This window comes from Panicum hallii, chromosome 8 (assembly GCF_002211085.1).
Source record: "Panicum hallii strain FIL2 chromosome 8, PHallii_v3.1, whole genome shotgun sequence".
NCBI lineage: Eukaryota > Viridiplantae > Streptophyta > Magnoliopsida > Poales > Poaceae > Panicum > Panicum hallii.
In genome coordinates, this window is record NC_038049.1 from 15,207,285 (window position 1) to 15,279,373 (window position 72,089).

Consider the following 72,089-nt stretch of genomic DNA (forward strand, 5'->3'; position numbering starts at 1 on the left):
CCCAGTCGACTCTGAATTTCAGCAGCAAACACCATCAAAGGAAATTCAGATGCAAACGTTTAGGAAGGCATGGAGATTGATAATAAACTACTAGCAGAGGAGAAAAAAAAGGTCGTATTTTTTTCATCAAATTCCTCACATCAGGGAGGCAAAAATAAGAGCACAACATCTGCCAAAATCTAGTGAGAGACAGAGCGCTCCTGCCGGCAACCAACCAACCTCCATTGAGCCATAGCATGAGCGGCTTGGCGGCGGCGCCCTCCTGCGCCTCGGCGAAGTAATAGAAGAGGCTCCTGCCGGCCTTGACGTCGACGTCCACGTACCCGGCGAACTGCCTGAACGTCACCGGCGGCTGCCCGGGCAGCCTAGTCACCAAATCCTCCGCCGGAAACCCCCACGCACAACCGCCAAGAACCCAGCCCACGGCCGCCATCGCCAGCGCCAGGGCCCTCCAGGAAGCCGCCATTGCTGCTCCTGCAGCTAGGAGCTAACGGAACTGGACGGGGGAGAAGAGGCTAGAGAGGAGGTGGATTGTCCGGTGGACGGAGCTAGCGAGGAAGAAGCAGTGGTGGCCCTCGCGGGGCTATATACCGGGGCCGCGGAGCCTTTTCCTCCGCGGCGACCCGAAAAGACTGCGATTAGCTCGTGGGTTGTTATCGGTTCAGTTTGGATTTGGATTCCGTTGTGTTTTGTTTGGCTTCGCCGGCGGTTTGTGCTCCTGATTTTCTGCAACTGGTGTAGTGTTGTTCTTGTTTTAATGCGCGAGGAAAACGTTTCAAGTTCTGAGAATCAATGACGAGTGGACCCATTGTCGTTTTGTTTTTTGACGAAAATAAGTAAATATATGATGCAAAAATGTATGTGGACTAGTTTTCATTTTCCTGAGAACACGCATGTGGACTATTTTCGTGTCCAGATTTTACCACAAGTTAATTAAGGTGCATCAAGATTTACCATGATAACCAATAATAATAATCATATACGAATCCTACACGTTGTGCTACCTGTGCATTCAAGAATTTTCTCAAAACAGAGATATCATGTTTAAGGCGATATTATATATATATATATATATATATATATATACCATGTGCTATTCTACATCGTGCAGTAGTTTATTCTACATCAACAGTTAAACTGATCAGAATTACTGAATAAATTTTCAGCAGTTCAGTAACCGACAAACTATTAATGAACATTGTTCAGTAACTAGATAAATTTAGTTCAGTATTTTGACGATTATTTTTGCTACTTACAGAAAATGGGTGTAGAATGTTATTCTACACCTTAGATGTAGAATAGCGTTGCCGTGTGTATATATACACACACGACCCCTAGGTAAATAAGTGACAGGGTCATCTTTCACTCGCAACAAGATTTGCCATTCTAACATATGCAAGTAAAAAAAAAGGTCCTGATTGACGGCAAAATCCCAATGGACCTTTGTTTATTGGTTGACTCAAGTACAGGGTAGTGGTTACAGCAGTACAACTCCTGTTCATGATCTGAAATTTGCATCCTCTAGAATTACTCATGAACTCAATACTCAATGCAACGGTCTAAAGTTTTCAGAATCTCATCCAATGGTTGAATTCTTGTTCATGGATAAGTTTTGCAAAGGTTCTGAAACTCGATGTATCCTTGGTCTTGGCTAAATTTTGCATGACAATTTGAAATTATTAGGCTATCTCCAGCGGGCGCCCCTAAAACGTTCTGTTCTCCAAATATAGAGCTTACTGTGCCGCTGCACCGCTCCATCTGTATCCTCCATCGGGTCCGGTAAAATGGAGGAGGACGAGTGCGTCCCGCACAGATGAAGGGGGAACCGGCCTCCTCCATCCCTGTCGCCCATTCCGCGCGCGCGCGGGAGGAAACTGCCGGCCAGGGGAGGCGGCGGGCGCGGAGGAGGGGGCGGCGCGCGGCGGGGCAGGGGCGGCGCGCGGTGGGGCAGGGGCACGGAGGAGGGGGCGGCCGCGGAGGAGGGGGCGGCGCGCGGCGGGGCAGGGGCGCGGAGGAGGGGGCGGCCGCGGAGGAGGGAGGAGGGAGGGCGGCGTGGGAGGAGGGAGGAGGGGTCGGCGCGGCGCGGAGGAGGCGGCGGGCGCGGAGGAGGCGGCGGGCGCGGGCGGCGGAGCGGGAGGCGGGGGCGGGCGCGGGCGGCGGAGCGGGAGGCGGGAGGCGGAGCGGGAGGCGGGAGGCGGGCGCGGGCGGCGGAGCGGGAGGCGGGGGCGGGCGCGGGAGGCGGAGCGGGAGGCGGGAGGAGGAGCGGGCGGCGGAGCGGGAGGCGGGAGGCGGGCGCGGGCGGCGGAGCGGGAGGCGGGAGGAGGAGCGGGCGGCGGAGCGGGAGGCGGGAGGCGGGCGCGGGCGGCGGAGCGGGAGGCGGGGGCGGGCGCGGAGGAGGAGGAGGGGCGCGGCGGGGCGGAGGAGGAGGAGGGGCGCGGCGGGCGCGGCGGAGGAGGCGGGCGGGGGGCGGGCGGAGGCCGAGGAGGGGGCGGGCGGAGGGGGAGAGGGGGGGGCGGTTGGTTGGAGAAATAGAAAAAAAATTGCGATTGTGGGGTATGGAGGATGCAAATGGAGGATATCGTTGGAGTTAGGTTTGGTATAGGGAATGAAGTTGATATGGAGGATGGAAATAGGGGATGGAATTTGGAGAATATCGCTGGAGATAGCCTTAGGAGCTTCCAAGTTAGGGGTGCTCCTCTCGAAATGGAATTACTACTCCCACCCGAGACTGAATGGGTAGCCGTTGGAGAGAGCACCAGGAGGTGATAAGAGCCCATTCACTGCTCCTGCTGCCATTCAGTTCGGTTCGGTCAGAGGCATTCAAGCCCGTGCGTCAGCCGTCGCGAAGGCTGCAATGGCATATGTGGCCGCCAGGCACAGCTCACCTCATTCAAGAGCCATCATGGCAGATGCGCCCAGGAGCTGGCGCCCTGGATTCCTTGCAAACCATCCGGAGTGGTAGCATCTGCCACTGCAATCAATAGATATTTCGGCACAAACACCAATTGCGCCTAAATATGAGTGAAGATTTTCGGGGAGGAAGGTAATTTATTTAAAAACTACTCCCTCCATCTAAAAAACAAGTAATTTTAAGAAGGTTATGATAGATTAATATGGAGGTGAAATAATTTTATTTGCCTCTATTTATTAGCCATATTTGATATAATTGATTGCTGCATGCACATGCACCTATCAAATAGGGTAAAATGACTTATTTTAGAATAAATTTTGAATCATATATGATTTGTTTTTGGAACGAAGAGAGTAAAGAATACCGTAAGCTACCTTCGTTTCAAATTATAGTTTATTTCAACATTTTTCAAGGTAAAATCTCTCAAATTTGACTAAATTTATAAAGATATAACAACACATACAATACCAAATAAATGCACGATCAAAATATTTTTTTCATTATGGATTCAATGAAACTAATTTGTTACGTAGATAATAATGCTTTTTTTCTATACACTTAGTTAAAGTTTGAGAAGATTGACTTAGAACAAAATTAAAATAAACTATAATTTAATTAGAGTGATGAGAACATATATAAAAGTTAAACTGTTTGTGCGCAAGACACACCAACAAATTGAGAAGATGTTCCTAGTAACACTTCTTTCCACACGTCTTCTAAGTGTTTGTTTAGAAGGGTTTCTCCCAAAACAACTTTACTAGTGAAATCAAAATTGGTAAAGAGAAAAAAACTAGTTTCATCTAGCTTCTAATTCATTTTAGTCGAAGCATTTATGGTTTCACGCTATTTATGGTTTCACACTATTGTATATCGATTTGCATAAATTAGGTAAAATTGAAGCCTGAATAAGCTTTTCCAAACATGCTCTAAGTTGCAAAATGCATTGTAGGTAAAAAAAGTTGTCGTTTCTATATCTTGAGATGAACGAATGTACACCTTTATTCTAATGTGACTTTATCCCATTTTGTTACCATTAGTGCCATGTAAATATATATTTGGATTATTTTAATATAGAATAAGGACAAGAGAACGGGAGGGTGAAGTTTTAAATTGACCCATTGATTGAACAGCCACTAAAAAACAAGTTTAGTATAAAAACACCTGCATATATGTATTGATTATAGATGGCATCGTCTTATAGGATTTTAATGTCATCCTTGAAAGTATACGAATACTTGAGACATGCATACATGATAGAAAGAGGCTGTTTGAGAGGGCTCCTTAGGAAAAGTAATTTCATCCGGCTTCCAGTTCATTTAGCAGGAATTTACAAAACAGAATCACGCTACAGTGCCTTGATTTGAGCGAAATAGATGAAGCTGAAGCTGAAATAAGACCAGCCAAAAGGGCAACCCTCTCTCCCTAAATTAGTTGTTAATATGACTTTTACATAACTATAGTTCTTCATAAAACGAGTTTTTTTGCATTGGATTTGGTGATAAAATATGATCCAGCTAAGGGAGTTGTTTATGCCGAACTCCTTGTATTAAAAGACTTTCGTACAACAAAGTAGACTAAGTAAATGCCCACAGGAGATCCGGACGTTGGAGGCAGAGGGGTGTGTGGCTCTATGCACGAGCACAACAGTAGTGTGGGCGTCTCTGAATGACGATGGCGTGAAGATTTGGGTACCAAGGATTCCCATGCCAGCTGCTAGTATTTTCGTTTTTCTTGTTGCCTCCATTCAAAATAGATATCATTTAGTTCTGTATCGGTTAAATTTTTTTGAACTACAGTCATTGACATATAAAGAATTATGTACATTGACAATGTAGGATTAAGTGTTACTAGATTAATCATGAAAGGTGATTTCAAAATATGCACTTGTATTTATTTGGATGTTTCATAGAAATTTCTAGTTAACATGTCATTTCGCATATTGTGTCCATGTTCCAATGCAAAAACACCTATTTTGAGTTGCAGGGAGGGAATTAGTATTTTTTTTAGCATTTAATACTTGTGTGTAGTAGGATTTTATCCTCTCAACTCTTAGATGATACTACTTGTTTCTATATGTAGTATTTTGTTTTAATAAGCTTGTGGTTGTTGGGAATGTAAAAAGCTCAAACGAAAACTAGTGTTTTACCTTCAAAAACAAAACCAAATCTAGTGTGCACATTTTCTTCTATAATTCATATCGTACTGGACCTAAAGCTCTTATAAAAGTTCTGTCATTTCCTACCTTTTATATACCCTTTTTATCCGGAGGCCCAGCTCTCACATGAAGAATTTTGTGCTTTTGTTCTCTTGGTGGTGCCTGTGGACCTTGTGGTCCGGCCAGTCGTCGGTAGTCTTCTACAGCTCACCATCCTATTTTAGTAGCATGGGCACACAGAATGGCTAGAGCCTAGAACATGGTGGGTCATGGCTCAAATTTGAGAGATTTTTTACCTTTTAATACAAAATTACTTCTCCATTTTCTTAGTGTATTATGTTTTGGATAATGACATCTCTCCAACATCCAAATTTGAGTGTATTATGTATTTTCTTTTATAGAAACAACATATTATGAAAACATTTCCCGATTGGACGGGCAAGCGGCTAGAGCATATTCCGGAGTTCTTCCGGGTGATATCGACATGGGAGCTGACGAAATAGTGGCAGCGTAGCTGGAGCGCAACGTAATACAGTACGCGTCAGTTTCCCGGAGGAGATTGAGCCAGACTAACAGGGGATGCAATGGACAGGATCCCTGCAGATTTGGCTTTGCTTGTTATTCCCTCTGTCTTAAATTATTAGTTATTTGGGGTGCGTCTTAGGCCATCACCTAAGATCAGGGGCGACATGTAAAAGAGACTAAGTTATGGGGTCTAAGAGTTTGTTTATGAGATCTACGGACTTAGTTGCGGTATCCAGAGATCTATTTGTAAGTTTCATAGATTTCTTTGTAAATTCTAGGGATCAAATTATAATATTTGACCCTACCAATGGAATAAATATAAACAACCGCCTCCTTCTCCCCATAAATTGAGCCATAGAGCTTTGAGGAGTGGATTTTTACCCATTTGCTCACTTGCTCACTTGGCTTGCCTCCCTCTCACTTATAACTCTAAGGTTATTAAATTGAACTTGAGTTTCTTTTCTTAAAATCTGTCTGGTTTTAGCACGTCCGAACCCAACAGCTGGCATCCACCATATTAAGGCACGTTTTATTTTTTTAGAGAGATTGAGGTCAAGAGAAAAATAAGAGCCAAGCTTAGTGCAGCTGAGCAGCCTCACCTTCGACTGTGCACTCCTTTCCCCACGCATCGAGCAGTTTCGGCAACTCAGCAGCAATACCACTGATGTGACCTCCGCATGCATGCAAAGCCGCCGGGCATTAAGGCAGCCAGCCGCTGACGATAGCATTCTCACAAGGTGAAGGTGCCAAGTGCCAAGAAGTAAAGCACCCGACATCATCTTTCACCCTCGATCAATCACCTGCACACACCTTCGGATGCCGAGAGGCAAGAAGCCAAGAACACATCCAGCACCTTCGAACGAGGCAAGAACCCGTCGAAGGTGACCATGCTGCTGGTTTTTATGAAGCCAAGATGTTTTATAGATAAGAAAGCTGCTAGTGAATGTTGGCTGTTGCTGGTCTCTGGGCATCGGAAGCCAGCCAATCTGATCGAAGTTCACTCATCACTTTTAAGCGAAAAAGAATCTATCAGCTTCACCTCCGACCAGGGATTTATGGGCATTATCGGAAGCTAGTATAGGAGCAGTGATCGCAGGTTCAAAATGATGCAACTAGCTACCAGAGCACCCATGAGGAAACACGATCAGGCAAAACCACATTGGAGGCACGTGGGCATGTCTCCACACTCGCGACCATGCAGGTCCAAGCGAAAATGCTCGCCACCTCCGCATGAGGCGGTCTAGCTGCTTGTTGTTGATCAGCTGCTCGCCACCTTCGCTCGAGGCAGGCTGCGTCGTCACCTGCGCCAACATCGGCGTCGAAGCCGCTGCCGCGGCATGGATAGATGAGCTGATGGGGAAAAAAAGTAAAACCGATCGATGGTTACTAACCAATTGCAAAAGTCCAAAATTGATAGCTGACCACCTTCGGTCAAAGAAAAAATCTTTTGCAGAAATAAGAAACCCACCATCCCACAGAAGGAAAATGCAAGAGACCATGATTCACCAAGGTGCTCATCAATCACCTTCGTACAGCAGCATCATGCGACGCGAAGGCAAAACTAGTTCCTGATTCACCAAGTGCCAACCACAACTAGGCCGAAGCTGCAGGCTAAGCACCAAGCGAAGGTCACTAGTTGATTATGAAAATCCAAAACCCAAGGAAGATCAGATTCAATCAAAGAAACTTCAAGCCAGCGAAGGAAAAGCTCACGAGCAGAATCAGAAGCCACTAAGCAACGCCACATGTACACGGCCCACGAGGCTACATGCAAGCATATTGCTACAACGGCAAGCTACATGCAAGCAAGCTCATCCCGTGCAGGCAAGCAGCGAAATTTGGTCCTAATTAACATGGCCCACGAGGCCACATCACCTTCGAGCAGCCGCACGTCGCTACAACGACAAGTCCCTGCTCATATCCAGCGAAGCTGTTGGGGAGCGAGTTTATCAATCATATGCAAGTTCTACAGCCTTCGAACACAGGCAGCCACAAGAACATCGTCGGGATCTTCGCTGGTCCATCCGAGGCCGTCCGTTACCTCCGCTTGAGCTAGGGTGTCGGGGACCTTCGCTTCAGCCTGCGAAGGTGACCCAAAGCTGCCGATCTACAAGTTGCTGCACCAAAGCTGCGGCACCGGCACCCCTGCCTACGCGCGCGCCGTCAAACGCCCGCAATCGGCGCTGAACGCCTCAGCCACTCCGACATCTTCGGCGGCCAGCAACGATGGCGCCCTCGGCGACCTCTTTCGCGAGCCATTCCCGGGCTCCACGTGGATCCTGGAAGAAGATGAAGGGGCTGTTTGGAGTGCCGCCTAACCCGCCACGGCGCGCCACACTTTTTCCGCCACAGGTGTGGCGACCGTTTTGAGCGCCACAAGTTAGGCACGCTGTGGCGGGTTAGGCGCCACTCCAAACAGCCCCGAAAACTTCCCCATCCTCTGCATGGGGCACCCCACCGCAGGATAAAACAAGAGCCTTCGCTCCGTGCTGAGGCGCGGCGAGGGTCCCGGCTCGGCGCCATGGCCGTACGTCCACCTGCGGCACGACTACAGCAAGGTCCACCAGGATCAGCAGTTCTGCGACAACGTGCAGGCCCAGTTGCGGCGCATGCCGTGACTCGCTCGTGTCCCAGTCGGACAACTACTGTGGACAGCTCCACGCATGATTAGCTATTTCCATTAGCTACAGTTAACTAACCTGGTTTCTCATACGAAGGTTCCAGACAAGCATGCAGACCACGGACTTTTTGTTGCCACCTTCGATCATTCACGTAGAAGCCATGCAAGAAGTCACGGCCACCACCTTCGCAAAAGCCGCGAAGCTGGCAGGCACCTCCTCACGAGCAGCAAAAAGCAGACATGCAGCCACCTTCGGCAACCCAATCCAAGGAGCCGGTTTAATCAGTGTAAACTAGGCATGCAGAGCAACATTTGCTTGTCCCATGAGTTGCCCACTCGTCACCATCGCTCGCGTCAGCGAGGCATGCAACCCTTGGACCAAGTGAAAGGCCCGAACTATGACAAAAAAATCAGATAAGTATTCCACCTGAACCATTATAATTCTGCAAAATTTATGCTTTTGCGGACCTTCGACATCGGCCGCCTGCAGTATTGGATTATACTGTACTAACCAGCAGATCGCAGCAAAGGTTTTTTAGTTTACCAGAGACTTCTCTATTATGAAAGCTAGCGATCGAAGCTGCTCAGCCTCTACGGTGCAGCTTTTCCATAACTTGACAATGATATTTTTTATCATTAAACAAACCATCGAAGCTGGCAGGACCGGCCAAAATATTTTTCCAATTATATCACTACCGGAAACGCGGACTTTGCCGAGTGTCCGCGCCTTTGCCGAGTGCTAAATATCGGGCGCTCGGCAAAGAGATTCTTTGCCGAGTGTTACACTCGGCAAAGAAAAACACACGGTAAAGTAACCCTTTGCCGAGTGCCAGGCGCTCAGCAAACATAAACACTCGGCAAAGACTACTTTGCCGAGTGTCGGGCACTCGGCAAAGCGAGACACTCGGCAAACGAGCGCCACGTAATTAACGGCGTCATTCTTTGCCGAGTGCCTATTCGAAGACACTCGGCAAAGAGGCATTTTGCCGAGTGCCTTCGCAATACACTCGGCAAAATGTACATTTTTTTTCTCTCTATTTCGTCCAAATTTTTTTCTATTGTCATCCTACATTCTCCTTAACAACATATATAATTTAGGTTCATTTCTGAAAGTGTCTGCTATATTTCGTCAATTTATGTTATTTTATTGAATTTCTTGAATAATTCAAATTTGAACCGCGTGGTCATTCGAATAGTGGAAAAAATGAATGAAAAATTATTATTTATATCAATGAGCATGCTTTGTTGCCTTATCGAAAACAGGACCTGAAATTTTAAAACTACTATTCACAAAATATGGCGACTAAATTGTGTTCGAATCGTATTTAAATTGTATAAAAGGCAAATTTGGTCAGAAAATTATGAAACTTGTCGAGATGTCATTTTATGATGTGAGGATATTGTGATAAATTTTTTATAAGGTTTCGTGAAAGTTTGCCATCTACGATGTTTAACACCTAATCGGTCTATATATAAAATCATACACCTATTTGGAAAACTTTCAATTTGTAAGCATCGTATATTGTAACTTTAAAGAAACCTCGTCAGATTTTTATCATAGCTTTCCCATATGATATCATTACTTCTCGAGAAGTTTCATAATTTTCGGACCATATTTGCTTTTTATACATTTTAAAAACAACTGAACAATAAGTTCGTCGTTATGTTTCGTGGACAACAAATTTGAAATTTTTGATTTTTTTCTCGATAAGATCTCAATGCATGCTTGAATAACATGAATATCATTTTTTGATTCATTATTTTCCATTATTCGTATGACTTGTAGTTCAAATTTCAATAATTACAAGAAATTCAATAAGATGAAATAAATTGACGAAATATATCAAACACTTCGATTAATGGGCAAAAATTGCACGTACTGTTGCATAGAATGTAAGTATCACAGAAAAAAAAGTTTGGTGCCAAATGGATGTAAAAAATTAAAATTGTTTGCCGAGTGCCTGTTAGGGGCACTCGGCAAAGCCTCCTCTTTGCCGAGTGCCCCCAATTTTCGGCACTCGGCAAATCCTCCTAGTCTTTGCCGAGTGTCCCGGATCTGGGGCACTCGGCAAAGAGTGGATATATACAGATCCCGCCCGTTACCCACGCGCTTTTCAATTCACAGCGTTTCCGCGCCCGCGCCCCTGCCCCCGCCCCCGGCCCCGCCGCGCCGCCGCCGCTCCCCCGGCCGCGTCCCCGGCCTGCGCCCCCGCCGCCGCCACGCCCCCGGCCTGCGCCCCCGCCGCCGCCGCTCCCCCGGCCGCGTCCCCGGCCAGCGCCCCCGCCGCCGCCACGCCCCCGGCCTGCGCCCCCGCCGCCGCCGGCCCGCGCCCCCGCCCCCGCCCCCGCCCCCGGCCCCGCCGCGCCGCCGCCGCTCCCCCGGCCGCGTCCCCGGCCTGCGCCCCCGCCGCCGCCGCTCCCCCGGCCGCGTCCCGGCCTGCGCCCCCGCCGCCGCCACGCCCCCGGCCCGCGCCCCCGCCGCCGCCGCGCCGCCGGCCCGCGCCCCCGCCGCCGCCGCGCCGCGTCCCCGGCCTGCGCCCCCGCCGCCGCGGCGCCCCGGCCGCGCCCCCGGCCTGCGTTCAGTGCTGAAGGAAGTCAGGTAATCCTGCCCAATTTTTTGTTAAGAGAAAAAGATTGACATGGAAATAAAAGAAATGAAATGAGCTCTGTAGTTTCTGTAACATATTCAGGAGTAAAAAGAAAACTGAAAGTGTTCTGTAGACTGTAGTTTCACTAACTCCAGAAATGTGTGTGTGCGAATGCCATCCCAAACTCAAATATGTGCGTATGGCACAAGAAATTTTGTGTAGCACAGACACACAAGTTCCATTAGAAGTATTACAAACACAAGTTCAATTGACATGAACACAAATATTGAGTTTGAGATGGCAATTGGGCAGAAGCAAGTTTGATCAAATATCTGTTAACTATAGCAGATAGGAACTCAAGCATAGAAGTCAAGCATAATAGCATAAACAATACCTGAAGATGACTTGCGACATTCTCTCTAGTGAGGCTGTCCACATTCATGACTTCCAATATTTTCTTTGGAACAGCCCCTGTATTTGTCATTTCTTTAGGCAATACATGTGCCATTTACCTTCTTTTTGAAGAAAATGCGTCACATACATAGTAAAAGGTCAAGTATTTATCATGGCCACGTTTGTGTTTCAGAATTTAATAAGATAAAATTTACAAATTTGTTAGAGTAGGTCATCCTTTACATCCTTCTGAAAAGAATACTAGTAATTCATCAATAATTATGAACAGAGCTGCAAACCACAAAACTCGGAAGCTGTATTGGTTGCACCTAGAGCTCACTCATCCATGGCATTTTTATGAAACCATAAATGACAGAATGAAATAATTAGCTTGATTGCACCTAATGGTTAATTACCAACCCATGGTAACACACAAAACTACAAACAACAGAAGTTACCTTGATTGCACCTAGTGAAGAAGCAGTAGAGTATGAAATGAACTTCAAACAACAACTCAGTAGCTAATTTTTACCCTTCTCTTTGGTGCAAGAAAATTGACGGAAAAATATGGTTTGGCCTGTAAACAGACCCTAAAACAATTGGATACCGGAAAGTGCTACGACCAAAGCAGAGTGATAGCAACAATGCAACATAGTTAAGTCTGTTCAAGTCTAGATCATCTTTCTTGATCTCTGTTTTGGTTTGTGTGTGTGACTGTGCCTGCTTTGATGTAACATATGTAACATATATTATTAAGTCACCTAGTAATATTAAACCAAAATTGAGGCTTCCATTGCAGGTACTGCCCCTGGCCCGCGCCCTCGGCCGTGCCCCCGCCGCGCCCCGGCCGCCGCAGGTACTGCATCCGTTCATGTTCCACCAGCTGATGCATGTTTCTTTAAAAAAAATACACCCTGTATCTTCAGGAGTTGTTATAGATCATTCCGCTGTGTTGATATAACTTGCCATATTCGTCGCTCCTGTGCATATACGTAGCGCAATTGATATTACTCTGTCTCCGGTGTATATGTTAGAGGATGGAAGACCGTGCGTGGATGTACACTGGCCGCCCAAGTCAGGTTGGGATGACTAGTGAGTGGATCAGGAAGACCGATGCTTTCTTGGAAATGGCGTTTGGCGAAGCTGCTAAAGGAGCGAGTATGATTCTCTGCCCATGCAGCAAGTGTGCAAACAGGAAAAGACAAAATAAGAAGAACATGGGGGAACATCTTTGCAAGAATGGATTTACGGCAGACTATACCCGGTGGATCTACCACGGTGAAGCCAATCGTATGAGAGAGGATGTGGTGAGACCACGTGTCGAGGATTATGATGGTAATGCCGGTGTAGCGGACATGTTGGATGACTATGGGGAGGCACGGTTCGCCGAGGGACAAACGGAGGAGGAGCCAGAGTCGACCGCAAAGGCGTTCTACGACATGCTTGCCGCGTCACATAAACCCCTTCATGGACATACGACGGTTTCTCAGCTTGATGCCATTGGACGCATAATGGCGTTAAAGTCGCAGTACAGTCTGAGTCGAGGCGCCTTTGATGCTTTGTTGACAGTTATTGGCAGCCTGCTTCCGAAGGGTCACATTCTGCCAAAGAGCATGTATGAGGCACGGAAACTCCTTCGTGCACTCAAGATGCCGTATGAGCAGATACATGCTTGTAGGAATGGGTGCGTCCTGTTTAGGAAAGAATACGCAGAAGCAAAGTACTGCCCAAAGTGTCAATTCTCAAGGTTCATGGAGGTAGACTGTGATGGTGATGGCCCAAAGAGGCAGCTTAACATTCCTGTGACAGTCCTACGATACCTTCCGTTCATACCGAGGATCCAGAGGCTATACATGACTGAGGACTACGCGAAACAAATGACTTGGCACAAAAATGGCAAACGATACAATCCTGACAAGATGGTACATGCATCCGATGGTGAAGCATGGAAACACTTTGATAGCATTCATCATGAGAAAGCCAGAGATGCTCGTAATGTACGTGTTGCGCTGGCAACAGATGGGTTCAATCCTTATGGAATGTCGGCTGCCACATACACATGCTGGCCTGTATTCGTTATCCCCCTCAATCTCCCCCCGGGCGTATGCTTTCAACGGCAGAACATAATCTTGTCGTTGATTATTCCTGGACACCCGGGGAATAATATGGGTGTGTTCATGGAGCCTCTCATTGATGATTTGATCCATGCTTGGGAGGACGGGGTATGGACATACGATCGAGCTACAAAGCAAAACTTCATAATGCATGTTTGGTACCAATACTCCATGCATGACTTGCTGGCGTATGGGGTATTATGCGCATGGTGTGTTCACGGGAAGTTCCCATGTCCTGTATGCAAGGCTGGTCTTAGGTTCATTTGGTTGCAGAAGGGTGGCAAGTATGTTGCTTTCGACAAACATCAGCAATTCCTCCCTCTTGACCATCCATTCAGACGAGACATCAAGAACTTTACGAAAGGTGTCGCAGTGACAAGCCTTGCACCTCCAATGAAGACTAGTGCTGCAATTCGTCAGGAAATAGATGGTCTCGTGGTCAATCCAGCAGGTGGCTTTGTGGGATATAGCGAACAACATATGTGGACTCATAAGTCAGGCTTGACTCGGCTCCCCTACTATGATGACCTGATCCTTCCACACAACATTGATGTCATGCACACCGAAAAGAATATCGCTGAGGCACTTTGGTCAACAATCATGGATATTCCCGGTAAGACAAAGGACAACGTTAAGGCTAGAGTTGATCTGGCAATATTATGTGATAGACCGAACCTAGAGATGAAGCCTCCTTGTCGCGGAAAGACATGGAGAAGGCCTAAGGCCGATTTCGTCTTGACCAAGCCCCAGAGGAGGGAAGTACTAGAGTGGATTAAGAAGTTGATGTTCCCTGATGGGTATGCAGCTAATCTGAGTAGGGGGGTCAACTTTTCATCTATGCGAGTCTTAGGGATGAAGAGTCATGACTACCACATATGGATTGAGCGGCTTCTTCCGGCGATGGTTCGAGGCTATTTCCCTGAGCATGTCTGGCTAGTATTTGCAGAGTTGAGCTATTTCTTCCGGCAGCTTTGTGCCAAGGAGTTATCTCGGACCGTGGTTGCAAACTTAGAAAGAATGGCACCGGTGTTGCTTTGTAAGTTGGAGAAGATCCTTCCCCCCGGCTTTTTCAATCCGATGGAGCATATGATTTTGCACCTCCCGTATGAGGCACGAATGTGGGGGCCCGTGCAGGGTCGTTGGTGCTATCCAATTGAGAGATGTCTAAAGGTGCTTCGAAAGAAATGTGGAAATAAAAGCAAAATTGAGGCTTCCATTGCAGAGGCATACATTCATGAAGAGGTGTCCAACTTCACAACAACATACTATGGTAAGAACAGAACATCGTGGCTTTAGTCGTTTTGTACATTAGGATGGCTTAATTACATCTTCTAATATGTCATGCATGTACTTGCTGTCTTGTAGGTGACAACCTCCCTAGCGTGCATAATCCTCCCCCTCGTTACAATGCTAGCGAAAATGAATCGAACCTCAGCCTGTTCCGAGGGCAACTCGGAAGTGCAAGTGGTTCGAGCAATAAGACATTGAGCCCTCAAGAATGGCGTCAGATCACGCTATATGTGTTGACCAACCTTGAAGAGGTGGTGCCGTACATGAAGCGATTTCTTCGTGAGTTCTGGCGTCAATCAAGGGATCCTACCGAACAGGAATGTGACACCCTTCTTAGACAGGGCGCAGGGAATGGATCGCCCACTTTCATTGCTTGGTTCAAACAGCAGGTACCGTCCAATGTAGCTCGTACTTAGTTTGTCAATCGTAGTTGTTACGTGCAAATAATATAACGATCTATCGTGCTTGAACTTGCAGGGTCATAGGATGAGTGCCGAGTTGAGACAGGTTGCAGATGGCTTTGACTATAGGGTCAGGTCATATTCTAGTTATGACGTTAATGGATATCGTTTTTGGACGATAAGCCATGAGGCAAGTCGACCCAATCGAAAGACCACAAATTCTGGAGTTTTTACTCTCGGCCTTGATAATGTCGAGTATTATGGAAGAATTGAAGAAATATACGAACTCAGTTTTCATGGTTCCAAACCTCTCAATCCAATCATATTCAAATGCCATTGGTTTGATCCAGAGGTAACGAGACGGACATATTCTAATCTTGGGCTAGTGGAGGTCCGACAGGATTCCATCTTACCAGGAGACGATGTCTATATTGTGGCCCAACAAGCCATACAAGTTTATTATCTCCCATATGCGTGCCAAACCAAGGAGCATCTTAAGGGTTGGTATGTTGTGCACAAGGTATCACCGCATGGCAAAGTACCTGTCCCAATCGATGAGGATTACAACTTAGATCCAAACACATATGACGGAGAGTTCTTTCAAGAAGAGGGGCTAGAAGGGCGATTTGAGATTGACTTAACTGAAGCGATCGGAACGGAAGTTGAAATGGTTATTGAGGATGAGGAGGAGGAGGATGAGGTGCAAAATGCAAAAGACTTACAAATGCTAGAAGCATTACATTTAGGCAATGTCAATGATGATAGTTATGCTTCGGATAATGCGGACTATGACATGGTTGATAGTGATGACGAGACTTATGATCCAGCTAATCCCGATGATGAAGATTACTTTTAATCAATGTAATACTATATTATTACATAATTATATTATATTTATTTTGCATCTCTTTCTAAGTATGGCAAGTTTATCTGTACTTATTGATTTACTCTTCTTAATTTCAGGTGATTGAAAAAAGATGGTGGGCGGTGGTTACTTGAGGAACGTACGGTCCCTTTACTCCAGGGCGAGGAGTGCCCTTGCACCGTCCGATGTAGCAGAGGGGTCGTCACGGAGGGGGAGGGGGAGGAGGGGGAGGGGGAGCTCACAGGGGCCCTCGCAGGACGACACGGAGGAGGTGGCAGAGTTGCCTACGCAGGATGAGGGGTCGGAGAGGGATGAGGAGGTGCAGGAGAGGGACGAGGAGGTGCAGGAGAGGGACGAGGACTCGTAGGAGGAGGACGAGGATTTGCAGCACACCGCCTCTGGTTCCACGGGCTCTGGTTCCGCAGCCTCTGCTGCGTCGAGAGTCTACTTGCGAGGTCCCTCGAGTCTCCCTCACCGACCAATACCTCGTGACAGGCGCCCGCTGATTACTCCCGATAAGAACAGGTAACTTTAAATGTTTTCACCGCTTGTACATGTAATATGTTCAAATCTGGAATAGAAAGTAATGATTTTTCTTAATCACTTGTGCAGGGGTTGGAAGATTTTGCAGCCTGGAGCTTCTCACAAGCGCACCGTCAATGGCATCATCGGTATTCTATGCAGGCAACACTTTCCTGGCATGGTTTTGTACGGCGGAGTGTGGGAGCCAGCATATACATTTGAGCACTACGCTGCGGCCCCAGATGCTGAAGATCGGGAGGGCCGGGTATTCAGCAACAAGGCGGAGCGGGTGAAGGGGGAGCTGTGGGTAAGTGCTCGATAAATCGCATATTAATTGCATAATTTTATACCATAAATGAATGAGATCCATTGTGTTTGTATATGTAGGATTTCTTCCGATGCGAGGCTGGTAAAGAGGGCGAGGCAGATGTGGTGATCACCAATTGCTGCAAGAAACTGGTCTGGGAGATGCACTACGAGGCGCGTATCCAAGCCGTTAGAAATTACCACGCCACCGTCCTTGGACAGAGGGTCACCAAAGAAGAAGCAAGAACAATTTATTTGACTCCGGAGCAGTACATACAGGTAAAGAACAAAACACTGTGGCTTGATTCTTTTTCTACATAAGGATGGCTGAAATTCGAGAGTCTAATACGTCATGCATGTACTTGGTGTCTTCTAGGTGACTCCTAATTGGTGCATCTCGTATCCCGATTGCTGGCGACACATAGTGCAGAAGTGGTGCTCCGAGGAGTGGGAGGAGAATCATGTTGCTTGCCGGGAGCGACGTTTGATGATGCCAGGTGTAGCACACCATCAAGGCAGCCGCAACCTTAGCGGATACGCTGAAGCATGGGTACGCGAATATATTTATTTCATCTAACACTCAATTACGTATGCTTTCTAGTCATCTTGTTGCTTTTCTCGCAGTCATCGTCACATGGTGGCCAGCCTTGCAATCTCTTCACGGCATTTGCTCTGTCCCACAAGGGAAAGGCGACCTCCGATGTTAGCTACAACCCGGAGGACGGGCCCGAGGCATACAGCAATGCAAGCGTCCACTCCCGCCTCAGTGACTACACATCGATGGCAAGAGAGGTCCATGGCCCAGAATATGATCCCACCACAGAGGATCTCGACACAGAGATCGTCATGAGGGTCGGAGGAGGTAAGAAGAAAGGACGGTACTGGATTGCCGATGGCGCAATCGACTCGTCCTCTACTCCTACACTTTCTCAGATCCGAGCAAGGAGCACGAGTGCGAGCCCAGCCATACGACCTCGGCAGGACACTTCATGCCATCAGATACAGGCACTCCAGGTTATTCCTTCTTTGTCCGTCGCTCGTTGATTATTACATACGTTTTGTTTGCATTATTGTAACATTAGCGTGAAAACTGTGCAGGGCCAGCTACAAGAAGAGACGAGGAAACGACAGGAGTTGGAGCAAAGGATGAGCGCTCTACTTTCTTACATGCACGCTGCAACGGGTGTACCTCCGCCAGCTTCTCTGTTCGCGCAACCTCCACCACCTGATCCGTACTCTACTCCTGTAAGTATAAAAAATATAAAATATTGATTGTTTTAGCAAATTTAAATATATAGTCTTTGCCATCCTCGAGCGTGGCCTTGTACCCCCTGTCAGGCTGCCATAGTTGGGGAGGATATGCTTAACCTGATAATTTAAAACAACATCAGAATTTGTTAGGAGTAACTCATATTAGTCCATGTGGAGCTCTGTAAGAAACAAAGGGTTTGATGGCAAAAGCATATGTCCATGCCAAACCTCATGCTTTACTTTGTCTCTGTTGTTCTCTGTAACTACATTTTGCAACCCTTAGTTTGTCACTTAATTAGTAAACATATGTTTGGAGAACGTTCGAATATTGTGAAAACATTACGTAACTATTTAGCTAATATCCATGATGGGAAAAAGTCAATCAGTTAGACATATATAAAACTGTTGCTGTTTGTTAGCTTAATTTATGTACGATCGTCATTTACCTTGTCTCACATGCAATCTCTTCTTCTCTGTGTAGAGACAATCGGCAGCGTCAAATGATCCGCATGCACCATCATCTCCAAATCAGGCAACTCCAAATCAGCCATCTCGAAATCTTCATTTGTGACATTTGAGCTTGTGTGTGGTGAGCTTGTGTGAACATGTGTGGTGAACTTTAAATGAACTTTTATCGTTGTTAACACTTATGTGGTGAACTTGTGTATGTGATATTACTTGTGTGTTGACGAGACTTTGTTAAATTTGGTTGTCACGATAAGATTTGCGTCAATTGTGTATGTGAAATTTCAAATAATATGCCTGTGTGAATATATAATATGCCTGTGTGAATATGTGCCAGTGTAAAATGCCACGGAAATAACAAATTAAAAATCTTAAAAAAAAACCACTTTGCCGAGTGTATAAAAAAACACTCGGCAAAGTGACCTAAGCTTTGCCGAGTGCCGCCTAACAGGCACTCGGCAAAGTGACCTAAACTTTGCCGAGTGCCCACTGTTCGGCGCTCGGCAAAGTCTGGCCTTTGCCGAGTGCCACGTCACAGGCACTCGGCAAAGAGCCAGCCTTTGCCGAGCGCCAAACAGTTGGCACTCGGCAAAGACGAGGCCCTTTGCCGAGCGCCAAACCGAGGGCACTCGGCAAAGAGCCGTCACGGTCACTGGCGCCGTCACGGCGACTTTTCTTTGCCGAGTGCCTAATCTAACACTGGGCAAAGCTTTTGCCGAGTGCCCGACAAAAGGCACTCGGCAAAGACGTCTTTGCCGGAATAATCAATACCGAGTGCGCTTTGCCGGGTGTTACACCCGGCAAAGCCTTTGCCGAGTGTTTTCAGGGCTTTGCCGAGTGTCTAGACACTCGGCAAAGGTCCTGAGTCCGGTAGTGTATGCAACACCTTCGATTATCTCAAAATCTATGTTCATCTCATTTACTGAAATTTCCTCTCACTAACCTCTATATGGGCGTATCCTTTAAACAACTTCGCTTATTATTTATCTGTTAGTGTATCGGCATACTCTAAACTCTCTAAGCTCTTTGTTCTCCAACTAAATTTGTACAATATAGTGAAACCAACTCAGTGACCCCTCTTGAGGATAATTTCCCTTCCAAAATGCAGTTATCACACTTGGTTATAGAGAAATTATGATTTTATTGGTTTTCTACCTTCATTGACCTAGAGAAGGCCAGAGTTTTTGGAGAAGATTATGATTTTATTGGTTTTCTACCTTCATTGACCTGGATAAGATTAAAGTTTTTGGAGAAGGTTATGACTTTATTGGTTTTCTACCTTCATTAACCTAGAGAAGATTAGAGCTTTTGGAGAAGATTATGGCATATGTTATCACCATATTGGTTTTCAAATCTCTATTAACCATCAGAGAAGGTTATGGCTTTTATTAACATCTAAAGAAGGTTGGGATGAAAATTCCTGACTTAATTGGCTTTCCTTAGTCATGGATGCGGGCTCTCTTCAAGCAAAGAACCATCAGAAGAAAAGAATATATTTCAGAAATTGAAGTTCGAAGGTCCTCGAGGGACCAAGTCATTTATAGGGCGATTGTTGCTCACCTTAGATCATATTCTCTCCGAACAAGCAACCTTCAGAAGCAAATAATATATTTCAGAAATTGAGGTTAGAAGGTCCTTGAGGGACCAAGTCATTTATAAACATTCTTCACAAACCTTAAATCGCTATTTCTTTAAGCTAAGAACCTCTACAAGTAAAGAATGTGCTAGAGAACTCCAAGCAAAACACCCCGAAGGTACCACACCTAGAGATGTTTATCTACCTTGTGATGCTTAACAGCTTTTGTCTAAGCGTTTCAGCTTATCTTGGGTCAAAGCAACGAAGAGTTGCAAATATTGACCATCGCATCTTGAATGCTCCAATTATGTAAGTTAGCAAAGTTCGCATGCCTCGCAAACTTTGCATACTTATCTAAAAGTGCAACAGCACTTGATTGGCAAGGGGCTTCTAGACCTAAGGGTCTTGAAGCTAAAACACCTTATGACCTCCAATCTAGACTTCACTCAAAACACTCAACCAGAAGAGATATTTTTGAAAGTTATACATTTCTTATACAATGAAATTTGCCTTCATTAACATGCAGGTTTTCTTCAAGGTAAAAACTCCTTCTCCACAGGCTAACCCCTTTATGCTAGACCTTCGCATTCATTTCACAGGAATATTGGTTTTCATCCCAAACCTAAGTGCTTGATATATTGGTTTTCACAGTATATGGGTTTTTATCAAGAGATATCTCTTATTGACCTCTGACTCTTGTTGGCTATTGGATTGGTTTCTTTTGGTGTTCATCAGTCATTGACTTCCATTATGATGATGTTCATCAACAGTTGGATTCCACCTTAACAATGGCAATTCATCCGCTCTAGCATTCAAAAGCACTATCTTGACCTTCGGTCCTTACCAGCTTTAAGGATCTAGAATTGGCAAACCTTGCAATATTCTTGCAAATGCGTCCATCTCCATTCATATGCATCAAAAGCATACATCAAATCAACTCATTGCATGACTACATCATCATACATGGCAAAAAAAATAGCTCTAGGGAGCTAAGAGGCTTATGACCTCAAAAGAAAGCCAAGCCAAGGGGCTATTGATTCTAAGGGGTGCGAAGCCAAAACACCTTTGGCTAAGAAAAAGAAAAGTGAAACAAGCATAAGAAAGCCAATGGGCTATTGATCCTAAGGGATGCGAAGCTGAAACACCTTCGGCTAGAAAAAAGAAAAGTGCAATAAGCACAAAAAAGTCAAGGGGCTATCGATCCTAAGGGATACGAAACCAAAACACCTTCGGCCAAGAAAAATAAAAGTGCAAAATGCACTTGTGTTTGTGGATAACTTCAAGAAAATGGTCGCTGAACCATTCTACACATGTTGCAAACATATCACCTCTTTCAGGTACAAATCATCGAATTAACTTCACCTAAGTTGTAGATTCGATAGAGCCTGGCACTCAAAGTTTCATCCCCACCACTACTCCGGCTCGAGGGGCTCGCCATCACCTTCGGCACCGTTAATGACTCCGCCTCGGCCGATACTCCAGCTCGAGGGGCTCGCCGGCACCTTCGGCACCGTCAATGACTCCGCCTCGGCCGATACTCCGGCTTGAGGGGCTTGCTGTTACCTTCGCCATCGTCAATGACTCTGCCTCAGTCGATACTCTGGTTAGAGAGGTTCGCCGTCACCTTTAGCATCGTCAACGACTCCGCCTCGGCCGATACTTCGGCTCGAGGGGCTCGCCGTCACCTTCGCCATCGTCAACGACTTCGCCTCGGCTGATACTCCGGTTAGAGGGGTTCCCCGTCACCTTCGGCATCATTAACGACTCCGCCTCGGCCGATACTCCAGCTCGAGGGGCTCGCCGGCACCTTCGGCACCGTCAATGACTCCGCCTCGGCCGATACTCCGGCTTGAGGGGCTTGCTGTTACCTTCGCCATCGTCAATGACTCCGCCTCAGTCGATACTCTGGTTAGAGAGGTTCGCCGTCACCTTTAGCATCGTCAACGACTCCGCCTCGGCCGATACTCCGGCTCGAGGGGCTCGCCGTCACCTTCGCCATCGTCAACGACTTCGCCTCGGCTGATACTCCGGTTAGAGGGGTTCCCCGTCACCTTCGGCATCATTAACGACTCCGCCTCGGCCGATACTCTGGCTTGAGGGGCTCGCCGTCACCTTTGACATCGTCAACGACTCCTCCTCAACCGATACTCCGGCTCGAGGGGCTTGCCGTCACCTTCGACTTCACCTCCGATGTCTCCCTTGCCACAACTTAGGTTTGAGGGGCTCGCTAGGACCTTCAGCTTCGCCTCCGATGTCACCCTCGCCACTACTTCGGCTTGAGGGGGTCGCCGGGACATTCGGCTTCACCTCCGACATCTCTCTCACCGCTACTTCAGCTCAAAGGACTCACCAACTCATCATCACCTTCAAAGGCTCGGGTGCATGACAACTGCATCACCTTCGACCACTACTACAACTACCTCAACTTTTATGTCATCTACGTCGACTACTTCCACTACATGCGAAGCTTATCTTACGAACACCAGCCAAGAGGGGCTGGGGGTGTACCGGAGGACCAGTCCTTCTTAGACGATAGAGTCTTATCCGGTGCTCATGAGAAAAGACTTGAAGACGTTGTGGCTACCTTCGGCCATGACTTCTCCGACTACATCGCTGACTGTGGCTACCTTCAGCCGCAACCACTGCGACTACACCGGAAGATGAACCACTCACTGATCGAAGCTCGAGAGCGAAGCGAAGCTACCTACAAACTCGAAACTCTGAAGGATCTAAAGTTGGCACTTGTGCATGGAAACCAAAACATGTGCATGCTCTTTTCTCTATGCCCTTTTTTTCCACTGGGTTTTTGGGATGAAGTTTTTAGTGAGGCTCACATGTCTAAGTTGCAAAGGACATTCCTTGCAACCGAGGGCTGGATTGTAGATATGTCTCTTTTAACAAGATCAGCTACTCAGCCTTATTGTGCCAGCCGAGACCAAATAGTTGAGGCGCTAATGTTGGAGGTGCGCCTTAGGCCATCACCTAAGGCTAGAGACCCTTTTGTGTAAAAGAGGCTAAGTTATGGGGTCTAAGGACTTGTTTACGAGGTCTAGGGACTTAGTTGCGGCATCCAGGGACTATAGAGACTTCTTTATAAATCCTAGGGACTAACTTATAATATTTGACCCTACTAATGGAATAAATATAAACAACCACCTCCATCTTTCTATAAATAGAGCCCTAGGGCTTTGAGGAGGGGATTTTTGCCCATTTGCTCAATTAGCTCGCTCTCCCTCTCACTTATCACTCTAAGGTTATTAAGTTGAACTTGAGTTCTTTTTTTCAAAATCTGTCTGGTTTCGCCACGTCCGATAGTCGTTTTAACTTTTTATATACATAGATTTTGCATAATAAAATCTATGCATCTAATAATTTAGAATGGAGGGAGTACAAACTTGGCAACAGATATAGAAGTATCACCATGTCCAGATACATCAGGAGTTGATCATTCCGATGAGATGCTGATGTTCTTTGGAGTTTGCTGATGCCTAAAAGCCTTCTTTTTATAAAAAAAAGAAAGCTCTGTGCGTGGTTGTCCTATACCATCGGAATCTCATACGGCCCACGCAGGTATTCCCAAGTGAAAAATCAAGAATTTCTCCCCTCGAGAAGGGCGACACGTTTGGCTGAACTCCTTACGCTCTTGCATTGGATAAGCACATGATGCTCTTAGTAAATGAGTTGATTGATGATGGTCACTATGGTTTTTAACTGGGTTTTCCAATGCTGCGATTAGCAGCTGCAGGAAAGAGACAAGCAACGATAACCTTGTACACCTTGGAAACTGCTTCTACTGCAGCGCAGGCGACTAACATTGACTCGGAAAGTAGCCATATTTTATCTTGGGATGTGGGCACTGGCAGCATGAAGGGCGTTCAAGGATCAATGCAGATTCCGGAAGGTATTTTAAGAATTTTAAGTTGCGAGAAAAAGAGACAACTTGTTTTTTTGGGGTCCGTCCCTATTTGGTCCTGGCGAACTGGGCCATACAAATTATATTTGCTAAACTTTATACCAAAATTAACATGTCCAGGAAATTAAGCGTAATAAGTCCATGTGGCCTGGCATGTTCAGCCCTCACATAAGATGAGCCTCCACATGAGCAAAACTAAGGCTCCGTTTGGTTGGGCGTTGTGCGTCCGATTCGCGTCTAGAACGTGAAAATCCGAACCAAACGGATTGGTGAGGCGCAGCGATTTTCGTAACGCACCCGCGTTGCCTAGTTCACAGGGAGAATCGCCCCAGACCCCGATTTCACTGCGTTTCGGGTGAAATTACCCGCGATGCCACCGCTTATGTACGTACCGGTTCGCGTTTTCTTTTCCCAAGTCTTTCCCATGCCTGTGTGCGACCGGCGCGCGTGCTCCTTCCCCGGCGGCGGCGCCCTCGACCCCGGCCGCCCCGCCCCCGGCCCCGGCCGCGCCGCTCCCGGCCGACCTGCCCCCGGCCGCGCCGCCCCCGACCCCGGCCACGCCGCCCCCGGCCCCGGCCCCGGCCGCGCCGCCCCCGGCTGCCCTGCCCCCGGCCGCCACCACCGCCGCCCGCCCACTGCTACCGGCCATCTACACCCCCACTGAGACCACCCACGTGTCGCCCTCGCGGACCTAGTGCTCCCCCCCCACCCCTCGCCACCGGCCGAGCCTCCCATCGCGGGAATTTGAAGCCCCTCCGGCGCAGCTGCGCTCAAGGACCACATTGCAAAGATCAAGGTCTTTTCAGGGTTCTCGGTGCATAAAGTCAGGGACCTGGTTGTAAGGTTAAAAACTGTACAGTGTTGTATAGAGCTGCAACTTGTAAATTCGTTTAAAATTCGTAAGGCAAATTAGAAAAATACAACCTAAAATTTATTGAGTCCCTTATGTTGTGTTCTACAAGCTTATTGGCTAGTTTTAAAATAAAACTTGTTCTAGAATAAATAATAGTTTTGCATATTGCTACTTAACTTATAATAAGTACATATAAATACTAATACTCAACTCAGGGACATAACAGGGGTATAACAGACATTTTTATCTAGAATCCACAGTTGACAGCTGTTTCGCCAAATAGCTTTCAGCTTTCCCACAACCGGCAGCTCTCAGCTGATTTCCCGCAGCTGGCAGCTGAAATCAGATTCTCAGGAATCCACGGTTGGGACCCTAACTACTGCTGCGGCAATGGGTTATCCGGTGCTGCAATGAGCTGTAGGAAATAAAGAGAAGACAACCACCCTGTACCATGGAAACTACCGCTGCAGCAGCACAGGCGACCACTTGGACTCGGATAGTACAGTATTTTACTATGTACAGCCATGCTCTGGACGTACCTTTTTTTTGATACTTTATATATACTAGGTAAACGCCCATGCGATGCTAGGGGCACACAATTTTTGAACAAAATAAAATAATTTTAATAAATATGGTAAGAAGACAATAGATATATTTGTCTAAGTCATAAATTTCAATAGCAAAATACATATTAAAGATGATGGAAAGAAAGCGTATCCAATATGCCAAATGTCTTAACCTTCGGATACAATTTTCTAAGAATCACCTTGTTTAAAGATGAGAAAAGGTTGATATTTTACAAGCAGAAAAACATCATAATTTAACAACAACAAAAAAAACATAGACGCCCTTGGTTCAGGAAGTCTATGCAGGTCCAACCAGCCAGTTCATCACCCTGTGATCCATCATGCACTTACAATGCTCTCCAGGGTTAATATTGTGCTCCCCATAGTTCGAGCAGTCCACGAACTCCCCGAGCTCAAACTTGGGAGTTCCAGAGAAAGATCTTGAGAGCCATGAAGCTTTTTCAAGAACAATGCTGGAGGTTGCGGATGTCTCATAGCCTGATATGTCCAGGTACTCAAACTCCTCTAGGCAATCAAGGAACGTTATTATTGCAGAGGTAGACGTATCTAAAATTGGTATCTCGAGCTTCTTCAGCTGAGGAAGAGAGTTATAGATGACCGAAGCCATCTATTCATCAACGTACAAAGCAGACACCTTCAGTTCCACAAAGTCTGGGCAGCACTGATACATGTGGAGGAGGACTTCGTAGTTGATAAAGACTCTCATCCACTGCCATGCCTTTAAGTGAATGAAGTTCACCTATTGCCTTACAGAACTGATTATAAGTAATACATGTGCTAGGAAGGCTGAAATACTGCAGGTTCGGACACCTGGGAAAAAATAGATAGAAATCTAACTCAAACTTAAATAACCATATCCTCATAACATTTACAGGTCAACTGTTAGCCGATTAGGGATCTAAATCCATGTGAGATGAAAAGCACATTGCCACGTGTTGATGATAACTGTTATGATAATTCATAATAATCAAAATGTAGCAATACAAACAGTGTTTAAAATCACATGCAGTTGATTTGGTATAAAAAATGCAAGGAATCATTCTAGCAAGTTTGTGGGTGCAGAAAATTTGCGATGAAGATATCATTCAGACACCACCCAACCTGCTCGTGCTCTAACAAAAATTATAAAATTGAGTTTGTAAACTTGAGCTGGGAACAAATTAACAAAAAAAAAGGACACCAAACTATTGTCAACAGCAAGTATAAACAACATCCATCATGATGATCAAAGAACTGAATGAAGTTTTCTTAACCAATATAACTGAATGAAATCGATAACTAAATCTTCCTGTACAAAGAACTGCAGAGGCATTCAGTAATATTGTTGTTGGTCCAAACAAAAGATAGATCAAATATGTACATGATGGAAAGTAACATTTTAGCACCATACCGATTTCAATTTCTTTTTGCTACCTACATAAAAAGGAAAACACTTTGGGATGTGTTTACTACATTGAAGGGAGCAAATCAGACCATAAACCCCCTGTTTCATACTTTGTGATCAACCTTACTGCTCTGTTTTCTTTAACGGACAAGGCGTTTTTATCTAAATTATGCTTCACCACACATGTTTTGGTGAAATGTTATGATTTGAGATACTTGTGAAGTTGTGTGCCAGATACTCATATGACCTAAAAGTATTTTCAGAGAATGCTGACAGCAGTAGCATATTAGTGCAACGCAGATACAATATACAGGCACACATGGCTGATGGCTTACAAGTTACAAGGCACTATCTTACTACTCCAAAAATTACAAATAACAATATGACCATAGAACCTATCAAGCTCCAATAAATTATCTTCTGTTTAGACATAGTTTTCTTCTAATTTGTGGTTGCTTTTCACTGGCCATTTCAAAATCCAGGTTTATCTGCAACGTGGCTGTTCCTAAGCTATCAGTGCTAGATGTTTCACTATGGCTGTGCTGAAGAAAGGTAACAAACTTTATAACGGAAAGTTCTAGATGTTTATTTTCTACCCACTGGGCAGAAGCAACATCATTCCTTGGATCACTACACCTTTTCAACATTAGTTTCATATCATGTGGTAAATGCATAATGTTAAGAAACAACTATTCCCACTAAATTCAATAAACACAGAAATCAGTACAACTAAACTCACCATATTTTTCAGATTGTTTTGGGAATAAAGAATGTGAAGACACAAGCACCATTAAAAAATAGCAAGTGAAACTACAATTCCCATCTATATTCCTTATGATATCCTTTCATTGTTATTACAAATGAACAATGCCATTTGCTTCAATACTTATTCAGACAGCAATCACGCAAAGAAACAATTAGAAAATCAGCGGCGTATCCATATGCAAACTAACAAGTATCTGATGTCTATCCAGAGAAACGAACGAAACATATTCACCTTGGATCAAATCTATCTCTTTAAATAAGCCAATTTGGAAGCATTTGATGCGAATACAAGACCCCATACCAGTATCATATAGCCAAAGGTCAACCAACATTTCCTTATGGGAAACAAAAAAAAGGATTGAAAAAACGAGGAGAAGAAATTTCACCTCTCAGCGAGGAACAGGAGGTGATTCTGTCAAACCCGGGGCTACGGGGCTGTGTACATAATGTAGTTTAAACAAGGTTAAGAGATAAAGTCTGTTTTATCTCTTATTTAAGTTATTTTCTACTCGTTTGAGTAGAAGATAAAGCTAGTCGATACAGAAGGAAACTACCCAAGTTATACCTGGGTACAATTCCTTGGCTGGTATTGATTAGATCCATGTAACCCTAACCTCCTGGATATATAAGGGGGGCAGGGACCCCCTCAAAACAGATCATTCTACACCCAAGATAATACAAACCACCACACAGGACGTAGGGTATTACACGCCTCGCGGCCCGAACCTGTCTAAGTTTTGTGTTCCTTATACTTTCGAGTTCCTGATCTCAGCGTCTCCTCACCTAAACTTACCACCTTGGGTATACCACTCGGTGGGCAGCCGGTAAAACACCGATAGATCCTCATCTGCAAATTCTGGAAGCAGCACGGCCTCGATCCGCCCTTCCACCAGTGTGGCGGCGACGTCCAAGATGCCGGCGAGAGCGGCATGGACGGGGACCTGAGTGCAGGAGGGCCCCGGTCCCACGGCGCGGCAGCCGGAGGTGAGGGTGGCCCAGTCACGGAGGTCAACCCAGCGCCACGCGAGCAGGTCCCGTGCCGCGGCCCGCCACAAGGAGCAGGCGAGGTCAGCGATGACGGGGAGCGAGTGCTGGCCGCAGGTTTGGGGAAGAGAGGCGCGGGCCTTCGTCGACGGTGCGGCGGGCCTTTTCGACGAGCAGGGGAAGAGATGCGCGGCAGGCAGTGGGTGAGCGGGTACGGCGGCGGAGGCGAGGCTAGGTCCAGGGCGGCGTCTAGGGCAGGCATGGCCGCGGCAACGAGGGCAGGGGGAGGGTGACGGCAGCAGCGAGGGGGAGAGAAGGTGACGATGGCAAGCGGGGGAGAGAGAGGGTGCCGCGGGTTGGGCCTCGGCCGCCGGAGGCGAGCACGAGGGGAGGCGAGAGCGTTGCGAGGAGGAGGCGAGAGCGGCGGCGGCGGCGAGCACGAGGGGGAGGTGAGAGCGGAGCGTGAGGGGGAGCGCTGGCTTGCGTGGTACGGGGCAGCGGAGAGGCAGAACCACGGGGAGGCAGATCCCGGGGTGTGACGTGGAACGAGTAGAGATATGTTTAAATAAGCAGCATTATAAATTGAACCTCGAAGAAGGTGAAAAGTAAAGTCAGGACCCAACATAAGATCTTTAGAAACCCAACGCAAACGCCGGTGAGCATGCTGCCGTTGACTGACGTCGGGACGGAAGGGCCTCCTGCTTCAAAGAGTTGAGGTTGAAATGGGTTCACCGAGACAAAAAAAAAAGAGCATCTCCAGCGAAGTGATTGAAGTTGAGTAGCAGCGCTGGAGTGTATACGATTGGCTCCATGAGACCCCGAGATGACCGGCAATGAACTCGGGGGGCGGAAGCGCGGCTTATGATGATGAGCGGGGTGACTCGCATGGTGTAGAGTTGATGCTGCTTCAGAGCGAGTGGTAGAGGAGGCGGCAGTAGCAGCGTCGGCTAGACGTGGAGCAAAGCCATGGAAGACGTCAAGGGGAGGTAGATCTGCATCGCTGATAGTTTGCTTCCGAGATCCGCAACAACAACAGTTGCGACCGCTTGGCACAGCTTCTGCGGCTGCAACACCGTGGGAGACGGTGGCCTCCAGCCCAACCGCAAGATAGTGCCGTGGTGCCGCTGGCGCAAGGGCAGGGGTAGAAGATGCACCGCCCCGATCCCGGCAAGCCCCACAAGCGGCCACGCCGGGCACAGCCGCCTGGATGCTGCCTTCATCGGCGACGGGGCGAATGGATCGAGCAGATCGGATCGGTGGTTGACGAGGGCGAGGATGGAGAGACCTGCTCGGGTAGAGAGGATGGAGATAAGGGGATTTATTTTGAGCCAATTTCTTCAATGATGTGAAAATTTTGATGAGTTCTCTTAGTGCTATAAAATTTTTGAATTTTCCTCAGTATCATGAAAACTCTGATTTATCTTCTGTATGCCATTTGTGCCTAACAGCAGTCAAATGGCTATGGAAAAGGCTCATTTGCCCCCTTAATGGAATGAAGTATATTTGGCCTTTTCTCTTCATTCCATTTCAAGTTTTCTATTACATTCTGGGGCTATCTCTTCCTAATCCTATTGCCTTGTTCGGATGCTCTGGGATGAAGGCACAGGAAAATGAAAAAAAGAAAAGAATACTGGGCCAATCCAATGTTACGAGGATGTGATTGCATGTGCGATTCAGGATAAGGTCCAGGCAAAGCCAAGAGCATCCAGCGGTGGGCCAGCGTGGTCAACGGACGAACGGCGAGCTGTAGCTGTGACGTGACGGCGGCCAGCGCGGGGAGGGATTCCGCCCTTCTATGCTCTTCTCCAGTTCTCCTTCAGCTCGCTTCTCCCTCAGCCACTTCGAGCACCTGCCCGGCGGGCATGTCTACCAACAGCGTCTTTGGGTGCCACGCGGCGAGGCGAGATACGGATCCGGCTGTCCCCGCGGTAAGGCGAGCGGCGGCTCGCCCGACCAGCGCAGCCAGTCGAGTGGGAGCCTCCTGGGCCCTGGCCGCGTGGGAGCCGTCGCCTGGCCGCCCGCGGGGCCGTGCGTTGCCTGGACGCCCGCGTGGGGGCGCCGCCTGGCCGCCCGCGAGGCCGCCGCGCCTCGACGCCCGCGGGGCCGTGCGTTGCCTGGACGCCCGCGTGGGGGCGCCGCCTGGCCGCCCGCGAGGCCGCCGCGCCTCGACGCCCGTGGGGCCGTCGCGCCTGGACGCCCGAGGCCGCCGTGCGTGGCTTGCGAGGGGCCGACGGAGGGGTCGTCAACTCGTCGGGGCCTCGGGGCGGATGGAGAGGTCGACGGGAGAGATCCAGAGATGGGAGAGAAGAGAACCGGGTGGATGGAGGGGATAAGGTTCTGCAAGTGGACTCTTACGCTGTCTCCAACGGTGCCCTCTAAACCGTTCTCTACTCTATATATAGAGAAGATTCCGTTCTCTATTGCTCCAGCAGCGTTCTCTAAATAGTCCTCTAAAATAGAAAACGCTACAGGTTTCCTCTATATATATAGAGATTCTCTCTCCTCTTCTCTATTTTTTCTTTACGTTTTAAATACTGAATTAAATAAAAATAAAATATGTCCATAGCATTTGAGGTATGATAAATACGTACGTACAAAAATTTGGAACAAAATACGTTTTTAATATAGGGTTTAATGTATAGAGAACGTTGTTGGAGAGAAATAAGATATAGAGGAGAGAATCTTGTAGAGAATTCCGTAAATGAAGGATATAGAGAAGGATACAGAGAACGACGGTTGGAGATAGCCTTAACGATTAGGCTATCTCCAACCGTCGTTCTCTGTATTCTTTATTTACAGAATTCTCTACAAGATTCTCTTCTTTATATCTCATTTCTCTCCAACAACGTTCTCTCAATCTCGTTCACTATACATTAAACCCTATATTAGAAATGTATTTTGTTCCAAATTTTTATAAGTACGTATTTATCATACCTCAAATGATATGGACATATTTTATTTTTATTTAATTCAGTGTTTAAAACGTGAAGAAAAAATAGAGAAGAGGAGAGAGAATCTTATTATATAGAGGAAACCTGTAGCGTTCTCTATTTTAGAGGACTATTTAGAGAACGCTGCTGGAGCAATAGAGAACGAAATCTTCTCTATATAGGGTACAGAACAGTTTAGAGGATACGGTTGGAGACAGCCTTGGTCAGTGAAATAGGGGCACATATGTCATTTCACATGACGTAAAGTCCCCTTTTAACGTTGTTCCGTTAAAATCTAATAGATCCCTAATGGAAATGTCATACAAGGGTTAAATTAAAGTTTTCATGGCACCGAGGTGAATTCGAAAAATTTTATAGTATTGAAGGAAGTTCGTTAAAATTTTCATAGCACCGAAGAAATTGGCTCATTTATTTTATTTCGACTCATCTTTGCTCCTATGTTGCCGGCGCCGCCCGCGTCCGGAGCAAGGTAGGACTTTTTCATCCCGAAGAAACTCAAATATCTACTAGCTATATATTATTATAGTACTATAACTAGGTACTAACGGGTGGCTCCTCTCCTTCCGGTCACCAACAAAGAACGCCGGAGATGAAGAGGAGGGGACCGGCGGTGCTAGATCTGGAAGGCTCCGTAGGCAGCACGGTTGGGGGGGTTCCTCCTCTGGATGTACTTAGAACGTGATTGGTTGGATACTAATTTTTGCCAAGTCAAAATTAGGGCATGGCAATAAAATTTGGCTACCAATTCATTCATATCTAAAAGTTAGCACTTCAATACTTGTGACCAAAACAATAACAAGTTACTAGACACTTATTAGATCCTTGCATTCAAACTGTATTACTAAATTCCATATTAGGCCCCCTTTGGAACATAGGATTTATATGACATAGGAATAGGAAAAATATAGAATTGGAACAGATATGTAATTGAAATCCTACGGAAATCCAAAACACATGGAAATTATAAAACGTGTGTTTGGATGCTACATAGGAAAAACACAGGATTCCTAAGACATAAAGGAAAGAAAACATGAGGTTGGACCTTATACTTATTTCCATCCAAAACTCACACAGAACAGTCCATTCCATAGGAATTTTAAAGGAATTCATAGACTCCAATCCTTTGGTCAAAGGCTCTAAAAAAAATTCCTATAGGATTTGAATCCTCCAAAATTCCAATACTTTTCCTCCATTCCAAAGTGGGGCTCAAAGTAAGTAGAATGAGGAAATTTTACAGTCACAGCATCGTGTCTCGACAGGTTTAGCACTGAACCTTCTTCAGATCCCAATAAAGAACATGCAGCAATTGCTTCTCTCTTATGCGAATCAGAATCAATTCTGGTTCTATAGAGGGAAATGGTTGGATCGACCAATGCGCCCCTATCATTGTACAATTGTGACATGGAGGATGTAAAAGATGCAGCTGATGTTAGCACAAGGAAAAAAAGAGAGGAGAAACTGGTGTGATAGGCTGCTCCAAGCCCAGTCCCACCACAGGGCACTACTCTAGCACGACGATTCGTCTCTCGTCTCCACAGATCATGAACACGAATTTTTTTTAAAAAGGGGATAAAAAAAAAACAAAATTCGAAAAAGGGGTGCCAGTTGGAGAAATTTAGGGAAATGGGTGCCTCCCGCCCGCTGGGAGGGCGGAAAGGGGCATCCCGCCCAACCATAGGGCGGGATGCTCAAAAAAAATTTCCAGGGACCTCTTCGCGAATAAGAAAACTTTTTTCATTCGCGAAGTGGTCCCTGAAGGAGGCCTCCCGCCCGGCCACTGGGCGGGATGCCTCCCGCCCGGCCACTGGGCGGGATGCCACCTGGTCCTGGTACATTGTTATTTCATGTGTATGTGTTTTCTGGCTTCCAAAATTCGTAACAATTCACAGAAAAATCCAAAAATAGCAAAACTAGTTTTGTTAGAAAGTAGATTTCAAACTCTATAACTTTTGTTAATGGAGTTTAGTTTGAAACAAAATACTTTTACTCCTATTTTAAAACTAAGATTAAGAAAAGTTTATGCATAACTTTAGAATTTCATGCTTTGTTGTTTATGAAGTTTGGTATGACTATTCTATAAACTCTAGGTACCTTTGTGCAAAGTTTCAAACTCAAATTTGATGTAAATTTAACTTCTTTTGTCTTGAATTTTTCAAATTTGAAATGTTAACTAAACCTAATTATAACCCTTTTCTAATTAAAATCTATTGTTATTCTCTAATGTGATATTATTTAATATCTAATATATAGTCAAAGTTCTAAAACCTATAAAGTTGTAAAACCTATAATCTTATGCTCCTGGCCCATTTTTGTTATATTTTTTCTTAGATTATTTGTTTCAGAAACTATTTGAAATTCAGAATTTTTTCAAATATAAGATTCATTCGCCATACTCTTATGTATGCACATAAAATTTTAATTCAATTTTCCAAAGAAGATTACGGTATCTAAAACTCGTACGAAGATAGTTAAACGATAACGTTTGCAACGTAGAATCTAAATATTACGATAGTACAATACATGAAGCCATTTAAAATAAAATAATATGATAATGAACATTACAAATATTACAAATACATGAATCCAAATATTGTGTCTTCAGTCAATGCGGCAAATAATACAAATACGTATCTAGGTCTGATAGAATCTCAACGCAGCAAATATTACATATGAGCAAACAACGTTTAAATAAAATTACAACTAAATGATGCCTGATGACGTACTAGCACTCGATCGGCGACGTCTCCCACTTGTTGATGCAACCGGAGGTCTTCCATCTGTAGCATCACCTGTAGGGCCAGCTTCAGCACAACTGGGGCCAGCATCATTGGTTGGACAACGTTTATACGTGTGTCCAATCTGATTACATGCACTGCAGCGTTGTATCCTCGGACGGAGCTCTGACTCATCCATATCATTACGAATACGCCGTGACTGACGGCGTCCTCTCTTAACCCGTGATGATCTTGGGTCTGGAATATAGATAACAGGATTCGCTGTCTCAGTGAACGATCCAACCAAACGGAACCCATAGATCTCATACTGCCAGGTGCTAGCAATTGTCTCCTTTCTGAAGTAATGTGAAACATATATATCGACAGGATGTCCAATATCTGCACAAGCAGCCATTACATGAGAACAAGGTAAGTGCAGCAACTTGGGCCTCATGCATGAGCAACAACAAGTTCCATCGAACTTGAGAATGCACTCCTTTACAGGAGTTTGACGTCTCATGCCATGTCGCGCCCTATCTTTAGGAGATACCTCAAACTTGAGCTCCTGTGTTCCACATTGCCGTACATGGTGTAGCCGGGCGCTTTCTGCCTTCTTAGTCATGTATTCTGTTACCTTGAATCCAAAATTTCTGTCTGGATCTCGCATGTATACCTGATTTTTATTGAACCGCTCCCGAAAGTAATCGGTACACCCGCGGACAATGAATTCAACAATTGCAACCAGTGGAAGCCCACGAACACCTCGCAGCACCCAATTGTAAACTTCGGCGAAGTTGGTGGTCATTATACCGTATCTTGCACCATCGGTATCATAAAGTAACGCCCACTTCTCCTTAGGTTCATTCTCAATCCATTCAGAAAATTTTTTCACCGCTGACCCAGATCTTCTGCGAGTACGTGCAGTATCTGTTGGCAAAGAGCACAAAGCCTCTGCTTCATCCTGTGCAGTTATGTTTTTTGATGCGTCCTCGGCTCTTTTCTTCCCGGTCAGTTCATCAAGTTTCTGCCACTGCTTGTTAAATTTTTGCTGATTCGTTTCCTTGCATAGCCTCTTGAACATATCCATAAGGTGCTTGTTCTTGAATTGCCTGAAAAAGTTTGCACCGATATGCCTCATGCACCACCTACTGCGAATATCACGCCACTTGGGCGGCTCTCCGGTCTCCACACACCCCTGCTGCAAATCTAGAATTGCCCTCAGTATGCCGGCGTGACGATCATGAATCAGGCAGACATCTTCCCTATCCCGAACGACTGCAAGCTTAACCCGTTCCAGAAACCAGTACCAACTGTCTGTGTTCTCACTCTCAACAAAAGCAAAAGCAACAGGCAGCAATTGATTGTTTCCATCCACTCCAATAGCTGTCAGCATTTGCAATCTATACTTTCCTGTGAGAAAGGTCCCGTCGATGCACAGGATAGGCCGGCAGTGATGGAATGCGTTAATGCATGGACCCAAGCTGAAAAAGACCCGCTGCAATATGTGGGGCGGACCTTCTCCTCTGTTTAGAGTTTTCAGGTCATAGTAGCTTTCAGGATTTCTCTGACATAGGACGGCCAGCATTCGAGGAACATTATCATATGCAGCCTCGAACGTACCAAACCTCATCTCCAACACCTTTTGTTTTGCACTCCACGCCTTACTGTATGAGATGGTATACTTGTACTTTTCCTGAATGTACCTGATAATAGACTTTGGTTCATATGACAAGTTCTCTACTATCGTCCCGTACATCTCATTTGCGATGTATTGCGACGTGAGGTTGCGATGGCTCTTCTGCACCCCAGGCAAATGACAAGTGTGCTGAGTGACAATGGAGCATTCCCAATAATCTTTCCATTTACCCTTGTAGGCATGCACCCGCCATGGACAGCCATCCTTCACACATACCACATCGTACTTACGAGATTTGCACTCGACTGTCTTAAACTCTCGCATAAGAGAGAGAGACCAGCACTTAACAGCTTCCTTCACCTCTTCAATTGAGTGGTACCTTGCACCCTGGATAATTTCATTCTCCCTGCAATCCGAAGGCCAGCTACATCCGTCATCTACGACAAGATGACTGAAGTCGCTGCTTACCCAATCTTGAGGCACATCATCGTCGTCATCAGACGAATCGGCATTCGTTGCTTCATCCAATTCACGTTCTTCGTCTTGCAGCTGTTCAACAATAAAGGGTATGTTCTCCCCTTCATCAGCCACGCATTGAGGTGCTGCGGTGCCACCTGCCTCAATGTTTGCCTCCTCGACTTCTTCATCAATATTTTCATCCCCCGGACCAGCTTCAATGTTTATCAAAGGAGGGTTTTGGTGCACACTGACAAGGAGTACCAGTGGCCACTGCCAATGACTTGCATTTTGCAGATAAGTTAGCCAGTCCTCGTTGCTTGCAAGTGGCATAAGCTCCCAGATCAAAGCGTGAGTGGTACGATTTATGACGCATTGAACACTCACAGTGTGTGTCTCCTGATTAATCCTTAGTCCCCTCATTAACCAGTTGCATAGGGATTCAAATGTCCTCTCGTGCGGTCTGGTAATTCCTCTAACCGCACAGTTGAATTCACTTAAATCTACCCCATTCGGCCCATAAATCACATTTCCTTCTCCGTAATATATACTGAAAATACCCTTCTCGGAAGACATATCTGTCAATCATTAATAAACTAGTTATACTACATATTAATACACAACGAACAACGATCCTAAATTTCAGCGACTCTCAGATTATATTTTACAGATTCTAAACTATTCAGATTATAAATTATACTAAAAACAAATGAAAATACTAAAACTATTCAAAACATAACTACTCTAACAAATATTTCCTAAATTATAGTTATTTTCACGTACTTATATGGCTAGAACGAGAATATACCTCAAAATCGACGCGTGGACAGGGCTTCGCCGCTTCCTCTTCTCTCTTCCTCTTCTCTCTTTCTCTTTTTTCTGATTTTTGCTGGATAAAATGGCATTTTTGGGGCAGGTTGGGGTTTAAATAGCCGGTGGGGGGACCTCCCGCCCGACCAAAGGGCGGGATGCCTCCCGCCCGCTGAACGGGCGGTACGCGTGGACATCCCGCCCTTTGGTTGGGCGGGATGCCCTCCCAGGGACCTCTTCGCAAATAATTTATTTGCGAAGAGGCCCTCGGGTGACATCCCGCCCTCTGGGTGGGCGGGATGTCCCGGGCCCCACGCGTCCCGCCCGTTCAGCGGGCGGGAGGCACCCATTTCCCTAAATTTCTCCAACTGGCACCCCTTTTTCGAATTTTGTTTTTTTTTTATCCCTTTTTTAAAAAAAATTCTCATGAACACAGCCGAATCGCACTTCTTCAGGTCGCCTCAAACTTCGGCCCGGGCACCTCCCCGCATGAAAATGCCTTCTCCCACTTATCCTCGGAGTAAAATGAACGTGTTTCCTAACCTGACTGTTTTTAAGTGATTCTGCCGAGTTTTAAGTAGAAACTGGATGCAGCATCCCTGCACCCTCAGCTAACAGGAACCATCACACAAGACACAACAGGCGACCGCGGCCACAGACCAGGACACCAGGTGATGCCGAAGCATGCTCATAGATATTTGCACGGGACGAACCGCTGCATTTAGGCTCCTGGGCGTCACAAATATCATGTGATCTCTGATCTCTAATCTCTGGCACAGCAGCAACAGCAGAATATATCTGACCCCTATATGGTACATGCCGAGGATTTCTCTGCTAACACTGAGGCAATTTCAGCACAACAAAGTACGCGACTATAACTGTATTACCCAGAAATTTAAGGTGTCTCATACATCTCTAGTGTGCGAATACATACACTAGTACATGGAATGCACCCCTGCTAAAATATATCCCAAAGGGTGATAGTAATCTCACCTAGTAGTTCCTGATATAATGTACAGCTACCACGTTCAATTGCTTGAATACGATAAATCTAGTAATATCTAAGCTTCTTTTGAGGAAAGGGAACACCAAGAGTCTGCACAACCAGGTACTATCTGTCAGCGAAGCTCTATGCCCGGGCAAGCATAAGTCTCCCTCTTCCATGCATAAACCTGCACTACAACAGATTCTCGAACAATGTTCAAATTTCCTCAATGAGCCGCCAGGGAAATTGAAACTCAGCAATTTGATTCAAATTTCCTCAATGAGCTGCCAGTGAAGATGAAACTCAGCAATTTGTATATACTATGATATTTGATGATGGTACCTGGATATATAAAGATAAATAAATGAATAACTGATAAAAGGCAACATGCATAAGTGGAAATCAAAAGGCTTGATAGTTCACATACCAACTTATATACTTGGCACCATCTTGCTAGCTACACTACTCTGCAATTTTGCTATTCCGATTCCTGCAGTAGTGTAAAAAGGGCAATGAGATTACAGTCGCAATTCCACAAACAGGAAATAAACACCGCAGGTGAAACATACGCTTGGAATGAATGGATATCCTTGCGGAAGTTCTCTAGTTCCTCTGGATTAAACCAGCCATCATCAAGCTAGTCATACAGATAAAATAATAGTCAAAACATTAGAAAGATGGAAAAAGAGGTATAAGAGTAGTGGAACAGCATGACACACCAGCTGGGTGAAATCTTCTTCCAATTTTTTACTTTCAAGAACTTCTGCCAGTTTTTTGTTTTGAAGAAAGCACTGGATGAAATATAAAACATAAATCCCACATTCATCCCCATTTTGCTGTGGCACCTGCAAAGTTATTTTAGGGAGTACCATAAGAAATCTAGATTTTAAAAGCAATGATATACTGACGAAGAAGGTGCTACAGAAATACCTTGGGAAACTCGAGAGGGATTTTGTTTATGAACTGCTTGCTTTCTTCCTGCTCTTCAGTTTTGTAAATGTCAACAATGAATCTAGCATACCAGCATCAGAAATTAAATGCTAGTAAAATTAACAAATACCAAGCATAAAATCCAGATTGATGTGCTATATCAGTTGCAGAAAAAATGTATGGCTGAAGTCATTGATGCAATGCAACGTAAGTCCAAAACTGTCAAGACGAACTATTTTGTGAACCGTCTGATAATTATGACGTGCTGCAGCAAAGCTGAAATTGATGTGGCTTAATCTGCGAGTTGTTGTCATATTGAAATTCTATTATACAACTCAACTCAGCCATAGGAATGGACAGGCTCACTGTTTTTCAGTTTCAGATGCATATCATTAAGGCATAATCTGCATGAGAGGCAACAGCCAACAGGACACCTTGGTCTGTTTGTAAGGGGGGAAAATGCATAAAAGGGAACCAAGCGATTAGCTATGTTTTTCCAACATTTGAATCATGTGTCTTTATTTAACAGAACCAAAATATCTATAGATAAATTACTGTCTGGAAATTCAGAAGGGAGAGATTAGAGCAGCATACTTTCTGATGGCTGATTGCAACCTTGTCGGATCTGTCGTATTAAGTGAGTCCAGCACTATCATGCGTGGTCCTTTCTTAATATCTGAGCAATTTGCCTTGTCAAAGTGGCATAAGACAAGGAGGCTCCAGTGTCCACTGCAGTAAAAAAAAAGGTGGAAATTTGATACCTATCTGACAATTCATTAAGTGATTACACAAGGTAGTAGTGAAAGTAACTCACCAACAAACAATAGGAACAAAAACATATTGTCTTGAAAATATTCTCTTAGCCTTTATCCATTTAAGGACATTGGGTATATTCCGCCCACAGTAATACATGTTAAACCATAAAGAATCAAAGTACGCATAAGCACTCTTCTTGTCTTCATCAATGTGCTTCCAGAGATCCCTGTGCAAAAAGTTATAGGAGTAATAAGAATACAAACTTTCTTCAAAAGATCCACTAATAAAATTAGAGAGAATGGCACCACGTACTCCATGTATAATTCAAAAATATCAGTATTCAACTTGTCTTGATTTGCCTTGTCCCTCCTGCTAGTTGCAATGCGTGAGCTTCTGTTTTGGGGAAGGTTATCGTAAAAGGAAGGTAATACATGATTGGATCTCCCAGGCGTCTTCAATGCTGCCGTTCTACTTGTTCGAGAACGCTTGTTTTGGCACTCTACAAGCAGGAACAGAAATTATATCAGAACTTGAAAACACATGCATAATCTATTTCATAAATTCTGTACTAAGTTTCCTGTTAGTTTTGCAAAAAGGTGTAGCTAGAAATAGATCACTTCTTAGCATCTACTTTTCATATTGCAAGTGGCTCCATAAATCCTACGCGCTTTAACAGCTTCGATTTAGTACCAGAGACACTGTAAAAGGCACCAAGCGCCACTACACATGCTCTGCACTAATAAATTCACTAAACTTTTATGCAATTAAAAGAACCAAAGCTTCTCATGGCACAACAGTAGAGTGATGATTGATGAACTCCAGCGGTTGATGAAACCCCAATAAACTGCCAGGGTTCAAAGCTGATTCTTCTTTAAAACAAAATCAGAGGGACATCTGCCCCTCTGGTCAAGTTTTTCTTTTGGACAATTAAAAAAATATCGATAACAGCACGTTTACAGGTTCTGCACTAGAGAAACTGGAGGCACAAGCGAAACCAGGAACCCTGTCCATTTCCAAGAGACAAAACACTACCCAGTAATCTGATCCAGACAAACAGTCAACGGCCGGAGTGTTTTCTATACAAGCATCCGCTTGTTCCCCAAAATCTGAGGCAACATAGACCTAAGAACCCACCACCATTTGCGCCAAAACAAACATGGAGCGAGCAGCCAATCGCCTAAACCCGTACAGAGCAAACCAAATCAGCCCCCAAACAACCAACGGCCCAACGCAAGCGCGGCGCGGCGCCAACCAACCGCACCACCACCGCGCGCCCGCGGTTCCCGTCCCCAGAAATCACAACACGAGGCCTCAAGTCAAGAATCAGGCGGAGTAAAAGGGGGGAGATTTTTTTTTTGTGGGGGGGGGGGGGGGGGGGGAAGTCGCGCTCACCGTCCTCAGCGTCGCTGTCCAGGTCGATGAGCGCCTGCGCCTGCCCGTTGCCGGTACGGCGGCGGCTCATGGCGGCGCTCTCCAACCCCCTCGCCGCCGGGGAAATGGCGATCGGCTTCGCTAGGGTTTGGCCCGCCGGATTTGGTGGGGAAGGGATGGGAGGAGGGAGATCAAAAATTTTAGGGGGGGGGGGGGTGGTGTTGGGTTGGGTTTGCCTTGGCTCGTCGTTGGCTTCTTCCTCCCCAAACCTGCCTTTTCTGCGCGGAGACAGGGGGTGCGGCGGGGAGGCGACACGTGGACGCGCCGGATGCGATGTGGTTTCGGAGGGACGGCGTCTGAGGCGTTGGATCTTGATCGTGGACGATTTGGTAGTAGTGTGCGGCAGGCTGCGGCAGCGTTCACGTGCTGAACAGAGGGCGGTAGTGGTGGACTGGTGGCATGGCAAGCACATGGCTGGTTGGGCCGGTCGAGTGGAAAAAGTAGGTGATGATGGGCTGCTTGGGCCAGCACTGTGCCAACTACTTACTACTTAGCCGAAAGAGGAAAGGAAATGGCTTTGATTTTTTGGCGACTAGAAAGAGGGAAATTGTCCATCCTAATAAAATAAAGTACTGACACTCGTATTCTATTTTTTTTCAGCCATTAACACGAAAGGACATTGATGAGATGGAAGCTAGATGGGGGCCCACCCAATTGGTTTCCCTTTGTACTCGTCTCTGCTTCCCGTTTCGGCATTTTCTGATGGGCGGTATGGCGCACAGGGCGTCCTTTTCCTTTGCAGATCAACTCCCGAGATCCATTTTGCACCACAAAAAAAGCTCCTGAATTTCGACTTGCATTAAGTTACAGACATAGTGTAAAAAGAATTCTACAAGAAAAAGAGCGATCCTATCCATCATGCCATACCATCCAGTGCCGTACTCTCAACCATAGATGAAACTTAAGTCACACTGATTTTTTTTTTGTTATCGAGTGTAGTATGAGGCAGGATAGTAACATGGGTGATAAGCTGAGAAAACTGTAACATGGATGCTCTCTTCGTTCTAAGTTGTATGTTATTTTAGTATTTTTAGATATATGTTTTTTATTATGTATCTAAATATAGCTTATATCTTGATATATAATAAAATCTATATACGTAGAAAAAATCAAAACAATCTTAAATTTAGGATAGAGAGAGTATGTGAGTAGATCACCGATTAAGTACGTGAAAATGCAAATTAATCATCATGAGTTATTTTATAACCAAAAGACGACCCTTTGTCTACATTAACATTTTCTAGCGAGCAAACCACGCCAAGCCTACTTGCCTTGACGCCCATCGCATCACATTGCTTGAAGCTAGCCCACGATTTGCCAATGTGCCTTACCAGCTCTGCAATGAGTGACGTTGTATCTCTGTCATGGACCATGCAACATTCGTCATTATCATCCTAGTCGCGTTGTATTTCTTGACTATTTTTTTTTTGAATGGGCTGGTAGCTTGCTTCCAAACTAGGCCTGCTCGCGTGCCACTCTGCTAGGCCACATGCCACGCTCGCTGGCTGGTTACTGGGCCGCGCGATGGCAGGAGAATATGCACCGACGCCACTGGCCTGTTCGGCCTGGTAGACAAGCCGCGCCACGCGCGTGGGAACTGGGAAGCGGTCGCCCAGGCGTGGGGCCCTGCTGCCAGCGACACAGCACGGAGGAGGAGGAGGCGCGGGGCAGCGTGGTGTGCGAAAATTAAAACTTGAACTTTTGAAGTCAGCTATAAAATATGATAGTACATCGAGATTAAGTATCTCTCGATGTAAGGTAATTAAAATTCTATCACATTGCCCGTGTGTTCCCTCTCGTTTGTATCTACGTAGTGGCTTTCTTTTTTCTTAAGTAAGGATACTTCTAGCCTAAGCATTGATAAGATGGATGTTCAAGAAGGCAGTTTAAGGAAAAAAAATTTTGCTTGTGATATTCCAGTTGAAGTTATTGAAGATTTTCATTGTAGTCACTTCCAAACTTTTGCAGCTTTTCATGAGGTTGAGCTCAAGGTTTACGTTGATACGTTAAAAATCGGTGGTCACCGGTAACAAATCGATCGATTATCGACGATTATCAGTAAAAATCGACTGATAACGACGGTTAAATTCAAATTGTCGATAATCAATATTTATCGAAGATAATCGGTGATCTCTGACTGATAAATGAGAAATATGCTGATAAGTATGGTACTGCAATAGTTTTATTTATACATAACATATATTTATGTAATATTTATTAGTTTTGTATGTGTGGGACGACAATTTACACACACAAACATATATATATATATATAGATATATAAGTTCACCATAGTCCATAAAAAACACATAGGCATAGTTCATATACACTAAATTATCCACAATCCATAAAAAGCACGTAGGACATAGAACATAAATGGATACTAGGTTCATATCTTCATAATAAAATTCTATTAAACTCCATACAGAAATATGTTCAACACATAAATATAATGCTTTATTCTTCAGTCTCCTCTTGATGTGCATGATACCCATAGTTTAGGTCCTACATGTTGAGATAAAATTAAGTAAGAGAGAAACACAAAATTAATAAATAATTATAAAATAATATACACCTGGATCCCAACAGACACATAAGGAAAAGAGCAATGTATTAGCCCTTCTCGCATTTGATCCATAGGCAAGGTCTGTGAGGGGGTTAGGGTTGGGGGTATACCCATACCACCATAGTACCGGTGGTCCTGGAGTGTAGCCTGGGGGTGGAGATGGGGGCAGGCCAAAAAAAATTGCACATTGGCTCTGGGATTTCATATCCGAAGTTAGGTGCCTCATAATACGGAAAGGTTGTGCTCACTGAGCTTGAGCTATCATCTTCTTGAAGAGTGGATCGATGTCAGTTGCTTCTCGTCGTCCGTTGAGAAGTGGGTTGACCATGATCTTGATTTTGGGTTGCATGGGTGAAATCTATCTCCCCAGTAAATCTCATAGGAGAGACATAACTACTACTTCCGCCAACACCACTGCATTCAACACGATCAGTCCCTCCAGCATCGGGAGCACCACTCCCTCCATCATCAGCATCATCATCATCGCTAGGATCAGGAGTTGTGTCGCCACTAGAAAAGTCTTCATCTTCAGGTTCAATGGTCTTTTTGCTCCTTTTTTGTGGTCCCTGAGATTGAGGGACTTTGGTCTTTCTTTTGCCAAGATGTGTGTCACCAACATTCTTAGTTGCCCACTGATCTAAATTTACATCCTCCTCTACTATAGAGGTGAATATCTGGCTAGGAAGCGGAGTGTCATTGCAATCAGAATCCTCATCCATTACAGGAGGTGCATTGGACCTGCCATGCTCCATCCAATCTTGAATCGCATTTCGACAATAATAGAATGAGAGGTCCATCATTCTACTAATAGGGTCAAAGTCACTAGACTCAACGGGTTAACGGGTTATAGGGTTTCTAATGGATTTTGATTGATAATTATTTTTTTGCCTAAGTAAATGGTGGTTAATTTCATCAAGAGATATTATTTTAGACTGTGGAGAATGTTTAGTTTTTTATAGAATTTTTCCCCTAGTTTTTATAAATTTTTTTAAATTTTGAATCGAAATTCATCGAAATCTCAATCAATTATCGGTATCGCTATGTGTCGGTAACGGTAAAATTTACCTATAATCGTGATTATCAGTCTATTTTTCAATCCTTGGTTGAGCCTTGAGCAGCTCCTGGTTCAATAAGTCCTCTTGAAAACTACTTGCAAAGAAGAGTTACTAGGTTTTCCTCTTGCTATAGGAAATTACGAATCCTATGTATGAGCTATGAGCTGGGAAATAAATTTTCAAACATAAACCTCGGCGATTGCGAGCAAGTAGTCCCTTCGAAGCAGCCATAGCCTCGACCTCATCATGTCCTCCCTTCCTCCCCTCTTCCTTGGCGCAGCCTTCTTCCTCTTGGCCGCCGCTGCCGTCCACCTCCGCAGCTTTGGTGCGGACGACGGCAACAATGGCAGCAGGGAAGCTGCCGCCGCCACCGCGCACCTCCACTTTTACATACACTACGAGTACACCAGCCCACGCCCGAGCGCCCTGCGCGTCGTGTCCGGCCGCCGCCGCTCCATGCTTTTACCACCCTCGCCGCCATCAAGCGACGACGGCGGCGGCGGCGTCGCCGTCGCCGCGCAAGTTCGGCGACATCGTGGTGCTGAACAACGCGCTGACGGAGGGGCCCTGGGCCAGCAGCGCCCGCGTGAGCGCCGCGCAGGGGTTCGGCGTGCGCCTGTCCGAGGGCGGCGTCGTGTCGCACGTCACGCTGCACCTCGTCCTGGAGGCCGGCGAGCACCGGGGCAGCTCGGTCACGGTGAGCTGCCGGATCGACGTGGACGCCAAGGTGCGCGAGTCGGTGGTCCTCGGCGGCACGGGGAAGTTCCGGTTCGCGCGCGGGTACATGCTCACAAGCAACTACGACTACGACCTCGCCCGCGGCGGCGTCGTCGAGTTCGACGTCCACTTGCTGTTGCAGAGCTAGCTAGTATAGATTGCCACCGAATGGCGACCGTTTGCGTGCATGTCCTTGATCGACATCCATGGGCATATGTTGTTCGCAAATTATTATCCGTTGTAACTGTTCACCTGTTGATTGCTGTATGCTGCAACCATGTCCGCATGCATTTATATTTGAGTTAAAATAATTATTACAGGACACTACGTGTGTCTTTGTGTTCTCTGGGCATGCGTCCAAGTGGACGGCGGGGGGGGGGGGGGGTGGTGGGGGGGTGTCCAGGGGTTGGGGTTAGGGTTTCACTAGACCTGGAGCATCAGCGAATGCTCCACACAGGACTATCACCGCCGGTTCCGAGATCCACTGGATCAAGGTCGGGGGTGATGGGTTGAACCGCTGATATAGACCCGGTGGTGAATGGTGATACCCTTTTCAAGAAACAAGAAAAGAGGCATGCAGTTGCGCTCGCTCCGCTGCCCCACGTAGGCTGCGCTGCACCAAGCTGCGGCCCCGTGTACCACACCGCGGAGAGGAGGAGAGGCGGGGTGGGAAGGTAGGGGAGTGGTGGTGGCAACGGGGGAGAGGAGGGGAGGTGACGCCGCGGAAAGGGAGAGGAGGGGAGCCAGGGGAGGGAAGAGAGAGAGAGGACCGGGGAGAGAGAGAGGGGGAAATGAGGGAGAGAAAAATAGGAAGGTATACGACTCGGTGGTGCGTCACCACCGGTTCGTAATACTATCCGGCGGTGATGCTCTTTGAATCCATCATCGCCAGTTCGTATTACGCGCCGGCAGTGATGTCTATATCACTGTCGGTTTGTAATACTCTCCGGCGTGATGCCCTTTGAACACATCACCGCCGGTTTGGGTTATGCCCCGACGGTAATATCCACTATCACTGTTTGTTCTAAAGGGAATTGGCGATGATGACACGTTTGCAATGATATGTTCTGTAGTAGTCGAAGCGGCTACTACTACAATATGACTTAATTGGGTGGTTTGGTTTGGTACAACATAGTGAGGCAACAAATAGTAAAACAGAAAGATTGTTGCAGGCCTAAGACTACTACCAAATCTGCGTGCAGTTTCAGCATATAAATTAAAAGGAAACTAAAATTTAAATCTCTAATAGCTCATACTCGCTCTATCCCAGAATATACCTATTTTTAATTTTTTTTCAAATCAAATCTTTTAAAGTTTGACTATGGATAGTAAAAAAACTATAAAGATTGGGACAGAAGTAGTATTTATTATCTCTCTCCCCACACCCTTCGGAAATTTCCGACCATACATACTACACTTGTTTTGGGTGTGCGGCTAGACACGGATATGAATTGTGACAACAATAGCAGGCATATTGGCTGATGATGATACCTAATAAACTAGATTCTGCCTCAGTTTTTTGATACATAGCATCGATGACAAGCTAAACGTTGTATATTTAAAACCAGAGTGGGTATACATAGTTCACCAGAATAAACTCAAGCTCAAAATACGAACAAACCACACAAAATATAACATTTCTCAGTATTTTTTCTGCTATATATTTTCACGAGCATATGCTCACAAAATGTAATCCTAAGAATTTTTGGCATGTGAACTATGTCCCCCGCATGTGACAGGGTCGTATTCGTATAGCAGAAACAAGAGCTCAGCTGTCAATTTCTAGCACTAATACATAGTACATGTGACACGACTGGCAGCCTGGCACATAATCTCTTTGATTGTTTCTAGAATGATGAATCCCGAGCACACACTTCTCGTATGACTCATTCGCAAAAAACAAAAATCTCGTATGAGAGCTCTGGCTTTTCCAAACACGAGCAAATCGATGAGGAACCACTTAAAGCATTGACCTGGTCCAGATATCCTAGTGGTGCGCTAAACACGTTAACGTAGTGCCCTTATTACCATAGCTTTCCTAGGACGTTCAGAGATAGTACCCACAACTTTAGTTGCTTGGACTATGAGAGATGCGACTTCTTGTAGGTTCAGCTGTCGATTCAGACTTTAGTGAGCAGACAGTACATGCGTAGGTACGTAACTCAGACAAATCTTGTGTCGATCCAGAGCGTAATAGTCATACAAAAACTTGGGAGCATACATTACGTGCACATTACTTATTATTACTCCTTCTATTCTAAATTATCAGTTACTTTAGCTTTTCTAGATGCATAGATTTTGATATGCACATAGACATAACATATATCTATATGCATAATAAAAACTATGTATTTACAAAAGCTAAAACGAAGACGGTGAGAGGTACATATATAGATTTAGGAGCTGACTCATATATGAGTTTCTGCAGTTTTAACTGTTATTAATTTTGGATTGCAGGGATGCCAAACCCACTCTTCTGTATCGATCAAGATTCCCAATTGCACCACGATGAGTGGCTAAGGGGAAGAACCTATGCATCACAAGATTAGGGAAGTTGTCAGTATTTTATCCGCTAACCTACCGAGAGGATACCCCAAGGTAGTAGATTGTTCGGTGGGGGATTGCCAGATCTGTAGCTTGATGGTAAAAGCAAGGACACAGATATAGATTTGGAAAGGTTCGGGCCGCCAGAGTAGCATAATGCCCTACGTCCTATTGGAGGTATTGTATATTGCGACCTGCGCTTGGATGTTTCTCTATTGAGTACCGATCTATATACCCCTACCCTCCTTTGGTTTGGGTGTTTCTCTGTTGAGTGCCGATCTATATACCCCTGCCCTCCTTTATATATTTCAGGGGCGGGTTACTAGTTGGTTACGAGGTAGGATTTCTAGTAGGATTACAAGGTAGAGCCCTAGTAGGATTAAAGAGAAATCCTAGTAGGAGCCCGACTTCTTTTTCCTTGCGGGTACCCGGGGATCTATCCCTGACAAGCCCCCGAGATCTTTATAACTGAGTAGTGTAGGCCTCCGAGTACTTCTGGAGTCACTCGAGTTCTTCTGAACTTCGTTTAGAATGTGTCTTCCCGAGTACTTTCCTGACTACTTCGAAGCTATGAGATGCTCGTGCCCCCGTGTAGTTTAAATCTTCAAAAATAATCTTCTTTATGGGGTGTGATGAAAATCGCACTCTATATAGAGTAGCCCCCGAGCCTTAGGTTGAATAAAAAAATGAGGCTGAGGGTCAAATTAGTCTTCAATCTTGTTTGTCTTCCAAATAAATTTGAAAAACAAGTCGCTGATGACATGTGTCCTGCAGCTTCCGAGTCTTGAATCCAAATCCAAAGTTTGGTAAAAGGCTTGAAAAGAACATGGCATGCATTTGTAGAACATCTTCCGAGTAGTTTTGCGGCGTCTAGCCCCCGAGCTTATGAGCCAGGTGAGTCGTAGGAGCCATGTCGAATAGTTTTCGGCATGCAGTCCCCGAGCATGGGAACTAGCGGAGTCACCGAAAGTACGTTGAGCATCCTGGAGAGTCATCACCGAAGCTTGACCTGAAACAGGAGATAAACACATTATATAGCATAATGCGAAGATACCTAAACTTAATCGGTGTAAAGATAAACTTGTTGTATTGAGCTCTTGTTTAGGCCATTTAAAATTTCCAAGTTGATGGGGACATGAGGGTGCCTGATCTGCCGTCAGGAGAATAACTATCGATTTGTCGACAACCCGCCACAAGTGATCCGGCTTCCGATCAACAAGACCCGAGGCTGCTATCGAAGCACCACGTCGTCTCTTGGTTATCAACCGTGCGCTGCCGGTTGACATCGCCATGTTGACATCGCCACGATGGCTAATCCTTGCCTGCGAATCAAAGAACACAAGCAAGAACGAGAAAGAACGCAACCAAATTGCAGATGAATGATTAATCTCACGAAGTGGGGTCTCACAAACCGATGACGGTGAAACTATTCTAGATAGAATAATCTAAGCAAAATCCAAATCCTAACTTGGGCGACTCTACTGAATATAAAATGTTTAGGGGTGTGCAAGATCCTTAGATGCACCTCTAATGGGCTCCAATACGATGCACGGGCCAACGGCCCAAAAGACGGCGGCGTAGCACCTTGATGGATTCTGGACGTCCACTTGTTTTGACGATTCCTGTCGGTGTTTAACCGGCTGCCCACCGAGGGATATGCCCAAGGTGGTAAGTTTTGGGTGAGGAGACGCCGAGATCAGGAACTCGAAGGTGCAAGGAATACAAGACTTAGACAGGTTCGGGCCGCACGGAGCGTAACACCCTACGTCCTGTATGGTTTGTATTGCCTTTGATGTAGAATGACCTAATGATCTTCTATTTTGAGAGGGGTCCCTGACCTCCCTTATATATCCGAGAGGCCAGGGTTACAAAGATACTAACCAATACCAGCTAAGGAATCGTACCAGAACATATCTCGAGTAGATTCCCCCTGTATCGGTTAGCCTTATCTCTTATTTAAATGGAATGAATAAGAGATAAACAAGATGAATAAGAGATAAGACGGACTTAATCTCTTAGACCTCTTTAAACTACGTTATGTGCCCAGCCCGGTGACCCCGGGTCTGACAAGCCCCCGAGCTCTTCGTAGCTGAGTACTGCAGGCTTATCGAGTACTTTCGAAGCAGTCTTCGACTTCTTCTGGATCTTCGTCTTGAAGTCCTTCTTCGAGTACTTGCTAGGCTGCATCGAAGCTATGAGGTGCTCATGCCCCGAATTTTTATTATGGTGTGCGATTTAAAAATCGCACTCCATATGGAGTAGCCCCCGAGCCTTAGGTTGAATCGGAGAATCAGGCTGAGGGTCCCATTAGTAATCCTCCTTATCCTTCAAAGAAATTTGAAAAATAAGTAGTCGATGCCACATACCCCGCAGCCCCCGAGCCTTAAATCCAAATCCCACAAATATGGAGATAAGGATCTAAAAACCGTGGCATTGGTGTTACTCTGGAATTCTGAGAAAAACTCTTCGCCTCTGCATAGTGAAATTAAGCCTCCCGCTGGTTTATTTAACCGTGCGGTGGCTTAGAGTTTCTTCTGTACTCTCAGTCTTCATATGAGTCGTCTTCGAGTAGTTTTACGGCATCCAGCCCCCGAGCTTACAAGTCAGGAGAGCCGAATGAGTCATGTCGAGTAGTGCGCATCGCCCGGCCCCCGAGCCTGGGAACTAGCGAAACTGCGATGGCACGCCGCGCTGCCTGGAGGGTTGTTGCTGAATCCTGACCTGAAAAAAGACAATGCACACATTATGTAGCATAATGCGAAGATACCGATTAGTACTCAGTAATAATATAAATACACCAAAATTTATTTGGTGTAAAAATTTCGCGTCTTGCTCTTGCTAGGCCATGTAATTTCCCCGGGCAGTTAGCTTGTTACGTTTAAGCACCTGATCCCTGATGGCCGTAGACCATAGCGTAGGGAGTTTAGCCGCATGCACGCATAGGAGCATAGGCTTACAGAAGAGTCAAGGTTTCACGGATTAAGGCGTGTGCTACCCGAGTACTTTAGCAACCGTTAAGAGAAGACAAAGAAGTTGTCATGCGACAAAGAGGATGCGCAGTGCGCAAAGATAGTCGGCGAAGTGTAGCTCTGGAGGGTTTCATGCCCATTGAGAGACGTACACGGACAAGTAATCGATCATGGTGTAGCCCCCGAGGGTTTCATGCCCGTCGAGAGGCGTACCAGAAAAGGTAGCCGATCTTGTGAAGAACAAGTCGGAAAAGGTATAAATCACTTAGCTTGATTCGTGGACGAATGTCGACGAAGCCGTGGAGCTCGTTGATGAAGCTGCGACGATTTGTTGATGAAGCTCGACTAGTTGGAACCGATTCCGACTAGTTTTCAAGTCGAGACGAGTAGTTGATGTAGTTGTCGGCGAGCTGCCGATCGTCCTCGCGAAGTCGAAGTAGTCGAACACGTTGCTGCCGCGCGCAGATATTGCGGCACGAGCCGAAGTTGAGCCGGGTCGTCGAGGTCAACGGCCGCGGTGCATCGACGCTGTAGCACAAGGTGAAGTTGAGCCGAGTAGTCGAGATCGATGTAGCCGTTCGCTGAAGGATCCGATCTCAAACTCGATGAATCGATCCGTCGATGCACATGCGTGAAGGTACAATCCACCACCTGATGAACTAGAAAGATGCCATCGAGTTCGCCGGCGAATCTTCGACGCGCTCCCCTACCTGTCGCGCCAGCTGTCGGTGTTTAACCGGCTGCCCACCGAGGGATATGCCCAAGGTGGTAAGTTTTGGGTGAGGAGACGCCGAGATCAGGAACTCGAAGGTGTAAGGAATACAAGACTTAGACAGGTTCGGGCCGCACGGAGCGTAACACCCTATGTCCTGTATGGTTTGTATTGCCTTTGATGTAGAATGACCTAATGATCTTCTGTTTTGAGAGGGGTCCCTGACCTCCCTTATATATCCGAGAGGCCAGGGTTACAAAGATACTAACCAATACCAGCTAAGGAATCGTACCAGAACATATCTCGAGTAGATTCCTCCTGTATCGGTTAGCCTTATCTCTTATTTAAACGGAATTAATAAGAGATAAACAAGATGAATAAGAGATAAGACGGACTTAATCTCTTAGACCTCTTTAAACTACGTTATGTGCCCAGCCCGGTGACCCCGGGTCTGACAATTCCCGTTGACTCGGACCTGATAATGACGTGGAATCGGTGGCACTGGAAAGCTTATCTTCCATACATATGTAGAATGTCGAATTTGGACTCCGTATATGACCTGAGCGTCGGTTTTAGTGCACGCTACTCCTGGACTCCGAGGCAGACTCGAACTCGGGGTGTTGTGGGCCTCCGGCTTGACTTTGACGCCTCATTTGATCTTCTCCTCGTCCAAGTCTTCCTCCAAATACTTCCTGGTCCTCTCCTTTATTGCTAAGTACAATAACATCATTAGGCAGCATACTATTCTCATAATTACTAAATTTACATAGGAATGAGCTTACCTCTTGATTTAAGTGATGTGCACGAGCTGTAGTAATTGGTCCTTGCATATCCATGTGAGACGTGCTAATTGTATCCTCCCCGTCTTGAAGTGAAGTCGTCCTCGACGCTAGCTTATTTTTTTCTCGCAAATATGGTTTCAAATCTGTAAGGTTAAAGGTGGGACTAACCCCAAACTCGTGAGGCAACTCAAGTTTATATGCATTGTTATTTATTTTCTCAATTATCTTGAAAGGACCAGCAGCTCTTGGCATTAACTTAGACTTTCTTAGCTCTGAAAATCTATCTTTTCTCAAGTGCAACCACACCAAATCACCTACATCAAGATTAACTTCCTTTTTACCTTTACTACCAGCAATTCTATACTTTTCATTCATCTTCTCAATGTTGTCTTTAGTTGTTTCATGAATTTTTAAAATAAAATCAGCACGTTCCTAAGCATTTGGATGTATCCGTTCAGCAGTAGGTAGAGGTAAAAGATCAATAGGAGCTCGTGGGTTAAAACCATACACTACTTGAAAAGGACTTACCTTGGTTGTGGAGTGTTCCGTCCTATTGTAAGCAAATTCCACATGAGGCAAACACTCTTCCCACATCTTCAAATTTTTCTTCTAAACCGCTCTCAATATAGTAGATAATGTTCTATTAACTACCTCGGTTTGTCCATCCGTATGGGGGTGACATGTCATTGAAAACAGCAGCTTTGTCCCAACTTGTTCCACAATATGCGCCAAAAGTGATTCAAGAATTTAGCATCACGATCTGAAATAATAGTAGAAGGCATACCATGCAAACGAACAATCTCTTTGAAAAAAAGGTCAGCAATATGAACAACATCATCACTTTTATAACATGGTATAAAGTGTGCCATCTTAGAAAAACGATCTACCACAATAAAGATGCTATCCCTCCCCTCTTAGTCCTAGGTAATCCCAAAATAAAATCCATAGAAATATCTGCCCAAGGAATAGAAGAAACAGGAAGAGGCATGTATAAACCATATGGATTCAAACGAGACTTAGATTTTTTATATGTTGTGCAGTGAGTCACGAACCGCTCTACGTCTCGCCGCATCTTTGGCCAAAAGAAGTGTGTGGCCAAAATTTGTTCCGTCTTCTTGACACCAAAATATCCCATCAAACCGACTCCATGCGCCTTGTGTAACAACAAAAGATGAATGGAACCAACTGGAATGCACATACGGTTAGCTCTAAACAAGTACCTATCATTCATTGCAAATTTATTCCATGAATGGCCCTCTTTGCAATTTTCAAACACGTCCTTAAAATCAGCATCAAGTTCATATTATCCCTTAATCGATTCAAGTCCAAAAATGCGACAATCAAGTTGACACAACATGGTATAGCGTCTAGACATAACATCAGCAATCACATTATCTTTCCCTTTCTTATGCTTAATGATGTAAGGAAAAGATTCAATAAATTAGACCCACTTAGCATGACGTTTGTTCAGTTTAACTTGGCTACGAATATGTTTTAAAAATTCATGATCAGAATGTATAATGAATTCTTTAGACCAATGGTAATATTGCCATGTTTCCAAAACTCGCACCAAAGCATATAACTCTTTATCATAAGTAGAATAATTCAGCGATCGACCATTTAATTTCTCACTATAGTATGCAACAGGTTTTCCTCCTTGTAGAAGTACTCCTCCAATCCCAATGGCGCTTGCATCGCACTCTAGCTCAAATGTCTTGCCAAAATCAGGAAGTTGTAGTAGTGGTGCATGTGTAAGCTTCTCTTTTAACGTCTCAAAAGCTTGTTCTTGTGCTATCCCCCAATGGAAGGTGTTAGACCCGGGACTACGGGACTCTGTACATAACGTAGTTCAAATAGGATTAGGAGATAGAGCTTGTCCTATCTCTTATTTGTGTTGTACTCTACTTGCATGTGAAGTAGGACTAGTCGGTATAGAAGGAAACTACTCGAGTTGTACTGGAGTACGATTCCTTGGCTAGTATTGGACTAGGATTCATGTAACCCTGTCCTTCTGGATATATAATGGCGGGCAGGGACCCCTTCAAAACATAAGATCTACACCCAAGGCAATACAAACCACCATACAGGACGTAGGGTATTACGCACATCGCGGTCCGAACCTATCTAAATCTTGTGTTCCTTGCACCTTCGAGTTCCTGATCTCAGCGTCTCCCAACCTAAACTTACTACCTTGGGTATACCCCTCGGTGGGTAGCCGGTAAAACACCGACAGCTGGCGCGCCAGGTAGGGGAGCGCATCGAAGATCCACCGGCGAACTCGATGGCATCGTTCAAGTTCACCAGGTGAGTACCCTCTCAGGGAACGACATTTTTTTTGGCTCGTGGGTTTGCGTCGCAGATGGTGCGGGCAGTTTCCGTTGATTCCTTGTTGACATGAAGCCGAAAACTCGCGCGGTGAGTTTTCATAGTGACCTCGACAAGTTCGTCGATAATCTCGATGACTTGTCAATCCATGGATCCGCTACGAGGACCGAGGAGGAGTCTGCTTTCGGCGCGACTCGATCCAGCGCTGCAACAACCTTGCTTGTGTTGGACTCGTTCCAATCTGAGGTCTCGCGTAGCCGATCACGACTCTGTCTATGCAATTTGGCCACTGATCTTCAGGAGGCCAACATCTCCGAGTCCCTCTCCACATTGGAGAAGGAATTGGACTCTTTACTCCAACTCAGAAAGCCCGAAGCCACCACACGTCAGGGGGCTGCTGGTTGTTTTGGTGCCAATGGTCTGATGATCACCTCCACTCCGGAGGGCCGTTTCGTGCATTGGAAGGGCATGATACTTTCTGATCTACTCGAGGCCGAAGACCAACTTGTGGCACACCTCGAGCCCTTGCCTTTTCAGGAGGGCAGGCCATTAGCCACCGTGGCAGAGGAGTTGACCGAGCTAGTCGACGCGAGCTCTGATGAGCTCATCTCATGCCAGGTGCTGATGGCAGAAGAAGGCGAGGATGATGGCGACTTGCCCATCGTCGAATTGGATGCGGTATCTGAAGATGAGGCCACAGACAACACCGGCGATGAAAACGACGTCAATCGTGAGGCACGGAGGACCAGGAATAGAGCTCGCGCAGCCTGGTGAAGGAGGGTCAATGAGCACATACGATCTATGCATCGCGAGCGAGACGCCGAATTCGCTGCCATAAGCGAGCGGGGCTTCAGGACTTCGGTGGCCAACATCGCCAGGGTAACTGCTATACTCGAGCGCAGTAATGATCCAAACGTGCGTCAAGCACTTCGTTACACACAGAGGGCTTGGATTCAGCTTGATCAACAAAACCCGGCGTCTACCGTCAGTGAGGAGCGCGTGGGCGAAAGCCGAAGCCAGGCTCACAGTTGAACAGCAGGCGGCCGTCCTCGACCTCAGCGCAGCAACAACAACGACAACACCCGCGGGAGTCACGCCCCTGGCGGGAGGCAGCAGCCACCTCCAGGGGGTAACCCACGACAGGGCAATCATCGGCCTCCTCCAGAAGACCTGCGCCAGCGAATCAATGAAGGACACGATGCGCGGTCCGTAATCGATTCTAGGCGCAGAAAGCGCGAAGTAGCGGAGACAGAGGGTACTGACTGCAGCGACGGTTCAGCAGTAACAAGTACCCTGAGTGCTTCAAGCCGATCGAGATAACCAAGTATGATGGCAAGCAAGCTCCTCAGCAATGGCTACGTTGCTACTCCACCACCATTGAAGTCGCGGGGGGCTCCAACATCACCAAGGTCGTCTACTTCCCGATGGCTTTGGACCCTACGCCGCTCTCGTGGTTGGGGGGCTCAAGAAGGTCTTCATCGACAACTTCCAGGGAGCGATCACTCGCGCAGGTACTCATCACGATCTTACTCAATGTAAACAGGAACGTAACGAGCTCCTATGGTCCTATACACGCCGTTTCTTCGACATCTGCGCTACCATTGCGAATATTTCGGAGGAAGACATCATCGACTGCTTCTACAATGGCATCACCGACCCAGGCATCTACAGAGACTTTGGGTGAAACAGACCAAAAACTGTTGCAGGGCTTGATGACATGATGCACGACTGGTCCAAGCAGGAGGAAAAGATGCGGGAGAGGTTCCTGAGGCGCAATGATAGCAACCTGAAGTGTCCAAACGACAACCGCAATGACAAGAGCCAGCGGGACTACTTGGGTCCATCCCAAAAGCATAAGCCAGATGATCTCGTCGCGGCTGTGGATCATCCTTCGCGAGGCAAGAAGACAACAATGCAGGAGGAGTTCGAAAAGCTCCTGCAGAAGAAATGCCCATGTCATCTAGGTGCTAATCATGCAGCAATTGATTGCTACCAACTCCGGAGGACATTTAGCAATCCCGGTGGTGGCAAGTAGAACAAGCCAGCGGACAAAGAACCCAAAGAGGATGACCAAGGGGACAAGTCGCACAACGTGAAGTTCCAGGATGCCTCAAAGATCGTCAACGTCATCTTCGGGGGAGATGGAGACTTCGGTTCCAGGCGGGAACAGAAACTGTTTCTCTGGGAGATCATGTCTATCGAGCCGGCGACACCAAGACCACTCCGTTGGTCAGAGGTCCCCATCTCGTTCTCTCGCAATGATCAGTGGACAAGCTTCTCGGAGCCCGGTAAGTTCCCCCTAGTCCTAGATCCGGTGGTGGCAGAAGTCAGGCTCACCAAGGTGCTCATCGACAGCGGGAGTGATCTCAACCTCATCTTCGCCAGCACTTTGAGAAAGATGGGTCTGGACTTCACGGACATGCTAGTTCCAAGAAAGTCTCCTTTCTATGGCATTGTCCCAGGTAATACGGTGCACCCATTTGGCACGATGGTTCTTCCAGTCACCTTCGGCTCGAGGGAGAACTACCACACCAAGTTCATTAAATTCGAAGTTTCTAACTTCGAATCTTCTTATCATGCCATACTGGGTCGACCGGCACTCGCCAAATTCATGGCAGTGCCGCATTATGTTTATTTGCTTCTCAAGATGCCAGGACGAATTGGAGTACTCACTCTTCGAGGCGACTTGAAGAAGTCATATGATTGCAACTAGGAGGCGATCCAGTATGCTTCAACTACGCGTGTGCCAGATGCTTCAGGGGAAGTACTTGCGGCCGCACAGCAGCTCTCCCAAGCCGGGCTGGAGATCCCTTCGAGAAAGACCAGCAAATCGAGCATCCAGTCGACCGACGACGTGGCCCTTAAGTCGATCCAGTTCCAGGAGGGTGACTCATCCAAGACCGCCGTTATCAGCGCAGGCTTAGATGAGAAATAGGAACTCGCGCTCGTCAGTTTCCTTCGGGCTAACAGAGACATATTCGCATGGAAACCAGTGGATATGCCAGGGGTGCCCAGGGAACTGATCGAGCATAGTCTGAATGTGCACCCACAGGCTGTGCCCAAAAAGCAACGCCTTCGAAGGTTTGCTCACGACAAGTGTTAGGCAATTAAATTGGAAATAGCTAAACTCCTCGCGGCTGGCTTCATTAAAGAAGTAATCCATCCAGAGTGGGTATCTAATCCCATACTTTTAAGAAAAAAGAATAATGAATGGAGAAAATGCTTGTTTACATCGATCTCAACAAGCATTGCCCGAAGGATCACTTCGAGCTACCGCGCATCGATCAAGTTGTCGATTCGACGGCGGGTTGTGTACTCCTCTACTTCCTTAATTGCTATTTGGGGTATCACCAGATTACGCTCAAGGAGGAAGATCAAATCAAAACCGTGTTCATCACCCTGTTTGGGACGTACGCTTACAAAACTATGTCTTTCAGGTTGAAAAACGCAGGAGCAACCTATCAGTGCGTGATTCAGATGTGTTTTGCTGATCAACTGCATCAAAACGTTGAAGCCTACGTGGGTGACGTGGTCATCAAGACCAGGAATCCTGACGACCTGATTGCAGACTTGGAAGAGACGTTCAGTAGCCTACACAGGTTTTGATGGAAGCTCAACCCAACTCAATGCATTTTCGGAGTACCATCAAGAAAATTGCTCGGGCTCATCATCAGCAACCGGGGATTGAAGCCAATCCTGTGAAGATTACGGCCATCACTGATATGGGGGCTCCGGCCACAATCAAAGATGTGCAGAAGCTAATAGGATGTATGGCAGCCCTGAACATGTGTTATCGCCATAATCTGACCGGGCCAGAAGTGGGCCATGGAGCGAGATGGGCCTAGAAGACAGATATGATAAGCTTGCGAATCGGACCTTGTGCGGATAATTAGGGCCAGAAGGGCCGGGTAAATTTAGATATAGGCAGTTAAGAGTTGTGTCGTGTTTGGTTAGGGTTAGTTAAGGAGGACGAGTCTACGGACTATAAATATGTACCATGAATAAACAAGAAGGATTCATCAACAACTCTCGGCGCATCGCCTCCCCTGTTCTAGGGTTTTCATCGGGTAAGTGCCATGCGGCGCCGATCACGCTCTGCGTGATCGGGGTAGCATCACCCTTGCTCGTTCGTTTTATGTATTGCTTGTTCTAAAGCCTTGTAGATGGCGAGTAGCACTAGTTATCTTAGCGCACATAGAGTAACGTTATCTTCTGTGTATCCCGATCATGCTTTGTTCGTTGCTCGTGTGTGCTTAGTAATCGTCGTGTTCGATCATGGATGCGATGGTTGCATCTTGCTTCATCTTTATCAGTAGATCCAATCTGTTATGGCTGATTTCTATTTATTAGAGATTTGGTCCAATATGTGCATGATTAGGCCTTGCAAATGAGTTGAAAGTTCCGGCAGTATGTTTAGTATCGGGTCGTAGCTTGAATAGAGGTTGCTCTAGGAATCGGCTCTTCGGCTGGTTTTAGGATCTCTGTTTAGGTTGTTTGTTCTGATGCTTTTGCGTATTCGCTAGGCTCAATTACGTGCAGGATGTTCCGATCGTGCAATGAGGGCTTAGTTATCATGGATTAGGTTAGATTGATATTTATGAAACATGATTTATTTTGTTGTTAAGCATATATGTGTATTGCCTGTTTCAAAGATCTGATCCGGTATTGCCGCAATCGGCTCTTCATAGCCGATACTAGGGAGGAAGTGATGAGCCGATCACGGCTCGGACTGACCTTTACACGTGTCTGTGCGTACAGGAATTTGATACATCACACCTTCCTGATCAGGTGCAGGATCAGGTGGCACGCCTAGCGACTCCAAGCCAGGGTGTGCGCCAGATCACTAGGCCGTTGACCGAGGGACCGGAGCCCACTAGCAGTCCCGGAAGCCTCTCGGCTCCTCGTGTTGCCTGTCGCTGCTCGCCGGTGGGTTTTGACCGACAACACATTCTGGCACGCCCGGTGGGACCATCTTCATCGACTTCGTCATCATCATCGCCACCATCTTCATCGACTTCGTCATCATCATCACCATCATCTTCATCGACTTCATCATCGCCGTTGACTTCGTCAATCGTGGATGGTGGAATGGAAAGAGATGATCCAATCACTTACGAGGAGCTCTCTGCTGAGCATAAGCAGAGATATGATGAAATCAAGACTCAATTTGAAGCCGATCTCATCGGCTCTTTTGAAAGGACTCGCAACCACGGTGTCAGGTGGAGAGGGTTTTCACCTGAAGGTGCTCTTGACGGAGTAGATCTGTCTACCCCATCTGAAGATCGTACCAGAGCTCTGCGGCAGGAGGTAAATTATGGGGTGGCTCACTCATTGCACCGGCATTCTGAAAGTTTGGTCAATGCTTTCGAGCGTGTAGCTTTGCGTGTGGTCCAAGAAATTATGAAGCATTAGCATTCTCGAACTGGGCCTACCTTGGGAAGTCATCAGGGAGAATTGCCGTTCCAAACCAGACCTCCATTGCCTTATGCGCTCGCAGCTGCGGAATCACATGGTGCTCCAGCTTATGTGGTTTATAAAGTGGGAGGTGATCCTATGGATCACCAATTCTTCAGCGAGCCACCCAAGGAGATCCCACATGGCTATATGTGTGCATACATATCGGACAGCAATAACCTGGTACATTCCGCACAGAAAGCAGTTGGAGGGGTTTCTGGAGTCGACGCAGACAAGCAAGCATGGCTAGCAACTTATGCTACTGGGCCCAGTCACGACAGTATGCACTCGGCCCCTGGGTTACAAACAGCGGAGCAGATTAGCGCCATTCTGAGGGACCAGTTTGGCATATTACCAAAGAGGAGGGCGATCGGCTATACTAAGCCGTATCCAAGTGATTATGATCTAATCCCATTGCCGCCCAAGTATCGGCTCCCTGAGTTTACCAAATTCAGTGGGACAGAAGGTTCTAGTTCTATTGAACATGTGAGCCGATATTTGGCACAATTGGGTATGATCTCTGTATCGGATCCGTTGCGAGTAAGGTTCTTCTCGCAATCGCTCACAGGACCGGCCTTCGGATGGTATACGTCATTAGGTCCTGACTCTATCCGTACCTGGAAGCAGCTGGAAGAACAATTTCATATTCAGTATCATTCGGAAGCTGCAGAAGCAGGAATTGCCGATCTAGCGCAGGTATGACAGAAGCGTGGAGAGACCATTGCAGAGTTCGTTCGATGCTTCAGGGAGATGAAGAACAGATGTTACTCAACACGGATTTCAGAAAAAGAAGCAGTTGAATTGGCATCATTGGGATTATTGAAGCCGATTAGAGATCTGGCTTTTCAATTGGAATTTACTTCTTTGGCGCATCTAGTCCAGAAACTGACGATGCATGAGCAGCGTTATCCTAAGCTATACCAAGAGGAATTTAAGCGTCAAGTAGCGGTAGCTGATACAGAAGAAGCCAATAACTCTGGGGAAGAGCTAGAAGTATCAGTCGCAGAATGGGCTCGCGGTGCAAATCCTGTACCTTGCAAGTGGGTGAATCAAACTGGGCCTGCAAAGGGGTTTGACTTTGATGTGGGTAAAGTTGAACTAATTTTTGACTTATTATTAAAAGAGAAACAGTTGAAGTTTCCAGAAGGATACAAGCCTCCCACGGCGCAGGAGCTGAAAGGAAGATCATATTATAAATGGCATGACTCCTTTACCCACAACACGAGTGATTGCAAGGAGCTCCGTCGGCAAATCCAATCGGCTATTGAGTAGGGCTGATTGATCCTAGGCCAGACCGCCATGAAAGTTGACACTCAGCCTTTCCCTGGTGTGAACATAGTAGAAAATTACGACCGGTCTGCAAGGTGACAGCTGGACTTCGCGCTCGGCATCAACATGGCAGGGGTGGCATCACGCTGCCAGGTCAAGAGTAAAGAGGCTGATCCTAGCGATCAGCCCCAAGAAGAAAAAAAAGAATATGTCACAGAAGAACAAGTAAGGTATGTGAGGAATCAACGGCCAACTTCTTCTGATCTTCTCAGGAAATATGAATACCAGTACCAGCAGCGCCTTCAGCGGGAGTCTGAGGAAGAAGAATATGAGCATCGCACTGGGAAGCGTTTGAGGAAGCACGAAGATGCCCGTGATCATTGGCACTGCCCGTTCTTTAGGTATTGTTTGGATTCCGGTATGAGCCGGCTGCCTACTATCAGGGATTGCCCAGAATGTGGACCTGTGAAGCCATATGCAAGGGACTCAGTTTTCCGACGGCTAGGACCTGCTCCAACCCAGCAAGAATGGGTTCGATCACCACGAAGGGAAGATGAAGAGGAAGATAGGTATCATCGTCCACGTTGGTGCCCTGATGGACTTATTTGTTCCCAGATGCGTAGGGTTCAGCGGCTGTGTAGCTTGGAAGAAGCCGAAGCCAAGTACATCGAGACATTAAGAAAAGCGCGACCGGATCTGGTAGAACAAGTCCATTATGTGCAGGAAAAGGAGTCACGTCCTTCCAGAAAGGAATACCGGCCCAAGTCAACAAAAGCCGATAAGAAGGTATCGGCTGATACACATATGGTTTTTGTACTTCCTGCAGAATTCCATGCTCGGACCCGCGAAGAGCCATCGGTAGCCCAGCTTGATTTGGGACCACGGCTGGTGATATTCGAAAAGCCATGAGCCAAGAGTTACAAGCACCTGAAAGCTTTATATCTTAAAGGATATATTAATGGTCAGCCCGTTTACAAGATGGTGGTGGATATGGGAGCGGCAGTTAACATCATGCCATATTCAGTTCTGCGCCGTTTGGGGCGGTCCACTGGAGACCTGATCAAGACTAATGTCACGCTAAGTGACTTTAATGGGCAGACTTCAGAAGCTCAGGGCGTCCTCAGTGTAGATCTCACCATCGGAAACAAGACTGTCTCGACCTCGTTCTTCGTCGTTAACAGCAAAAGTACCTATAATGTCTTACTTGGCAGGGACTGGATTCACACTAATTGTTGCATCCCCTCCACTATGCATCAGTGTTTGATCCAATGGGATGGAGACAAGGTGGAAGTGGTTCAGGCAGACGACTCAATTGAAATTTTGCATGCTGCCATGAGCATATGGGATGCGGAAGATCAAGAGCCAATTTCAGGGATGAGCTTAGAAGGGTGTGATCGCATCGAGGCTACAAAAAACGGAGTAAGGCTGGTCTTATCCACCGGCCTTACAGAATAAAGGAGTCGCATGAAATGAGTCATTACAGCGTACTTATGGAGGCCGATTCTTGCAATCGGCCCCAAAAAATTAAATTTTTAATTTCAAGTGTTTTACATAGTCATTACGGGATGGCCAGCGCTGGCAGCCGGCCTTATTCTTTTTGCAAAAACTTGGAAAATAATGGGTTGCGTGGAGCAGCCGATCTTAACGATCGGCCGGAATTCTTTTTACTCTCTTCTTTTTCCATTTGCAGCATTGATCTAACGGAGGATGGGAAGTTAGGATATGGTTTCACATCGGCTGACGAACTTGAGGAGATAGATATTGGTCCTGGGGATAAGCCCCAACCGACGTTCATAAGTAAGAAATGGCATCCATCCCTACGAGAGCCGATGATAACTTTGCTGAAGGGGTATGCCAATTGCTTCGCCTGGGATTACATGGAGATGCCTGGGCTGGACAGGAGTATAGTTGAGCATCGGCTCCCTCTTAAGAGTGGATTTTGACCATTCCAACAGCGGGCACGCCAAATGAAAGCCGATATCCTGGTTGAAGTGAAAAAAGAAGTGGCGAAGATGTTAGAAGCTGGATTTAGCAGGACTTGCAGATACGCCGAATGGATCTCCAGTGTTGTGCCGGTGCAGAAGAAGAATGGCCGATGGCGGTTGTGCGTAGATTTCAGAGACCTCAATAGGGCCACTCCGAAGGATGAATACCCAATGCCTATTGTAGAGACTTTAATCAATGCTGCTACCGGCTATAAAATTTTAAGTTTCATGGATGGTAATGCAGGTTACAATCAGATTTTCATGGCCCCTGAAGATATACACAAAACTGCATTCAGGGTGCCTGGAGCGGTGGGCTTGTTCGAGTACGTGGTTATGACTTTCGGTCTGAAAAATGCTGGTGCTACGTATCAGCGTGCCATGAACCACATCTTCCATGATCTGATCGGCAATTTGGTGGAAATTTACATCGATGACATTGTGGTGAAGTCAGCATCGGTTGAAGGACATCTAGGTGATTTATGGCAGGTTCTGGAACGAACTAGAAAGTTCGGGCTCAGGATGAACCCAAAGAAGTGCGCTTTTGGTGTGTCAGCTCGGCAGTTTTTGGGTTTTCTGGTTCATGAAAGAGGAATCGAGATCGGCTTAAAAAGTCAGGAAGCCGTGCGCACTATGGTGCCACCCACTACCAAGAAGGAGCTCCAGCAACTTATTGGCAAGATTAACTTTATCAGGAGGTTTATTTCTAATCTATTTGGGCGGATTGAACCTTTTATTAAGTTAGTGAAAACCAAAACCAACGAAGAATTCCGTTGGGGGGCAGAACAGCGACGGGCATTCGAAGAAACTAAAGAATATTTATCGAGACCGCCTGTGTTGGTGCCACCACGACAAGATAGGCCGTTTTATATATATTTGTCAGTCGGCGACACCTCTATTGCTTCAGTGGTAGTACAATTATATGATGGCAAGAAGAGGGTGGTATTCTACCTCTGCAGAAGATTGCTGGAAGCAGAAACAAGGTATTTCGATATGGAGAAGCTCTGCCTTTGCCTATTCTTTACGTGCACCAAGCTTCGCCACATCCTGTTATCAGCTGAGATAATCATCATTTGCAAATTAGATGTCATAAAACATATGCTATCGGCTCCTGTGTTGAAAGGCCAATTGGGAAAATGGATGTTTGCATTATCAGAGTTCGATATCCGATATCAACCCGCAAAAGCAGTCAAAGGGCAGGCGTTAGCAGATCTCATTGCTGAGAGGGTTAATACCAACATAGCGGTGCTTTCCGTACGAGCTTGGGCTATATACTTCGACGGATCAGTTTGTGGAGACGGGTGTGGCATCGGCATACTGCTGGTATCGCCTCGGGGGGCAACGAATTCTTTCTCTATTAGATTACCCACTACTTGTACCAACAACCTTGCAGAGTACGAGGCGGTGCATAAAGGTATGGAATTGCTTCTGGAGGCCGGAGCCGAAGCAGTAGAAGTCTTCGGGGACTCAAAATTGGTAATCTCCCAACTCACAGAAGAGTACAGGTGTGAAAGTGAGCTACTATTCCCATTGTGGGTACAATGCCAGGAACTAATAGCCTAGTTTAGGTATATAAATTTCTATTGGATACCTAGAACTCAGAATGCAGAGGCTAATGACCTGGCGCAACTGGCTTTAGGGTACAAAACCGATGGATTAAATCATCAGGTGTACCTTCTGGACCAGGGAGATTGGAGAGCCGATATCTTCAATTACTTGAAGGATTCGGCTCGGGGGGCACCCAAGAGGATACGATACAAAGCCATGAGGTACGTCCTGATAGGGGATGATATGTTCTACAGGACCTTGGAGGGGTTACTGCTTAAATGCTTGGGGCCGGTCGAATCTAATCGGCTCCTGCATGAAGTCCACGAAGAAACATGTGGAACTCATCAGTCGGCTCACAAGATGAAATGGCTAATTAGGCGATCAGGGTATTATTGGCCCACCATGCTGGAAGATTGTTTTAAGTATTATAAAGGGTGTCAAGCATGTCAGAGGTTCGGAAAGATCCAGATGGTACCAGCGTCCGTGATGAACCCCATTATTAAACCATGGCCGTTCAGAGGCTGGGGCATGGATATGATCGGCAAAATTAATGCTCCATCTAGCAAGGGTCATCAGTTCATTTTAGCTATCACAGATTATTTCACCAAATGGGTAGAAGCGGTTCCAATGAAATCGGTGGCATCTAGAGATGTTATTCAGTTTGTCAAGGAACATGTCATTCATAGATTTGGGATCCTCAGACCATTACAACAGATGGTGGTTCGGTTTTTATTTCAGAAGAATTCAAGAAGTTTGCCGCTGATATGGGTATCAAGCTGATTAGATCATCTCCATATTATGCTCAGGCAAATGGACAAGCCGAAGCATCCAATCAGAGCCTTATCAAGTTGATTAAGAGGAAGATTAATGAATACCCCAGATGCTGGCACAAGGTCTTGTCAGAAGCATTGTGGGCATACCGTATATCTTGTCATGGGGCGACAAAAACTTCCCCTTATCACTTGGTCTACGGGCAGGAAGCCGTGTTACCGTGGGAAATTACGGCCGGGTCAAGGCGCGTAGAATTCCAAAATGACTTAACAGCTGAAGAATATGCTACTCTGATGAGTGACAATGTTGAGAACCTCACGGAACTCAGGCTATGGTCGCTAGAAAAGATTAAGGAGAATAAGTCTAAAGTAGCCCGTGCATATAATAAGAAGGTTAAACCGAAGGAATTTCAAGTAGGAGACTTGGTCTGGGAAGCAGTATTACCATTGGGAACTAAGGACGCGGCATATGGCAAGTGGTCCCCAAATTGGCATGGGCCATACAGGGTTGACCGGGTCCTACCTGGAAATGCGTACATGCTTGAAGAATTGGATGGCGTCAAGTTTCCAGTGGCAGTCAATGGTCAACATCTTAAGAAATACTTCCCAAGTATGTGGGCCGACGAGCAGTGAAGCCGATGGCACACATCAGGCAACAAGCCGATATAACCAGTAAGCTGAAGCAAGGTGACGCTGGCAAAGTCGATGGCGTTTTGGCAAGACAAAAATGAAAGATCAGCCCATACGTTAACGAGAGGCATTAGAACAGCCGATGTAAAACCATCGACTTTAGAAGTTTTTTGTAGCAATCAAATGCCACAGGTTACCAAATAGCCGATGTATGACCATCGACTTCAGGGTCATGACATGAAAATACAGAGTTCATCTTGGGCAAGTTTTCTCGAGGAAATCATTGATGGCAGCAATGGCGTCAAGACGGATGCGGTCAACTTCAGCAATCACCGCTTCGTCCTCTTCGTCCGCCCCTGGCACCACTTGTTTGCTCAGGCCGCTCAGCTCAGCCAAGTCCGCCTTCAGTTCGGCGGTCAAGACCGCTGCCTCCTGCTTGGAGCCCGCGATCAGATCCTTTTCTTCCTGAATGCGCTGCTTGGTGGCCCAGACTCTAGCCTCGAGATCTTCTAGTTCTCTCTCCAGGAGATGAAGTCGCTGGGCGGAGGCAGATGTGTCAACCTTGGCGTCGAGTGCAGCTTTCTTCTTGTTGACCGACTGGCACATCTCAGCGATGATAGTCCTTAGGAGCGATTGAGAGTGCTGAGTCTCAATCCTATGGCGAGCGTCTACCACCTTTGCTCGAAAAGAAGGGAGGTACCCGGCCGGCAAAAGCTTCACCTGAAGGCCCACGGGGAGCTGGGAGTTGACCTCATCAAGGATTTGTTTCACCGCGCTAGAATCCTGGATCAAGGCGTCGATCGGACCTGACAGAAGATTCTTCATGTGGAGAAGTCAATCGGCAGTGCTGGTCGAGTCTAGGGGAGGGTCATCGGCTTCCAGTATGGCCGACCCGATTGACGCAGGATCGAACGCAAGGAGCTCCGAAAGATCCAGATTCTGGACGAAAAGAGGGTGAGCAAGGCAGTGTGGGAGAAAGACTAAAGTGATTAAAGAATAAAGTATACCTGTCCTGAGAGAGAGGTGGCAATAGCCGATGAAGAAGCAGTCGGCTCCTGAGGGCGCGTCCCTTCCGAAAGTTGAACGATGACAGTAGGAGAAGAGTCCGGGGGAGCCACTCCTCCAGAAGAGGGGGCAACAGCCGATGAGGTAACGGTCGGCTCTGGTAGGTGTGTTTCTCATGCAGGAAGGTCGGCCGAGGCTAAGGCGGTGGATGGCCCTTCCAGAGGGGGGCTGACAATTGACGCGGTCACATCCTGCTCTTGCGAACCTGATGAAGTAATCGGTACATCAACCAGTACAGAGGGGCCTTCTAGGATTGCCACACCAGGATCACGAAGAGTGATCAAAGCCCTGATGGGCGCGTCCACGTCCTCTGGCACCTCCGAAGATAAGTCCTTCTGGCGTGGGGGTTCTTCCCCACTGGAGACATCCACGACGACAGGCTGCAGGGGGAGAGAGTATAATTAAAGAAGACGGCCATGAACAGAAGACCGATTATGAAAAAAGGAGGGTGGTCCGAACCTGGTTGGCGACTGGAATTTCTGGATTAGGGGAAGATGGCACAGTTTCCTTCCGGACCTTTCTGACAATAACCTTTCTCATCTTAGCGCGAGCTCGGGGGGCAACAGCCTCAGAAGATTGCTTCCGCTTGGGGGTCAGCTTTGCAGTACTGGGCTGGATTTGCATGATGCTCTTCGAAGGAGGAGGTGCATTTTTGCTAAAAAGAACCACAGGGGCAATCGGCGAGAAATGGAAGGGCAACCCATCATCATTCGTCGGCTCTGTGCCATCTTCCTGCTGCAGAAACAGAAAATGAAATCAGAAAGGGTTCAATAAAGTCAAAAGAGAAACATTAGTCGAGCAGTAATACCTCTCCGTCAGGGATTTCGTATTCAGAGTAGATCTGCTGCAGCATCGGCCCCAGAGCTCTTCGGAAAATATGAGTTTTCCACATCAACCACCACCCCTCAAAATCAACAGTCGAAGAAGTAAAGACAAGATCAGCAGGGACAGATATGGAGAGGTCCGTAAACAGACTGTGGCACCTCTCGGTGGTCAAAGCATCAGGGAGATCCACCCTACTTGATGTTAAGAAGTGAAGAAGAAAATGGGGAGGCACCTGCCCAAGACCAAGCTGCCGGGTTGCTATGACCAGCTGGTAGAACTCATACCCTGGCTTGATGATCCGATTAGAGGTACTCATGCCAACTGGAAGGAGGCAGGGCCGAACCATGCTAGAATACAGGCGCCTAGTGTCGGTGTCACAGGCAAAATCAGCCAGCCGGAACATAGCTGGGTTCTCGAAAAGTTTAGAATCGGCATATGGGAGGAAGTTTGGGTTATCTAGGCCTTTGTAAAAAATCCTAAACCAGCGAGAAGCATCCGGGGGATTCAATTTCCCACCGGGGAGGCTGTATAAAGCCTGCCCAAAGCTAGTGCACCTAATCTGTCTCCCACTCAGATCAGGGAAAGAATTGCCGACCAGAGAAGGGAAATTGGGGATGAAGCTTTGGAAGTAAAGGTGAGCCCACAACTGGATAAACCACCAAGGACCACCAGTTCTGAGTTTTTTCTGTGAGAGAAGGCTCGAGGTCATCAGATGAAGGTATCTATAAATTTCCCCAAGGAATAATTTACCAAGGCCAACAGTGTGACCTTTGGCCAGCTCATAAGCCAGAGGGAGGTAATTTTTAGTTGGAGCAAGTGAAGGGCCACAGAAGAGAAAGTGTTCTAGCCATAAGTTCAGGAAGGCTGTGTGTTCCTTTTCTGTTACAGGACCTTTTGTTTTCTGATGCTGGTTTAGGTATGTGCTCCAGTTAGTGCACTCTGCTTTGGAAGATAGTTTGAAAGGGACTACAGAAAGTCTATAAGCAGAGGGACAAGTCAATGAGATATCTAAACCAGTAATCATCATAACATCCATGAGAGTTGGTGTCATCGGACCATGCCCAAAAAGAAAACAATTCAAGGAATCGGACCAAAAGTAGCTGATGGTCTTCAAAAGGTTCTCGTCTTTTTCAAGAGGAGAAAGGGATAGAGACAGAGCATCGGCTATCCCGATGGATTCCCATAGAGGTTGGTAGGTGTCCGCCATTCTATTATACCAAACTATTCAACCCTCAGGAGGATTTGGCCAAGCGCGGAGGCTATTTGACCTAGACTCTAGATCTATGTCCTGGCTCACGAAGGGGATTCGATTGGCTTCGGATGAAATCAGATCTATGGGCTTCTCGTAAGAACAAGGCCCGAGGCAAAAAGAATTGGGGGAAGAAGGGTGCGGTAAGAAGATATCGGAAGCCTGAAAAAACCCTAAGGAAACAAGATAGTCGGAGAAGAAGTCATTTAATTACGTAGTAAATTTTATGGTTACTGCATTGAATTAATGGGGGTCGAAGTTTACCTTCAGACCAAAGATGGCGGCGGCGGTGCTCGAAGATTCCGCCATCAGGAGCCTCGAATTGAGAATTTAGAGAATGGATCTAGGGTTGGTGGCACAGGATCGAATGTGCGTCTCAAGGTTCAGAGGAGGATTTTGCGGCTAGGGTTTATGAGCAAAAGAAGTTTGGGAATTAACCTGGATCCCAGAATCTCCAGAGATCTGTTTTGGATTTGAAGTCCGGCAGAGGGTAAAACAAATTGGAAAGTTATTTCGGATCCGAATTGGTATATTGTAAGGCCGATGCGTTGCCATTGGCTCTTGAGCAGGTTGTTATGTGCAAGAAATCTACTGATGCAAAAGAGGATTCTATTCACAGAAAGGCAGCAAGTACAAAAGAGGAGCTAACTGCTCCTTGAAACAACCTAACGGTGATGCTACAACCTACCACCAGTACACGCCAGTGGTCTTGCGGCGCTTGGTCGGCGGAGCAATGCTAGCACCACTATCATCGCTACTGTTGTTGCCACTGTCGTCATTCCCGCTGCTGTTGCTGGTGAAGCCGTCATTGTCTTCGGCTTCTTCAGTGTCGTCGGAAGTTTCATCTGATGACCTGCCAAAGAGGAAGTCACCTGCTGTCGGATCTTCTTTGGAGGAAAAGGAATCGACTCTTTCTTCCGATGTGGAGAAGTCTTCCCCCCAAGAAGCGTCATCTTCGTCGTCTTCCTCCAGCTCGGCTCCGAAGAGGAGTGCGAGATCCTCACCATCAGTCAGGGATTCATCATCCTCTGACTGGGAATGGAAGTCCCATTCCTTTGCATCCCAATGCAGGGGGGCACGGACTTCATAAGCAGCTGTCGGATCGTATTCTGGAGTAGGCTCTCGGGAAGATTCAGATTCAAAAGAAATGACGGAGGAGGCAGAAGAGGAAGAAGCCATGGCAAAAGAAAAGAAGGAGCGCAATTGTCAATGGCTGTGAGAGAAAGATGATTGGGAAAGATGCCGGGGGTAAGTTTATAAAGGTAAACAGAGAGGTGAAGTGAATCGGCACCGTGACGGTTCCCTAGGAGACTGATACAGAGCAGTCACATCCGTTGGAAGTTGAAGGGGTGTAACTATACAGGTCGGAAGCCGAAGGGTCGAGGCGATTTTAAATGGTTGATTTCGGAATTACCATTGCCGAAACCAAGGGGGCATATGTTATCGCCATAATCTGACTGGGCCAGAAGTGGGCCATGGAGCGAGATGGGCCTAGAAGATAGATATGATAAGCTTGCGAATTGGACCTTGTGCGGATAATTGGGGACAGAAGGGCCGGGTAAATTTAGATATAGGCAGTGTCGTGTTTGGTTAGGGTTAGTTAAGGAGGATGAGTCTACGGACTATAAATATGTACCATGAATAAACAAGAAGGATTCATCAACAACTCTCGGCGCATCGCCTCCCCTGTTCTAGGGTTTTAATCGGGTAAGTGCCATGCGGCTCCGATCACGCTCTGCGTGATCGGGGTAGCATCACCCTTGCTCGTTTGTTTTATGTGTTGCTCGTTCTGAAGCCTTGTAGATGGCGAGTAGCACTAGTTATCTTAGCGCGTGTAGAGTAACATTATCTTCTGTGTATCCCGATCATGCTTTGTTCGTTGCTCGCGTGTGCTTAGTAATCGTCGTGTTCGATCATGGATGCGATGGTTGCATCTTGCTTCATCTTTATCAGTAGATCCAATCTGTTATGGCTGATTTCTATTTATTAGAGATTTGGTCCAATATGTGCATGATTAGGCCTTGCAAATGAGTTGAAAGTTCCGGCAGTATGTTTAGTATCGGGTCGTAGCTTGAATAGAGGTTGCTCTAGGAATCGGCTCTTCGGCTGGTTTTAGGATCTCTGTTTAGGTTGTTTGTTCCGATGCTTTTGCGTATTCGCTAGGCTCAATTACGTGCAGGATGTTCCGATCGTGCAATGAGGGCTTAGTTATCGTGGATTGGGTTAGATTGATATTTATGAAATAGGATTTATTTTGTTGTTAAGCATATATGTGTATTGCCTGTTCCAAAGATCCGATCCGGTATTGCCGCAATCGGCTCTTTATAGCCGATACCGGGGAGGAAGTGATGAGCCGATCATGGCTCGGACTGGCCTTTACATGTGTCTGTGCGTACAGGAATTTGGTACATCGCACCTTCCTGATCAGGTGCAGGATCAGGTGGCAGCGAGGAAGGCTATGCGTTTGGAGTGCAGAGGCCCATGTACTTC

At 46.4% G+C, this 72,089-nt stretch overlaps 2 protein-coding genes and 2 pseudogenes across 2 annotated transcripts in view; 1 reads left to right on the plus strand and 3 right to left on the minus strand.

The window, feature by feature from the left end:
* The window catches only part of LOC112902723 (serine carboxypeptidase-like 42), a 4,315-nt gene extending 3,704 nt beyond the window's left edge, over window positions 1-611 (minus strand). Inside the window, exon 1 of the mRNA XM_025971886.1 lies at window positions 220-611. Within this exon, the coding sequence (XP_025827671.1) occupies window positions 220-466 (247 nt within the window). The 5' untranslated portion in view covers window positions 467-611. The remainder of the gene's footprint in view (window positions 1-219) is intronic.
* Window positions 612-25,612: 25,001 nt separating this feature from the next.
* On the minus strand, window positions 25,613-29,688 carry LOC112903637 (annotated as a pseudogene).
* An 8,196-nt stretch (window positions 29,689-37,884) lies between these two features.
* Window positions 37,885-41,287, minus strand: LOC112901928 (probable ubiquitin-like-specific protease 2B). The gene is made up of 9 exons (XM_025970801.1): window positions 41,099-41,287; window positions 40,019-40,205; window positions 39,765-39,932; window positions 39,545-39,679; window positions 38,951-39,032; window positions 38,740-38,865; window positions 38,590-38,657; window positions 38,448-38,510; window positions 37,885-38,362 (listed from the first exon to the last, which is right to left on the minus strand). Exons 1-8 carry the CDS (start codon window positions 41,166-41,168, stop codon window positions 38,483-38,485), a joined length of 864 nt encoding a protein of 287 aa, XP_025826586.1. The 5' UTR covers window positions 41,169-41,287; the 3' UTR covers window positions 37,885-38,362; window positions 38,448-38,482.
* Window positions 41,288-45,004: 3,717 nt separating this feature from the next.
* Window positions 45,005-45,623, plus strand: LOC112903638 (annotated as a pseudogene).
* The last annotated feature ends 26,466 nt before the right edge of the window (window positions 45,624-72,089 follow it).

Coding starts and splice junctions, on each gene's coding strand:
- LOC112901928 (XM_025970801.1), bottom strand. CDS start 41,168: ATGAGCCGCCGCCGTACCGGCAACGGGCAGGCGCAGGCGCTCATCGAC. Junction 40,206..41,098: donor GGACAGCGACGCTGAGGACG/GTGAGCGCGACT, acceptor TCCTGCTTGTAG/AGTGCCAAAACAAGCGTTCT. Junction 38,658..38,739: donor AAGAAGATTTCACCCAGCTG/GTGTGTCATGCT, acceptor CTGTATGACTAG/CTTGATGATGGCTGGTTTAA.